Source organism: Saccopteryx leptura, chromosome 2 (assembly GCF_036850995.1).
Source record: "Saccopteryx leptura isolate mSacLep1 chromosome 2, mSacLep1_pri_phased_curated, whole genome shotgun sequence".
Taxonomy (NCBI): Eukaryota; Metazoa; Chordata; class Mammalia; order Chiroptera; family Emballonuridae; genus Saccopteryx; species Saccopteryx leptura.
In genome coordinates, this window is record NC_089504.1 from 84,117,491 (window position 1) to 84,189,579 (window position 72,089).

Genomic DNA, 72,089 nt, shown 5'->3' on the forward strand with positions numbered 1-72,089 from the left:
TCACTCTGCCTCTCTTTTTCTTGTAACTGTTCTTTTGTGTGTATGTTTTTTGCTATGATAATGCTGAAATTCTATATCAGGCTTATCTCTCTGAATATTCTGCTTGACATACATTGTTTTTCCTACCTACACAGTTAGTTATAATTAAAAATCGTGCCCCACTTGACTCTCCAGTTTTACATGTACTATAGAAACACCAGGAGAGTGCAGCTGCCCACAGAAATGTAGTGGGTTGGGGAATACTTTATCCCCAGTAACAGTGTCAGAGATATCATCCTCTTACAATGAGCATGTTGATACTAATGATGCTTGTAGTAACAATAAAATGTAGAAGATTACAAAGCCCACATTACCCCAAAATGACATTAGCTTGAGACCACCAGGCTTACAATAACAGCAAAAAATGCTCTGACTCAATGCCTTTTATCAACATCATTGGAACTTCAGACTAAGCTTCTTCATGATGGTCATCCAGGTATCACTGGATAGTCTCATTTGCTCTTGATTGTCCTTGACAGTAACCTGCTTCAACTCATAATGATGGTCATATTTTCCCCTGCCAATTCAAACAGTTCTACCTGTCATTAACTCTCTTGACATCACCTATCCTGTATTTAACAACATCAGTTATTTCTTCTCCAGAGTCCTCTGTGCCTATGCTATCATGGAGAATGCCCCAACATCTTTAATATGTGACATAATGTAGCCCTAAATTGTGATCTCACTTTCTCAAAATAACTCTAGTATTTCAGTCCTCTAATTTCATCCCTAGGACCTGGTGCAAATTTCATTAAGGGCTGGTCTAGAATAGATCTTTGTCACTCAAAATGTGGTTTGTGGACCAATAGTATAAGTATCATCTAAGAGTTCATTAGAACTGCAGATTCTTGGGCTCCGCCTGAGTCCTGCCAAGTTAGATCTGTAGTTTAGTGTGATTCTCAGGTCATGTGTAGCACAGTGAGGTCTGAGAAGCACTGAAAGATGGATAGGGAAACTTTTCTTACTTTCTTCCTGGTGATTGCCACCAAATTAGCTCTTTCATCACCAACCACTCTCTCTTTCCTTGGTGGTTATGGGATAACTGAGTCTCTTAGTTTCTTAAAGGTCTTAGTTCTCTGAACAGCCATGCGTTCCTGTGATGTCTGCCTCATAGGTGTTCCGGGTACACAAATAATTGCCTGAAGGTGCAATAGATCTTTTATGAGCACTTGCATTGGTGCTTCAGTCACATAAGTTATACTTTAAAAAAAATAGTAATACCAATAATAATAACAATAATAATAATAACAATACATGCCTTGAATTTTCATTATGCTTTTCTCTTCTCAAAGCATTTGAATTTTGGAGTAATGCCAAATTCAAGGGAAGGGGGTAAAACTGGTATTAACTATCATGCCTCTTTTGCCAGTGAAGATCTCAGACTCACGGTGATGAATCTCAGGCCCAGAGAGCATAGATGGCACATCTTTTAACTTCAGCTCTCCTTTCACTACACAAGCTAAATCAAGTTAAGAAAGAACACAGGGCAGGTGAGAATGCAATTATGACAAAATGTGGCTGCTGTTTTGAAGAAGTGTTAAGTCATCAGGAGAGATTTAATATGAGCTTTAAGTCCCCAAGGACATGTCCTCATGTCTCGAAGCATTTTTATACTAAAAACTTTCATTGAAAGGGGAAAAGAACTAACAGAAAAATATTTAAAGTAAGATAGAATACTTGAAAACAACTGAATGGCTTACTTGGGTAAAAACAGTCACTATCTACTTCTATTACCTTTGAAAATCTTAAAGAAATGCTACCTTGGTGTTTGCATCTCTTAAATATATGAACTCAATTTTAGTTTAAATGGTATTGGATTAGAAAGAAATGTTTTATGCCAGCTGTGGAATGAACCCTCAGGAATAATCATAAGACTGTTTCTCTCTACTGATGAGGCAAACTCTTAGAAAGCAAAACGTTCTTTTAAATTCCTACCTGAAATAAGCATAGATGAATTGCTTTTACTTTTAAACTTTTACTGTCCTTTGTACTTTCTCAAGGAGAGATTGATTTGGCACCTTGGAAAGGACTAAACATTCTTTCTTCAGTTTTCTTCAGAACACTTAGTTTTGCTTTTGTGTCCAACATAATAAACTTCTTCCCATCAGTGGGAGGGGGTGTCTGATTGCTCAGGGGCACCCAGAGATTTTCTTGGCTCTGAAAATATAGGACCAAAGACAAATTGGGCACTAGCTCAGCTGGGAGATATTTCTTACCGTGCTTTCTCTGCTCTGGATATCCTGATGAGACTACCTACAGTTATCCTATTCCCAGGCCAGATCTTATAGCCTGCATCACCAAAAAGCCACACTCTTGTGTTTCCAGTTGCCTTGGTCTCTATTTGGGTCCTTTCCCTCGGCACTCTGAGCAGCATCCCTATTTTGGTCCTCAGGCTTCCCAGAACTAATGAGGCTTTTTTCTTCTCTCATTTACTCTTTTAAAGCACTCTGTTCTTTTCCTTTTCTATCTCTCTTCTCTTCTTCCCCTCCTACACCTCCTCTTCTTCCTCCTACTTTTCCTATTCTGCCTTGTAACAACACTCTATTTTCCCTTTCAGTTTCTTGGTGATCAACTTCTCATTTTAGATAAGACCTCTTTTTCCTAGTGAAATCATAGAAGTCTTCAGGATATTAATGGACAATCTGAAACAATCACTGTAGGAATTTACTATTTTGATGGCATCCCAAACTTGGACATTATCCCTCTGAAGCTTGTGTCTTCAACCTGGACCAGCCCATCCCTGGAAGGCACCTAGCACTCATTAATACAGACTCCAATTCACTCAGCTCTGTTCATGACAAGAATCCTCTACCTTTTCATCTTGTTGCTACACTTGCTGGACATTTTATTTTTAGCTGCAGTTGTGTAATTACTTATGTTTTATACATTTTCCCACTGTTTTTAATTTTACCTTCACCCTGTTGGGTCTGTTAATAGGTTTTTCTTCTGTGATTTTTGGTAATTTGAGGTTTACCCTTTGGTCCTCTCTGTATATAATGTGATTATTCCTGACCCTTGTAACCCAAACCTGGGGCTGTGTGATGGCGTTGGTTTCCCCTTTATCTTATCTCAGCCTTTCAGAAGTGCTGGGTCAATAGACTCAAGCCTTAAAATTCTGTTTCATAATAAAATACAGCCAATAATCCATGTTCAATAAATCTTCAGCTGATCAACAAAGGGTAGGGTGACCCCAGTTATAATGAACCTGGTTTTGTTAAAAATTCCCCACCTCTTTCTTTTAAATATTATAATTAATTTTTAAATTTTTAAAAATTTATTTATTGAATTTTAGAGAGAAAGGAAGAGGTGAAAGAGAGATAGAACATCGTTGTTGTTCCACTTATCTGTGCATGGTTGACCCTTACATGTGCCCTAGCCAAGGATCAAACCCACAACCTTGGTTCATCAGGACAACACTCCAACCAACTGAGCCACCCTTGAAAATTTATATAGGTGAAGAAGGCAACAGGCAAGATTTGGCTTATTTTCTTCAATAGGTATATTCCTAAAAACATGTTGTATGAATAGAAGGTCTGTCATGAATTTATAGTAAATATTGTAGGAGATATTTAAAGAAACCTCAAGATAAAACTTTTGCAAAGTAAAAATAAATAAGTAAATAAAAATCCTTATATCAGTCAGGACAGGCTGGTTTATGTTGCAATAACAAGTAATTCCCTAGTCATGACAATTATATTTCTTGCCACATTTGAAGTAGGTATTAGAAAATACATGTTTCTTGAGAGTTAGACTGACTTCTTAGCCTGCATCCTGTCCAGTGATGTTGAAGTTTTGGTATTAAGTCATGAATTGTCACACTATCTTTTAGTTCAGGCAGATTATCAGTATAATTCTCTGAAAAATTTCACTGAATTTCTCTCTCTTTGATGTTAGTCAGCTTCACATACCGAAAATCTTTGAGAATTCCTTTCTAGATATAATATCCTTATTCCCTGAGTGTCTGCTTCCTCACTCCTATGCCTCTCTCTCTCTTGATTTCAATGTGGATATCATGTGCCTATCAGGGGTTCAGAACCACACATTTCCCTAAACAGTTTCATCCATTTTAAAAGATTTTCTAAGTTTTACTGTGAGGTAGGCATAATAATGGCCTCCTAAAGATGTCCACATGCTAATCCTTATATTTGTGAATATGCCACATTATGTAGTATAAAGGGGAATTGCATTAATCAGCCAGCCTCAAAGCAGGGAGAATGTCCTGAGCTATCCAGGTGGGTCCTGTGTAATCACAGGTTCTTTAAAAGCAGAATGGGAGGCTGCAGAGTCAGTGCCTGAGCCAGAGTCATACAGCATGAGGACCCTCAACCGGCACTGCCTGGCTGCAAAAATGGAAGGGAGCTGTTAGCCTTTAGAAACTGGAAAAGGTAAGAAAATGAATTATTCCTTAGAGCCTCGAGAAAGGAACACAGTCTTATTTACACCTGAATTTAGCCCAGAAAGACACATTTAACACGGTCAGAACCAGTAAATTTTCATAATTTCAGCCACCAACTTTGTAATAATTCGTTACAGAAGCAACAGGAAGCTAGTACACATTTAATTTTTCTCAGAGCTTTTAACACTGTTGCCATATCCTTAATTTAGTGTTAGTTGTGAGGCTTTTTCATCAGTCTTCTTGCTCAAAGACGATTTCTCAATTACATAGTTTACTGTTTCAGTAAAAGCGGTCATTTCTTCTAACTATAAGCCCATGAATTTGTGAACTTTCTGTTTTCGTTTTATTACATCTTATAAACCAACTAGTTCCTTTAGCTCGTCTCTACTATAACACCTTGTCACATAAAGCCAACAGCATTCAACATGCCTTACCAACCTTTTGTTTTCCAACTCACTCCCATAGCTTTCCAAGTTTATTAGGCATATAGTATGCCTTCTAAGTAATTGCATTTGAAATTTTACCAAGTGTTCAGCCACTGCGCAACATGGATCATCATTCTTTCAGCTCCATGGACAGTTTCTCACCAGTTTCTGATCAATGCTACATTTCTGTTATGGTAAGAGCCCACTTCTGTATACTAATTACTGTTAGGTAAGAGTTGTATTCAGTCTGCTCAAGATGGGAGAGATAATGCTATGGAACACATAACCCTAAAATCTTAGTGGCTTAAAGAAGAAAGATTAATTTCTCTCTCACAATGTGCCTATTCTACAGGCTCTGCTCTGCCTTGTCCTAACTCCAGAACCTAAGCTATCAGAGGAACCCTAGTCTAGAACATTGAACTAAGGCAGAGGAAAAGAGTATATAGCTAATCACATACTGGCTCTTAGGCTTTCATACAAACATTCACTTACAATTCCTTGGCTAAATCAAACACCCTGGCTATCTCAAACACCAAGGGAGCAGGGCACTGTAATCCTGTGATATGCCTGTAAAAAAGAACAGGAATATTCGGTGAACAGTAATAACAACTACCACGCCCTTACTGATTATTCTGAATTGAAGTTTATTATACTAGGGGACAAGTACATTCAGAAATGGGTGCCATACTATGAGAACAGATGACTCTGCATAAATATTTTTTGCATATTTGTACTGAAGTTGTAAATGACAGGCACATGTAGTCAGTGCTTATTCTGATTTCACATTTTAAAAGCTATTAGTTGCATGTACATTTTAGAGTGTTAGGAATTAAAAAAAAAAAAATACCCACCTCAATATCTAGGCATATATAAAGAAAGTAATCCAATATGCCAACAAATATGTAATTCAACATTACTTATAATAAAAAATTTGCAATATCCCATATACCTCTAAATAGTTTAAATTAAAATACATTTGTTTACTATAAAATTATAGGCCCTGGCCGGTTGGCTCAGTGGTAGAGTGTCGGCCTGGCATGCAAGGGGTCCCGGGTCCGATTCCCCACCAGGGCACACAGGAGAAGCACCCATCTGCTTCTCCACCCCTCCCCCTCTCCTTCCTCTCTGTCTCTCTCTTCCCCTCCCGCAGCCAAGGCTCTATTGGAGCAAAGATGGCCCGGGCGCTGGGGATGGCTCCTTGGCCTCTGCCCCAGGCACTAGAGTGGCTCTGGTCGCAATAGAGTGACGTCCTGGAGGGGCAGAGCATCGCCCCCTGGTAGGCAGAGCGTCGCCCCCTGGTGGGCGCGCCGGGTGGATCCCGGTCGGGCGCATGCGGGAGTCTGTCTGACTGTCTCTCCCCGTTTCCAGCTTTGGAAAAATACAAAAAAAAAAAAAAAATTATATACCAATTATGTAAATATTAAATGCCACAAATTACTCCCAACATTACATTAATTTAAGAAGTACACTATACTATTGTATATAGATTAAACTTCAGCTTTTAAGAATATGTGCAAAGAAAATGACTGCATGAAAATATATAAATGCCAGTAATGGCTAGAATATACAAATGATGGAATTAAGACTCATTCTAATTATTTTTACCATTTTTATTTTCCAAATTTTCTACAGTGACAACTTCTTTTTTTTATGTCCCAAAGAATAAACATAATAAGTAAGAATAAAAAAAAATTTTTTCTAAGAAGGATTTATGGTGCCTATTCTTAAGGCTTATCAATAAAACTGTTAAAATTGAAATAGAAAATTAAAACCATATTTGGTAGGCAGAATTCTAATAATGTCCTCCAAGATTCTCATCACCTCCTGTTTACTCAATTAAACACTAATATAAGTGTGCTCTGGGAGGACTTTGATGATGGAATTAAGGTTCCTGATCACCTGATCTTTGAATAGGGAGAGTATCCTGGGTTATCCAAATGGGCCCAATGTAATCACATGAGCCCTTACAAACAGGAGAGGCTGGTGGAAGTGTCAGTTAGAGAAACACAGCAGAAGGGAAGGTCAGAGATACTCATGGCAGAAGAAGGACCCAACCCGCTGTTGACAGTTTTGAAAACAAAAGAAAGGAAGCATAAGTCAAGGAATGCAGGTAGGTTCTAGAAGCTGTGAATGACCCCTGGCTCATAGTTAGAAAGGAAACTGAAACCTAAGTTCTACTATTGCATGGAACTAATTCTGTCAACAATATGAACGAGTTGGGAGGTAGATTATTTCCCAGTCTCTAGTGAGAAATATATGTGCGAAGAAAATGACTGTAGAAAAAAAACTGAAACACCTTGATTTTAGCCCAGTGAGATCTGTGTTGAACTTCTATAAACTGTGAAATAATAAATTTATGTTGTTTTAAAGTTCTAAATAGGTCATAATTTATCATAACAGCAATAGAAAAATAATATACCATGAAATGAGGGTGAACAAAAATACTAGCTGTCTCAAAGGGCTAGTACAATTACTGTTGATAAGGATTAAATATGGTTTTGAACTCCTTGACAGTCAAGGTAGGAATGAAAACAAACAGTGGAGGATAATTTTATTTTACTTTTGAGAGCTCCCAACATTTCCCTGACAACTGCTTTAATGAGGACCTGCATACGATAACCTACCGCCTCATAGACCTCTTTGCAGAATCTAATCTTTATTATACAGAATGATCTTTCAAAAGTCAATTCAGATCATGTCATTCTACTGCTTACCCTTTGGGAGCTCCCTATCACTTGCAAGATGAGTTTCAAATTCCTCAACGTAACACAAAAGTTCCTTCAAAATCCGATCTCTACTTTTCCTTCCAGATTCACTTTGTACCATTGCACAAAAGCACCTACGATCCATCTACATCCTTATAGTCTATCAAATCAACACTCCTTTTATGCTCTTACCACTTACAGACATTCTCTTCTGGGCCTAAAATGGGTTTTCCTTCTTTTCCTCCTGTGGAATAGTACCATATGCCATGAGTTGCCTCCAACATCTTCCCTTTGGTTAAGCCTTCTTCATCACTCCCTTCACCCATCACCCATCCTCAGTAGGAAAAGTAAGTCATTTATTTCTCTTTCCTCCTACAATGCTCTGTTCCTTGTTCTATTGCAGGACTTAGATATTGCAACAAAATTACTGGCTTACATGGCAGTCATTCCCACTAGATGGTAAACTCACTAAAAATTAGTACTATATTACATTCAAATTTGTATCTTCAAAATGTACCACTATAACTGGCACAATGTAGCCTCAGGAAATATTAGTAGAGCAAATGCCTGTACTAGAGCCTCAACCAGGGTAGAATAAATAGAGACACAATAATTTAATGGAAAATGCCAGATTTCAATTTGAATTATACCCCATGACATAGTGCTTTCTTACTTTGTGACTTTGGCAATTATCTGAGCTTCCCCTTTCTCATCTACAAAACAGAAGACTATAATTTATCTCATGAGGTTATTATAATAATTAATTATAATGTCTATAAAATGGATAGCATAATGGCACATTATAGATATTTGAAAGTGTACAAGAAAAAAGTATATATTCATGAATATGGTTATTATTTTTAAAAATCTGTTTTTGTTTAAGACGTTAAATGAAAATATCAAAGTAATTTTGAAATAAAAGTTAAATCCTAGAAATAATAATTTAATAACAAAAAGTTAGCTCTAAGTTCTCACATTATAATAAAAAAGATTGAGGAAAGATATGGATAGTGGTGAAGGAACTTTAAGTTTACAAAATTTCTTCTCTTACCTAGGTAGGAGTCAAAAGTAAGCATTTCAGTCGTGAATTGTATTACTATAAAGTAATATAGGTTAACGATTACTATAATCTTTAGTAGATTTAACAAATTAATTCATATATTTTGCATTCTTTTCAACTGAAGACATAAAAAGTAGACTTAGCAAGAAGGAAAAATAAATAAAAGATAATGCAATAATGCCAAATATATTTGTTATAAACAGTGGCAAAAAAAAACCTACTACAAAAGCTTTTACATGACGTTAATGATAAACCAAAGGAGGTAGCAGAGTTGACATAAGTCAAAGTAGAATTCAAGTAAAAAACACTTAATAAGAAAAAGATAATTTAATGTTGATAAAAGATACAATCAGTAGTAAAATGCATCAAAATGTACAAGGCAAAATGTGTTGAAAGAGCCAAAAGAAATAATAAATAATGCAAATATACAAAATGTTGTTAAATCTATTAGATATTTTTGGCCTTTTAATATATTAAGTAGGCAGAAAGATTGCATCTATATGGATAAAAAGAATTTGATCACTATCCTTAGATTATAATTTGTATCAAATTTAATACCTTATTAACAGATTATAATTTTTTGCATGTATCATAAAAAAGTTACAAAATATTAATTTCAAATGTGAAAATTTCCTAACCACAACATTTTGTAGAAAATAATTCCTTTGGAATTAGAAAAGGAGAACTTTTCTATATATAACTTGGATTAAAAGAAAGATTGAAATTATTGATTATTAAATATAACAATATATATATAAAACCTTGAGAGAATAGCCACATCTATATGTATAGATATATTTTAATGCTATAATACTTAAGAAAAATTTTATTTATTTATTTTTTCTTTTTTTTTTTTTTTTTTCATTTTTCTGAAGCTGGAAACAGGGAGATACAGTCAGACAGACTCCCGCATACACCCGACCAGGATCCACCCGGCACGGCCACCATGGGGCGACGCTCTGCCCATCCTGGGCGTCGCCATGTTGCGACCAGAGCCACTCTAGCGCCTGGGGCAGAGGCCACAGAGCCATCCCCAGCGCCCGGGCCATCTTTGCTCCAATGGAGCCTTGGCTGTGGGAGGGGAAGAGAGAGACAGAGAGGAAAGCGCGGCAGAGGGGTGGAGAAGCAAATGGGCGCTTCTCCTGTGTGCCCTGGCCGGGAATCAAACCCGGGTCCTCCGCACGCTAGGCCGACGCTCTACCGCTGAGCCAACCGGCCAGGGCAAGAAAAATTTTAAATGAATTAATAAGCATTAAATGAAATTAGAAAAACAAAAGAAAAACCCACATATTCAGAAATCAATAAAATCTTGGAATAATAAACAGAATTTTTGGCAATTTCAAAATCTCATGCTTTGCAAGTAAAATTCAGATATTAAGTGGCTTAACAAATGACCATAATTTTCAATAAAAACAAATGAGACAAAACAAAAATACTGTACATAAAAGCAGGACCAAGTATACACATATATCAACCACATTCAGAGAGTGGAATTATCAAAGTGCTGTTTGAAGAGGTAGATAATTTAACTTAAAATAAATAAAATAAAGAAACACAGGAAAGTTTGGCCAGTTTTATGAACAAATATCCTAACTTTTTAGGACCATATAATTTTCATGATTTTGAACTATTTTAGAAGACAAACGTTTTGCTGTTTGTTTAATCTTTGACATTAATAATTCATCTTGATAAATGTATACTCTACTCACACAAGCACACTGAACTATACGTAATTTCACTAATAAATAAGCACAAGACAAAAGACCTAATGAAAACCCAGCAAATTATTTACAGACATATACTGAAAGAATAAGACTATGACAAAATAAAATTTACTCTAAAAATATAATCATACAATGTTGTACTAATATAAAAATAATGATGCAAAATGTATGACCTCAAAACAAATCTAAAAATATAAAAGAATTTGATATTCAATAGAGGTAGTAAAATTTATCAGCAAGGCGGTTGTAAGAATTATTTAAGGAATAGTGCATGCTATTGGTTATTTGACAAAATATAAGTTTTGGCCATTATTTCACAATTTATGTCAAAAGCAGATAAAAGAGTTAAATGATTAAAAAATAGGAACTGAACAGGGGAAAGATATACATATATATCTCTGTCTATCTATATCTAGATATATACATATAGAGAGAGAGAAGGAAAGAGAAACAGATGGATAGATGAATGGATGGATAGATTAAGAAAGAGAAAAAAGTAACTGAAGGGAAGTATAGAGAAGGTGTATAAAGACATACATAACGAGAATGTAGAAATAACTAAAAATCTAGTGTGGGAAGATTATCTTTCTTAGCAATAAGAAGTGCTTTCTAAGTATAAAAGCCATGGTGAAAATCACAAAGAAAAATATCAATTGATTTAACTCTATAAATATTAACATTTTGTACATACAAACCTATCAGCATGATAATTCTATGTCAAGCAACAAACCTTTTTAAAAAGGCACCTCAATTTTTTTTTTAAAGATATCACAACTAAATATTAACTGGGTTGATAGCCTTAGTGTATAAAATGTATTCAAATAAAAAACGGACATACAAAAAAAGAAATACAATTAATATCAGTATTATGAGAATATACTATTGACAGCTTCTAATTAAACAGAAAAGCTATGGTTTTAGGCAAGGAAGTCCTGTAACTATGACCTGAATCCCCAAAGAAGAAAGAATTAGTAATCAAAAGATTTACAAAATGTTAGAAACCAAACAAAAACTTTTATTATAGAATGTTTTTTGGAATAAAATTATATTTAATGTTTATTTTTAGTGAGAGAATTCTCAGATAAAAAAATATAAAAATCTGAGCATGAGAAAGATAAATTTGGTTAACTTCATATATTTTAAACTACAAAGCATAATTTAGGTATATTTCAAAATTATTACATAATTTTCTGTCAAGTATAACTGATATAGGAAAAGTCAAATCATCCTCTATGGTAATCTCAGGTTGCTGGCTTGAGGATCAGCCTGAAACAGAGAATCCAGTAACAAGAAGGCAAGGGGATGCTGTTGAGAGCGCGGGAGCTGGCGGCCATTCATTCTCTGCTCACATGCTATAGCCAAGTTACCTGGCCTGGTGATTCAGTATCTGCAAATCTCATGTTTCATTTGAAAAGTAGGAAAATATAACTGTTGAGAGAATTAAATTATATAATCTATGTAGAATGTTCAGCTTAGTTTTGGACACTTAGAAAGTGTTCACTAAGTGTGTGTTATTCTCATCACACTGGACACAATTCATGAGAAAATGTAATCTGGTCCTACTTTCGGACTGGTTATTGAAAAGAGACAACATGAAACCAGCCAAGAGGTTTGGGGACCCAGCTTTCACTACCTAATGAAGTCTAGGCTTGGCTGAGTCGTGTTACCTTTGTCATCAATCTTTAGATTCTTTCCTCTAACATGGGGTTGTCACCTGCCGTGCCTCCCTCCTTGAGCATGTGAAAGTGCTTTGGAAATGGTAAAACTGTGTTGGTGGGATTTACCACTACTCGTCTGCCACCACTGTTACCGTTGCAAGTGTCCCTCCTTTCTCTCTTTTTTTTTTAATTATGGGCACCATTTCCCACCCTAGAAAGGAAACTCACAAAGTGATCTCAGAAAACTTTCACTCAGCATCTCTATACTGTGTGGTCTACTCTAGTTTATCAGGGTTTAAGAAGGCATATAGATTAGAAACTCTGGCTTCAAGCAGAAAGATTGATCTGCTAGCAATATCAATGACTGATTAGAAAGGCAGAGATTGGACTTGGGGAGACGAGTCTGGAGGATTCTGCAATAGCACTGGTAGGAAGTAATGAGGGCCTGCTGCAGGATGGTGCTAAAGAAAAGAAGTGGTTGAGTCCCTGTGTCTAAGCATGAGCTTTTTTTTTTTTTTTTTTTTTTTTTTTTTTGGTGAGAATTTTTCTCATATGGCTGTTCATGGCCATGATCCTTGCTACTAGAATTCAGCATATCACCATCCAGTGACTTCCCATCAACCTCAAAATCCTGGAACAGAAATGGTGGTTGATAGTAATAATGATCACAATGACACTAGTTGATATTTATGGAGTGCTTATTATGTGCCAGACACAAGTGATAGGTTACTGATGTTAGCATCTCGGAGCAATCTGAAAAACATGGATGCTGTTATTACCTCTATTTTTTTAGATAAATAAATGGAAACAGAAAAATATTAAATAATTTACCCCAAGAATAAATTCTAGTAAGTAACACTATATTTAAACCCCAGCATCCAGAGACCACACTTTTAGCCACTGTTCCATGGTGATAATAATGATGATAGTATTAAGAACAAAAATTGTGGGTTTCCTCTGCTGTACCCTGTGCTGAAGTCCACATGTGCACTCCCCACTTGATTAAACAATTAATGGCAGCTCCCTCACATGAGCTCTTTCAGCAGGGCCCCTACTCTTATATTAAAGCACTAATCCAGGTCAGTGCTGCTGACTGCAGCTACAATTCCGTTGAGTGTATGGTCCACATTCAGGGCAGGGTGCATTCAGGGGTGGAAGTGGGTCTTGCAGAAAAGCACATTCCTGTTCTCTGAAGTTCTGCCTGCTGCCAGAAGCCCTTCAGGTCTCATTCATCTCCTCCATCCAGAAGGAAGACTGCCAATGCCTTGACCCACTATTGTGACATCCTTAAATCAAGGGAAATACCTGAGTTGTCTATGCAGAGAGGTTTCCAGGCCACCAGTTTACTAACATGAGGCTCGGGAGCACAGTATGCAACTTACCATTATTAGTAGTAATATCTTTTCACATGCACTTTTTAAAATTTTTTGTGGATTTTACTTACCTCGCTTTCTTGGGCAAGTTAATTGATTTCTGTGAACCTTAATTTCCTCATGTATAAAATGAGGATAATATTTGTTGTAGGGCTTAAATGAGACAATGCATGTAATATAGTATTTACCACAGTGTTTGACCCATATAGTAAGTACCAAATTGGTGTGAGCTCTTATATCATCTTCCTCATTTTTAACAACTTCACCCATGTAGAAGATATCTATAGCACTCTGGCATAACTGAAAAAAAAAATTAGTAAGTATAAAGATTTTCCCAAGGAGCTGCCTTATATAAAACAAATATAAAAAAAGATGGAGTTCCTGTTACCATCTATTTTCATGCACTTTTAGGTTAAGAATAATTTAGGAACACAGGCTGGTAGAAAATTAACTAGCCTTCTGAAACATAACCTAAATTGCTAGAGAAAATGCACATTTTTCCAACCAAAAGGCTCAAGGGGGAGCTATAATTATTGAGATATTAAATCATTTCAATACCTTATCCCTCTCGTCAGCACTTTTGTTTTTCTTTTAGAGGAGAAAAGAGGTTGAATCTTGTGTGGTTAGGGACTTGGAGAAGGAAGGATGGAGAGAGGGTTAGGAAAACAGAATAGATCTTTAACCCTTATAATCCCTATTAGAATGCCAATGTAAAGGAAAATTCCAGGGTAAGAGAACAGAATCAGAGAAAATTTGAAATGCAGCAGCCTATGGACATCAGTGTTCAATTGACTGAAGAGAAATGTACATTAGAGTTAGGGATTAGAACCTTCCAACAGTGGTTCCAAAGTGTATAAAAGAGGTTATTTGGGGAAGCAAAATGGGAAGAGAGACAGTAAGCCACAACACCTGGTACTGCTCACCCTTTGGAACCAGTTGCTTCTGTGGAGTTCTCCTGACTCTGAGAACTAGGACCTTCAGGGAAGGGTGTTGGCTGGTCCTGCCCAGTCCCTTTACATCCTCATGTCTCCCCTGAGGACATGCAACCAGAGCCAGGTGCAAATATAGCTGTCACCTCAACTTTTTCATGACCTCTTCACTAATCTAATTCTGACCCATTTTGTACTCAGTCCCTGAACACTTTCCATTTGTCTCAGGTTTCTGCTACACTATTCTGATACGTATGACTTTCCTGTGATCCTGGACCTATAATCTTTCAGCTACAGATTGGCATCTCCTCAGTTCACACATGTCTTTTCTACCCTGGTTCTCAGGGAACCTGGTAACTTGGTATAAATAACTGGTTGATACACCTATAGGGTTTGTTCTGACTCTATAAGATGGACCAGGATACCCAAACTATTGCTCTGCCTATGCCAAAAAGTGCTTGGGGACTAGTAGGAGGGGCATCGGAATTTCATGCCATCCCACTGCCTGTCTTTACTCACCGCTCCAGATGAAGCTGGAGGCAATTGCTGCACTTCCTTTCACATAGATGTGATTTGTGATCTGCATATTTAAATTACACTGATGATTTTAAAAATTTAAATGAACAAATCTAATAAAGATTTTGTAAACTGGGCTGAGAAGTATTCTGAAATGAATATAAACGATTTTACTATATATGTTTAATGCATAATACACTCAGCCTAGAATAAATATTAGCTTTCCAGGGAGCACAAGGTTTGATTAAAGAAAAGTGTGCGCTTTTATGAATCCAAAAGAAATACAAGTTAAATTTTCTAAATGCAGACAATTCCTATGAAAGAAGAACAAAGAAAAAGAAGTCAAATGAGAAAACAGCCTCAGATATTAACATAGGAAGAAATAAAAAAAGAGGCCTCTCTGCTTCTAACTTTTCATGATAAGTTTTGGAGTTAAGAGCAAATAAAAAATCCTTAACTCATTTATGTGACTTGATTATCTTTTCAAATGTAAAACAAAGAAAACCTTGAGAGTAAAGAAATACTGGGAAATGGAACATGTTTCGTGCAACGTTTTCTACGTGAAAGAGAAAATGTGTTCGACTTAAAGAGAAGTATATAAGCATGGATCAATAGCTTTGATATTTACCTTCCCTTGTGGAAAAGATTACAGCAATCTATAGTATCCGATGTAGATAAATGGTGTCTACATTACATAGCACCTTTTATGGTTGCCAATGCTGAGTCAGTGGCATGTAACCCTGTGCAGGAGTGACTTTTTAAAGGTAAAACAAAACAAAACAAAAAAAAAAACACCTTTGTTCATTCTAGAAAAGTATCCTTTGGAAACAGGACATGAAGATTACTGCATGGTAGCAAAAATGCCCCTGGATTTCACTCAAAGATAAGAAATGTAGAAATTGAGCTAAAAAATTAGATTGCCTAATAAAATCATTGATAAATACAAACCAGTGGGGATCTGTATAAAGGAGAATGGGCTATGACAACCCTAGAAGACTGTTTAATATAATGTCAAAAGCTACCAATATAAAAAGACTCCAATTTACTCCTGTCTCCAGATGCTGGAAAAGCTTTTGACAGTTAATTGGAAGCTTTTATTTTTGACATTGAAAAGCATGGACTTGCCACAGGAATTCATTTCACAGGCAGAAACATTATCTGATCATCCAAAGGCCAAAATTATGTTAATATGTATAATTGAAGGCCATTTCTTTTTCTCTCTCTTTCTCTTTTTTACCTTTTTTAAAATAGGAAGCAGCCATAGGCCATCCACATTTACCTCTATTATTTGGTTCATCAATAGAGTCTCTGGCAGGCAAGATGAAGGAATAAAAATGGGTACTTAAGGCCTACAGTTTTATTGTGATTAGATAATGTGGCTCAATTCTGAGTTACATGTATACTTGTGAAATCCACTTCTGGGGAGTCAAGTGGGAGACTGAATCCCCTCTTCTAGTGGAGGGGCCTATTTGGTTTAGTTCAAAAGGTATTTTCCTCTGAGGAGCAAATTCTTTATTGCTAAATAAAGATGTGTGTCACAGATGGTGCCTTTTTGTCCTTGGAAACAGTAACATATCCCAATTTCAGTTTGTTTCTTCTGTTTCTGTACATTTTTCCCCAGAGTAATCTCCATGAAGCAGAAGGGCAGAGCTTCTAGTAATAGCCATGTACTATTACTTATTCTAATATTTTATTCCCTAATCAACTATATAAAAAACTAAGACTATCTAATGAGTAAAAGTAAATGAGAACTGTGAGTTCTCATATATAAACAAAAATACACATGTTCACCAAATCATAAAGTATGGGAGAATTACTTTAAAAGCTACTTGCACCCAACTATGAAAATAGTGAGAGGTATGGTGCATTGTATAGTTCTATCCTCTCTGTTTCTTTTTGAACAGCTGTAATAATAACTCATATATAATGCAACTCACTGATTTAAAATGTACACTCCAGTCCAAAGGTTTTTTATATATTCACAGATGTGTGAATCCATTGCTATAACCAATTTTGGAATATTTTATCATCTCAAAGAGAATCTTATGTCCATTACTAATCACTCTCATATCTTTTCAACTCTGTAAGCCCTAGGCAATCATTAATACACTTTCCGTTTATATAGATTTTCCTATTCTGGACATTTCATATAAATGTATTCATTCAATATGTGGCTTTTTATGTCTGGCTTCTTTTACTTAGTATAGTGTTTTCAAAATTATTTCATGTCATAATAGAAATCACAACACCATTCCTCGTATGACATTTAATTGTATGAGTGTACCACATTTGTTTATCCATTAATCAGTTAATGGACATTTGGGTTGTTTCCATATTTTGTCTATCATAAATAATGCTGCAATGAAATTCATGTAAAAATTTTTATGTGAATATGCTTCCATTTCTCTTGAATATATATTTAAGAGTCGAATTTCTGGGTTATATAGTAACTCTATATTTACCTTTCTAGGAAGTGCCAAACTGTTTCCAAAAAGACTGTACCATTTTACATTCCTATATTATCTACTCATAATAAAATTGTGGCCCTTAAGTATCCCATTTTATTCCTTTATCTTGCCCACCAGAGGGTATATGGAGATTAGAGTTTCTTTGTATTCTCACCAACACTTAGCAGTCATTTTAATAGTCATCCGAGTGAGTGTGAGGTGGTATCCCATGCTTTTGACTTCTGTTAATATCAAGGCTAATGAAGTTAAACATCTTTTTAGGTGCTTACTGGTCATTTCTACGTATCTTTTTGAGGAAATGTCTATTCTAATCATTGCTTATTTTTAAATTTGATTGTCTCCTTACTAATGAGTTTTGAGAGTTCTTTATATATTCTAGATACATGTTCCTTATCATATGTATGATTTGTGAATATTTTTTCCATTCTGTGGGTTGTAGGTTATTTTTTCACTTTCTTATAATGTTCTTTGACCCACAAAAGTTTTCAGTTTTGATCAAGTCCAATTTATCTATATTTGATTGATTGTGTGCTTACTAGCATATTTAAGAAATTATTGCCTAATTCAGTTATGAAAATTAACACCTGTGCTTTGTTTAAGAGTTTTATAGTTTTAGCTCTTACATATAGATTTTTTATTCATTTTTAGTTAAGTTTTATATATGGTGTGAAGTAGGAGTTCAGCCACATTCTTTTGCCTGTGGCTATCCAGTTCTCCCATTGCCATTTGTTGCAAGACTGTTTTCCCCATTGTATGGTCTTGGTACCCTTGTCAAAATTCAATTGCTTATGGAGATATAAATTTATTTATGGATTCTCAGTTTTATTTTATTGATCTATATATCTATTCTTATGCCAAGACCACACTGTCTTGAGTACAGTGTCTTTTTATTGTAATTTGAAATCAGGAATATGAGTTTATCAGATTTTTTTTCTTCACAATTATTTCACATAAATTTTAGGATCAGCTTATTCATTTCTTCAAAGAAGTCAGCTAGAATTTTGATCATCAGAGAAGTGACCATCTGTTTCCTTTTCCTTCTTCCTCCCTCTTCTTTCTCTCTCTCTCTCTCTCTCTCTCTCTCTCTCTCTCTCCCCCTCCTGCAGCCATGGCTCAATTGATTTGAGTGCATTGGCCTTTGGTGCTGAGAATGGCTCCATAGAGTCTCCCTCAGGTGCTAAAAATAGCTCAGTTGCAACCATAGGCCCCAGATGGGCACAGCATCATCCCCAGACAGGGGTTGCCAGGTGGATCCTGTTTGGGGCACATGAAGAAGTCTGTCTCTCTATCTACCCTCCTCTCACTTAAATTTAAAAAAATAAAATAAAAATAAATGGGCAAAGAACCTGAATAGACACTTCTCCAAAGAGGACATACAAAGGGCTAATAGGAATATGAAAAAATGTTCATCACTAATTATTAGAGAAATGCAAATTAAAACCCCAATGAGATACCTCCTCACACCTGCCAGAATGACTTTTATTAACAAATCAACAAATAACAAGTGCTGGTGAGGTTGTGGAGCAATGGGAACCCTTCTGCACTGCTGGTGGGAATGCAGACTTGTGCAGCCACTGTGGAAAACAGTATGACATTTCTTCAAAAAATTAAAAATGGAACTGCCTTATGACCTAGCTATCCTACTTCTAAGAATATATCCTAAGAATCCCAAAACACTAATTCAAAAGAAGATATGCACCCACATGTTCATTGCAGCGTTGTTTGCAATAGCCAAGCTCTGGAAACAGCCCAAGGGTCCATCAGTGGACAAGTGGATAAAAAAGCTTTGGGTACATTTACATAATGGATTACTATACAGCTGTGAAAAAGAAGGAAATCTTACATTGTGCAACAGCATGGATGGACCTACAGATTATTAGGCTAAGTGAAATAAGTCAAGCAGAGGAAGACAAATACCATATGTTATCACTTATATGTGGAATCTAATGAACACAATAAACTGAGGAGCAAAATAGAAACAGAGGCTGGGTAACAGGGAACAGATGAACAGCTGTCAGAGAGAAGGGGAAAGAGGAGATGGCATAAAAAAAAGTGAAGGGATTAGCCAAAAGCATATATACATAATACATATATACTGACAAGAAGGCAGCAATAACCAGAGGAAAAGGGGGTATAAAGGTCAGGGGAGGAGCAGCAAAGGGAGGAAATAGGGATGAAAAGAGACTTTGCATGGGGCATGGGGGGTACGACACAGTGTATAGAATGTGTTATACTGAGTGGGACACACACACACACACATATATACACACACATACATACATATACACTATATATATATTCCTCTATAAAGCTTCATATTATTAGTCTATAAACCTTTTTTATTTCTGTAAGGTCAGTAGTAATGTCACTTCTTTAATTCTTGATTTTAATAACTTGAAACTTGCCTTTAGTTTTTGGTCAGTTTAACTACAAATTTGTCATTTTTGTCTTTTTTATCTTTTCTAGGTATATACTTTTAGTGTAGTTGATTTGTCTAGTTTTCTATTTTTCATTTTGTTATTTACATTCTAATTTTTTTTTCTTCTGGTTGCTTTATTGACATTGACATTTTAAATTACATAATTTTACATAATAAAAACATTCTCCTTAAAGAGAAACAGAATATAGACAAATCATCTTTTTCTTCTTCTCCCAGGTTTTTTCACGTCCATTTGCTTTTTCTAACCTCTTCCATGAAAATGTTTGCATATGTTTACATATGAATAGACTATGTGGGGTATTGTCTGTACATGTATTTGAATGTGTAATTTGTTTATATAAATATTATCATACTGTACATGTTTTTCTGAAAGTTGGTTCTGCCTCTCAACATTATGACTAGGATCCAAATTATTATATCTTATCTAATATTTTATATCTATTTGCATGTCTACTCTATGAAGTACCTAGTTTGAATTTTTTTGTCTTATAAGTCTATTGGTTTATGTGTTTCATTTTAATTTCATAGAAGTGATTTATTTATTATGATTATTTGTTCTTTTTCTGTTATACAACATGCAAATATATATTTCTCCTGGTAAATTACTCATTTTCAGTTTATTTGTGGTAACACCCTTCTTACAGAAGATTTAGTTTTGATGGTGCCAGATTTGTTAGTTTTTTCTTCAAGATTTTCTCTTTGTGTTTAAGAAAGGTTATCACATACTAAGGGATTAATATTTACTTTATATCCTTAATATCTACTTTAAATATATTATAGTTTTCTCCAAATTTATGTTGGTAATTTGAAACTAGCTTTTCTGAATTCTTTAAAGTGACATCTAAGTTTAACAACAAAAATAGTCAATTGTTTTTATAATTATATCAAATATTAATCTCTCTTCCATCTGGGGTTAAAATGTTAAATCTTATAGTATTAAAGGTTTTCAAATAAGTTTTTAATATATTTTCTCATATATACATGGGTTAAATTTTTGGCTTGTTACTTAGTTATCTTTAATTCACAACCAAAGTAATAATATTCTATTTACAGTAGTTAAATACTGTGCCAATATTTGGGAAGAAACCATCATCCTTTTGATTATCTTTTCTTTTTAAATTTCTCAACTGTTCTCACAATTTTAAAATAGACACATGAATTTTAAAATACACATATAAGACTATACCTGAAAAATCCCATTGAGATATTAATGGTAATGTACATGAATTTAAAGATTAATTTGTGGGAACTTGTCAACTGTACAGTATTGAATCTTCTTACCCAAGAATATAAAATATTACAGTATTTGAGGTTTTTAATATAATTTAATAGTTTTATTTTCTCCATGTGATTTAAACTTTTTTGTTTATTCTTAAATATTTTATATGTACAAATGGAAAGACTGAAGCTGCAAAAGGAAAATCCATAATCTGGTGTGTTTTCCTGGAGCACCTCTTACACAATATGTTAGTCTTCTCTATTGTTTGGTGGACTTCTCATGCTGGTGTTTGCAAAACAAAACAATATCCAGGCTTACATGAGCACACTTAACATCAGAAGCTCTATGGAAGAATAAGTTTTATCAATAGTTCTCTCTAGAGAGCTTTTGCTTACTTGTCTTGGAAAGCCAACCAAGTAAGCCAAAAAAATTAATCAACTCTGTTCTGCCCTCTAGAGTATTGGATTAGGTAGTATGTCTGGGAAGGATAAAGAATTAGTGTTCACAGTATTGAAGAAAGAGTGTGACCCTCAAAGAGTTTCCAGACTTGTATTAAGTATCTTCCTTTTGATCCAAGGGAATAATATGACCATTGATTCTGGTCTTTTTATCAAATGATCACACAGACACACAGCTGGATTGGTGATGAGTCCAAATTCATGCAGTTGGGACAGAAGAGATTCATTTGACTACACTTCCAGCACTTTATTTAATTGATCTAACTTCTATCCCACATAGTTGATACAAATAAGACAGTCACTGTGAAAATGGGAAAAGTGAATAGTAGGAGCTAAGCATTTTGGAATATCAAAATAATTTAATTGGATCCCAAATGAATTAAGATATGCGTGAGTCCAAATTATATCCCAGATATCAAGTCTGCATAAAGCCAACTTTAAAATAATTTAAACTAACTAAATAAAACAACATTCTTATGCTGATAAAAAGAATGCAAAAAGTTAAAATGAATATGCTGAAAAAAATTATATTCACATCAAATCATAATTATTAAACTTGTATTACAACCAGGAATCTTGTTGAAGTTGGAATCAACTTGAAGTATGAAAAAATGAGTTATCTGTACCTAATTTGAAATATACTATAGGTATTAGTGAACAGAGAGTCAATGTTAGATTTGGTTTATTTTATTTTATTTTACTTTATTTAGAAAATTAAATGTAATGGGGTGACATTGATCAACAAGACTACGTATGTTTCAGGTAGACATCTCTATAGCATTTGAATTGTTGATTGTGTTGTGTACCCATCACCCAAAATCAAATCACTTGCCATCACTGCATTTTTATCCTTCTTTATTCCCTTTCTCTGTCCCCTACAACCTCCTCCCCCTGGTAACCACTTTACTTTTATCTATGTTTAAGAGTCTCAGTTTTATATCCTACCTATATGTGAAATCATATAGTACTTAGCTTTTTCTGATTTCTTTATTTCACTCAGTATAATGTTCTCAAGGTCTATCTATGTTGTCGTAAATGGCACTATGTTATCCTTTCTTATGGCTGAGTAGTATTCCATTGTATATATGCACCACATCTTCTTAATCAAATCCTCTATTGAAGGACACTTTAGTTGTTTCCATGTCTTGGCCACTGTGAATAGTGTGGCAATGAACACAGGGATGCATGTGTCTTTATGGACCAATGTTTTTTAGTTTTTTGGGTAGGTACCCAGTAGAGGGATTGCTGGGTCATATCATCGTTTTAGTCTTAGTTTTTTGAGAAACCACCATATTTTCTTCCATAATGGCTGTACCAGTTTACATTCCCACCAGCAGTGAATGAAGATTCCTTTTTCTCTACAATCTCTCACATACTTGTTATTACCTGTCTTATTGGTAATAGTCAATCTAACAATGTGAGGTGGTATCTCACTGTAGTTTTTATTTGGTTTATTTTAACGACCAACATATTACTGAGGGTGACACTAGTTTTGTTTTGTTTTTTCAAGCAATTAGTGTATACACATAAAATGGACCCTACAGAATTCTATCTAAAAAATTGTAGGTTAGCACCTTCTGTTTGTTAAGCCTAAATGCAAAAGGAGAATGCCCAGTTTTCTTTTTGCTTTCTTTATCCCTTTCTCTGCCTCTCTCCCACCTTCTAAGGTTCTCTATGTGTACTACAGGAGCTCAGTAAGCCATTCTTTTGCTCTGACTCGATGAAGCCCCCAACTTCCACCCTTTTCTCTGTTTTGCTCCAATTGAACTTCTGTGATCCAACATGACTTTTTTATTCCTTCCATGGAAGGCATCCAGTAGTCAAGATATAAACTTGAACACATTACTATGCATCCTGCACTGCAGTTCTCCATAGTAATACCTAACTTGGGAGATTGGAGTAAATGGTTGACACATGGAGTTGTAGCCCATCTATAACTGTGATCTTTATCTGAGAGGAAAAGAGGGAGAATCAGGACAGATCAAAATGATGCTCTGGTTTCTCTCATGGTTTTGGGTTTCTTTCTGGGGCAGTCAGATGTTAGGACCTTCTTTGAGTACAAGATTTCCATGGCCTAATTGCTCTAGAATTCTCTAGTTGAGGGTAATCTACTTCTGTGTACATCAAAGCAGCCAAATATCTATCTAATTCTTGATGCTGGAATGAACTCTTCTGTTCCTTTTTGAACTATTGAATGCCAGTCAAGTACTCTGGCTTTGGGCTATAAATACAGCCAATTGGAGAAATGGATGGGGGAGAAAGACTTAAAGTAATGATCAACTTCTTCCAATTCTTTCTTTGGGCAAGTGTTAAGGTTAATGAGTGAACCAGCAAATGGACAAGAATGACATTTTTTGGCTCTTAGTTCCTGCAAGTGCAAGATATTGAATGTTCCTTCCCTAGAAATCACTTCAACTGCTGCTCCAGGAGTGAGGCAGAATGGCCTCCTTCTCTGCTCAGTTACTTTTCTCTTTTTTTCTCAGTTGGTTCTAGAATGATTTGCTTGTCTTAAATAAAAGCAACATTACTTATATCTATTTATATTAACTGTCTGACTTTTGTGTCCAATGAACTTATGACACTATAACAGTTATTCATATCATTAAGTATAAGTTAGATTAACTTCACTATAAATTATATATGATAATAGTGCTGAGTTTTATTTAAATGAAGTTAATGGTGTTTCTCATCAAATGTAGTCATTTGACTTTATGTTTTAAAATTTTTAGGAAGTTTCAGAAGTTGGTAATTAAAATTGTTGCAATGAAATGCTGGATATAATTATGACTAAATTATGAATTTATTTATTAATGCACTCAGTTAAATTTATTCAGTGCCTGATACTGTATTAGTGCATTAGGTGTATGAATGCCATGACTCTATCTTCTGGAAACTAACAGTCCAGAATGAGAGACATAAATAAGCAAACAATGAAAACAAATAGGGGCAGGTTACAAGATAAGGATGGGGGGCCCCCACACTAAAGGGCAGGAATGGGGGACAGTCAGGGAGGCTTTCTGAGGTAGAGTACACTGGGGCTGAATCCTAAGTAACCTAAGTAATCCTAAGTAGGGAAATGGGAAAAGGGGAGATTCAGGCAAGGGGATAGTGTCATCAGGGGCATAAAAGCAAAAAAGACATAGCGTGTTTGACTTTTTTTTTTTTTTTTTTCTTTATTCATTTTTAGAGAGGAGAGAGAGAGGGAGAGAGAGAGAGACAGAGAGAGAGAAGGAGGGAGGAGCTGGAAGCATCAACTCCCATATGTGCCTTGACCAGGCAAGTCCAGGGATTCGAACCGGCGACCTCAGGATTTCCAGGTCGACGCGTTATCCACTGCACCACCACAGGTCAGGCAACATAGCGTGTTTGGAGAACTCTGAATATTAGTGTAAGTATAGACTAATGTGTGGTAGGGAGACTGTTTAATGTGATTGTAGAATAGTATGTAGTGGAGAGAGTGGAGGAGATGATGTCAGAGAGATCAGCAAGAGTCAGATCAGAGAGGGCTTTGACTTTCTCTTTCTTACTAGGGGAGAACAATCCATATAATATGCATTTTATTTTCTTGACCACATGCTAGTCTGTTATGTAATGCTTTTTTATTTCAATAATTATTTATAGTATGTCCACTTATGCTTAGAATTGTACTCTGCTCTGTGATTAGTATATTTTCTATAAGGAGGACTCAAATGAAGTTATGACTTGAGCTTGCTTTTGATATATAATATAAAATTTAAAAAACTAAAACTCGTTAAGTGTAAACATGCTTTTCTTAAATACATGTTCTATATTTTTTAAGCAAAATTTATTATCAATCTACCTATCAACTGAAATATCCCTGGGGGGGATATTTCAATTATTGAAATTGATCATTGTCTTTCCAATATGAAAGTATTTAATCTTGTAGTTCTTCTTTTCGGTTAATTGACCAAAGTATGGAATCTCCAAAATACATGAGGAAAAATGGGAGGCTTTAAATCACAATGGTGGCCCTGGCCGGTTGGCTCAGTGGTAGAGCATTAGCCCAGTGTGTGGAAGTTACAGGTTTGATTCCTGGTTAGGGCACACAGGAGAAGAGCCCATCTCCTTATCCACCCCTCCCCCTCTCGCTTCTCTCTCTCTCTCTCTCTCTCTCTCTCTCTCTCTCTCTCTCTCTCTTCTCCCTTCCTACAGCCATGGCTCTATTAGAGCAAGTTGGCCCCAGGCACTGAGGATGGCTCCATGGCCTCAGCCTCTTGTGCTAAAAAATGGCTCTGGTTGCAATGGAGCAGGTGCTCCAGGTGGGCAGAGCATTGCCCCCCAGTGGGCTTGCTGAGTGAATCCCAGTTGGGGCGAATGCAGGAGTCTGTCTCTGCCTCCCCTCCTTTCACTAAAAAATAAAAAATAAATAAAAATAAAAATAAATCACAATGGTAAACATGTTATGGGGTTTCCAAAATGGACAAAGATTATCATAAATTTGGAAACAATGACCTTTTGAAGCTGCTCTGAAATGAAGAGGAGACAGTACCTCTTGATTGATAGGTTCCATGTACTTCCTCCTGCTATCACAATTCTGCTTTTATTTTGATAAGATGGTAATTATGCCACTGGACAGCAAACCTCTGGAAACTATTTTACTAGCTTAAAGGTTTAGGGAAAAGTCTTCCTAGTTGTGAACCTCTTAATATATATTCTGCAATATTTCCGAGAAATTGTTTATTGAGAACCTACTTTACAACAGATGCTTTACACATGTTATTTCTAAACTTTATAACATTAAAGAAACCCTAGTTTTAAGGTTAGGAAACCATGGCCATGAGAACCTAAGTAATAGTCCAGCTCATTGGGAAGCTAATATTAATCCTCATTACATCACAATCATTCTCACAAGGAATGCTGATCCTTTGCAGGTCAGGCTGATTTTTTCGCACTGAAGGAATATTTTCTTTTAACTACTGTTAAAATTGTGATAAAAATACATACCATAAAATTTACCCTTTTAAATTTATAGTTCCTTATTTTTTAGTACAGTGTGTCCGTAAAGTCATGGTGCACTTTTGACCGGTCACAGGAAAGCAACAAAAGACGATAGAAATGTGAAATCTGCACCAAATAAAAGGAAAACTCTCCCAGTTTCATACCTATTCAGTGTAGTTCGATGTGGGCTCATGCACAGATTTTTTAGGGCTCCTTAGGTAGCTATCTCATATAGTCTCTACAGACTCATCACTGACTGATGGCCTACCAGAACGGGGTTTCTCCACCAAACTGCCGGTTTCCTTCAACTGCTTATCCAACCAAGTAATGGTATTCCTATGTGGTGGCGCTTTGTTATAAACGCGCCGATATTCACATTGCACTTTGGTCACGGATTCGAATTTAGCAAACCACAGAACACACTGAACTTTCCTCTGTACTGTCCACATTTCGACTGGCATGGCCGTGGGCTGCTCCGCTGTATACACGGTGTTATGTCATCATCTGCACATGCGCACATGCTGCCACATCATCCTACAGAAACTGGGAGGGTTTTCCTTTTACTTGGTGCAGATTTCACATTTCTATCATCTTTTGTTGCTTTCCTGTGACCGATCAAAAGTGCACCAAGACTTTACGGACACACTGTATATTTGCAAGGTTATACAACCATTATCATTATCTAATTTGAGAACTTTTTTTTTATCATCCCTAAAATAAACTTTGTACCCATTCATCCTTTGACATTCTTCTATCCTCCAGCCCGTGGCAGCCACTAATTTGCTTTCTGTGCCTGTGGATTTGCCTATTACTGCCTTTTATATGATTTGGACAATACAATATGTGGCTTTTTGTGTCTAACTTCTTTTATTCAGCACAGTGTTTTCAGCATTCATCCACGTTACAGCATGCAGCAGTACTCCATTCCTCCCTTGCATGACTGAATCGTATTCCTTTCCATGAATGGACTACATTTTTGTTTATTAATTCATTAGTTGATGGATGTTTGCATTGTTTTCCCTTTTTGTCAGTTTTGAATAATGCTGCTCTGGTTTGGTTTTTAGGCTTCACTAGGAACCTACTATCACAAGACATATTACATTGTATTATTATTATTTTATAATTATAATGTACTGTAAGTATTGTGTTGTGTCTTTCTCCTGACATTCTGTAAACTCTGTAAGTGCACAGATCATGGTTCTTATTATCCATTATATCAAGCATAATACAACCATGTGTAAGAAACATGTGAATGAATAAATTAAAGGAGGCAGTTCTCTAGCTGGATGTAGGAACTTCAAACTGCTCATCTAGCTTGCCTGCTGTCACTTAACCAAGGGGCTGTACTCTTTGCTCAGTTTAGAGTGTGTGTTTGAGGTTGAGGATTCTGCTCTAGATATTTTCTGACATTTTTTATTATTGGGAGAGTGGAAGTTGCACTGATATAGCAGCTTCACAATTTGTTTGGTTGAGTTGAGAGTTACCACCTATCAACAAAAGTCCCAGGAAAGCTAGATTTGTTTTGACAGCTTGTGCTGGAAGCATTTGGGACATTTATTAGTAAGGGAAGTAGACCATGATCCTAAGTTTGTCTCTTGTCTTGCCAATTAAAACTGCCTGCCAGGGCATGTGTCACTGCCCCACAATGGGATTCTTCCCATTGGGGACACTGATAAAGTCCAACAGTGTTAAATTTATTTTCTCCTTTGCTTCCCTCGGTCCCTCGTTGCCTAACTCTTCCTTGATCATCTCTGAACTTGTTCAGAAAGATTTTTCTGTGCTTAGTGCAAAATGTTGACTAACTCTTAATTCTCTCTTTCAAAGATAAGAGGATTTAGTCAAGGCAAGATCATGTCATTTATTTGTTGCTTCAAATGAAGTCCTGGTTGTTGGGGTCTGCCTTTCTTTTGGGACACCTTGCTCAGGTGCTTAGCCTTGTTTCCCAGTCTTGAGCCCTGCAAGAACGCCCAGGGAATGCACGGCACTAAGGGTGGGGGCTACGGGGGCAAGTCCGACTGTGGCGAGCTCCCTGGCAGCCTTGCTCTCCCCCACTCCTGCATCTGCCTACTCCTTGCCTTGTGAGAATGACAGGAAGGGAGAAGGAGGCTGCCAGGTTTCCTGTGTGCATGTCTGTGGGAGGCAGACGCAGAGGGCTGGCAGCCATGAACTAAGTGGGCTCTATTCCATCTATCCTTTCTGATGAAAGTGAAGCAGATTCAGACTGCTGCCTGTGAGCTGTGATGGGAGCCATAGCTCAGAGACAATTCCTGGAATGACTGTTCTAGATTTTGCACCTATTTCTATCCCAAAGCAGTGTGCAGGCTGAAGGGGTCAAGTCTAGAACTATCTTTAATATATTCTTGGTATTTGGATAATAGTCTCCATGTACTAGTATATAAACTTCAAAGAAAATGCTGTGAAAATATAAATAAAAATTTCCTTAAAAGTATAACATGATTTTGGTATGGTATCTCATGGCTTTACTTTTTATGCTATTTTCCTGCTGTTCGGCTCTCCCATTTGGAGGAACTGGGTTTGGCTTCCAAGTAGTTACCATTAAAGGCTATGGTTTAAAGACCCAATGCATCCATTGTTTCATTAAGAGCCAATGAATGCATTATTTTATCTAAACTTTTGTGCCTGATAATTTCAATAAATTCAAGATCCTCTGGATTATTCTAAAAATATGTATTTTTACATGATTTCTTAACTTTCTAGTCAAGTCTAAGGGAAAGACTGTCAAGAATCCAGGTAGCAATCATTATGGCAATAAAATCCTATTTTTGGTCTGAGCCTCCATGGTGGAATTTTTGGGACACAAGACCCTCCCACCTCCCCCCAAGCAGTACCAAGGCATAGCTCATCAGGCTCTTCTTAAAGCAAATAAATTCTGCTGTGGGCTCTGAGGTTACTTTCTGCTCAGCCATAGAAGGTGTTAACAGCTGACCCCCTTCCTGCAGCTCATTTTCTAAGGATCTCACTGGCACACATGTGAGCACCATTGTCCTTAATATTCTTGTGAGTCAGTTATGGCCATTGCTTCCATGGTCACTTTAAGACCTACTGAAGTGACAAAGGGCTTACCAGTAAATTTTTTCTGTGTTCCTTGTCTTCTCTATTATTCAGAGGGTTTCTATTGTTACACCTATTTTTTGAATTAAACGTTTAGGTTAGCCTCCCACTTTCTTGAGAAACATGAAATAAGTTCTCTTGGGATGTATCAGAGGATATTTCAGCAGCCTTCTATATCGCCTCTCAAAATAACTTCTCTAGTAATCAGGGTCCCAGGATAGAGATCAAACACTTCAACTCTTTCATATATCAGTGTAAATTCCCTTATCTTTTAAAAGTCTTACTCTATCATCTTTAGACACACCAAATTCCTTAGACTTTTTCTTCCTAAGGAGGGAGGAAGGACTACCAGGTGCTCATAAATAGGATTTGTTGTGGCTTTTCTCAGGATAAACTATGTCATGTTATTATAAAAAAACAACCCTAAAATCTCAGTGGCTTAGAACAAAAAAAAGGTTTTTTTTTTTCCTTTTACTACATGTCCAAAGATAATTGCATCATAGTTATTTAAAGGCTCAGACTGACAGATTTGCCACCTTATGGTCCTTTCATCTCATCCTGATGTTCAGGGTCTGCTTCAGTAGGAGAAGGCACTGGTTAAACATGCTTCCACTGGGAAGTGGCATATTTTATTTCTGTTCACTTCCACTAGCCGAAGAAAGCCTTGAGTACGAATTTTGGTGAATTCTGGGAAGTGAGGGGATAGGGACTTAGACACCAAGTAGCTTGGAAAGAAGTTTGAGTGGGTTAGATGATAGACATGACAAGCCCAGAATGACCACAATTGATTTTCTGCTTGGAGCATTTATCATTTCTTTCAAGGGAACCAAAATATGCTGAAATCAGGAGGCACGAGCTCTGTAACCAAATGATGCTCTTGCAGGGGTAAGGCTATTTGGAGCTTCACTCCTTCCTAAGAGCGTGAAATGTCACAGGAATGGTAGAAGTCACAGGAATGGTAGAGCCACTCCGGGTGCCTCTCATAGTCTGCCACCATCAAGTGACAACAGGAGAGTGTGGGAATCACTGAATGCACGCAAGGTCCTGCTTGCTGCACCTGCGGGGTGAGCATGCACCATCTGTCCATAGGAATGACAGCATGCTCTGTGGGTTTAAAGGGAGTCTGTAGTGAGCACGAAGCCATTCCACAGCCTTGAGACAGCAGGTTCGTGAGAGGCATATGACACATCTAAAACGTGCTTGGAGTAAAACCAAAATGGGAAAAATGCAATTCTTTAAATGATATAGAATTTCTAACCATTGCCTTAGATTTGTATAAGCACTTTTGTTATTATATACTATCTCATTTTGTTCTTAAAAAGTATAATAATCAGTTTTAGCCTCCTGGGCTATTCATCTATCTCAGCACTTATCTTAATCTAGCAATCTGAATTATTTATCTATTTATTTTAATTCTCTATCTTACACACTAGAATCAACTTCCTTGAGGCAGTATGCCCCCAACTGTTATTTCCTCAGAACTAAGCACAGTACCTGGCATAGAATAGGCTCTCATCAAATATTTACTAGATACTTGAAAGAATCATACTAATCCTAACTGAAGCTAGTTTCGTAACACAACGATGCACAGTGAGTCCTTAAAACCTGGCTTTATTACATTCTTTTATGTTAAAAATTTATTAATTCTGATTTACTTTCATTTACTATTCAATAGTCAATATTTTGTGAGCATGCACTAAATGCCAGGCATTATATACATCACTGAGTAAAACAAGGATCCCTGACCACAGGAGGTGCATCTTCTCAGGGGGGAGTGGAGAGAAACGGTCAATAAACACAATAGGCCCTGGCCGGTTGGCTCAGTGGTAGAGCATCGGCCTGGCGTGAAGAAGTCCCAGGTTCGATTCCCGGCCAGGGCACACAGAAGAAGCGCCCATCTGCTTCTCCACCGCTCCCCCTCTTCCTTCCTCTCTGTCTCTCTCTTCCCCTCCCACAGCTGAGGTTCCATTGGAGCAAAAGAGGGCCCGGGCGCTGGGGATGGCTCCTTGGCCTCTGCCCCAGGCGCTAGAGTGGCTCTGGTCGCGGCAGAGCCATGCCCCGGAGGGGCAGAGCATCGCCCTCTGGTGGGCAGAGCGTAGCCCCTGGTGGGAGTGCCGGGTGGATCCCGGTCGGGCGCATGTGGGAGTCTGTCTGACTGTCTCTCCCTGTTTCCAGCTTCGGAAAAAATACAAAAAAGAAAACAAAACACAATAGGTAAATAATCGAATGTTTTTGGAAGTGACACATGCTATGAAATTTTAAAAAAAAAGAGTAGGTGGAGAGGATTAGACGTTCCAAGGATGGGTAGGGCTGAAGGAGAAGCAGAAGCATTACTTTGGGTGGTCAGGGAACATCTCATTGACTAGGTGAGGCTTGCACAGATAAATTAAAGAAGGTAAGCATGGGGGTGCAAATCTTCTTTTGAATCAGTGATTTGGTATTCTTAGGATATATTCCTAAAAGTGGGATGGCTGATTCAAAAGGCAGTCCCATTTTTAATTTTTTGAGGAAACCCCATACAGTTCTCCACAGTGGCTGCACCAGTCTGCATTTCCACCAGCAGTGTAGGAGGGTTCCCTTTTCTCCACAGTCAGCCCTTATTGTGTGTTCTTTTGTTAATGAGTGCCGTGCTGACAGGTGTGAGGTGATATCTCATTGTGGTTTTAATTTGCATTTCTCTGATGATTAGTGACCTTGAACATTTTTTCATATGCCTATTGGCCATCTGTATGTCCTCTTTGGAGAATTGTCTATTCAGTTCTTTTGCCCATTTTTTCATTGGATTGTTTGTCTTCCTGGTGTTGAGTTTTACAAGTTCTTTATAAATTTTGGTTATTAATCCTTTATCAGACGTATTGGCAAATATGTTCTCCCATTTTGTGGGTTGTCTCTTTATTTTGTTTATGGTGTCTTTTGCTGTGCAAAAAGCTTTGCAGCACTGTTTACAATAGCCAAGATCTGGAAACGGCCCAAATGTCCATCAGTGGACAAGTGGATTAAAAAGCTGTGGTACATATACACAATGGAATACTATGCATATGTGAAAAAGAAGGAAATCTTACCCTGTGTGACAGCATGGATGGATCTGAAGATTATTATGCTAAGTGAAATAAGTCAGACAGAGAAAGAAAAATATCATATGATCTCACATATATGTGGAATCTAATAAACAAAGTGAACTGAGGAACAGAATAGAGGCAGAGACAGGGTCACAGGGACCAGAGGGACAGCAGTCAGAGGGGAGGGGGATGAGGGAATGGGATCAGAGAAGGTAAAGGGATTAGTGAAACTATATACATATATATATATTTATATATATATATATATATATATATATATATATATATATATATATATAACACAGAGATATAGATAACAGGACAGCAAATCCTAGAGGGAAGGAGGGCGGGAATTAGGTGGAGGGGGCAAAAGCGGTATAAAAAGGGACACAGGGGTGGGAGGTGAGAGAAGTATATTCAGAGGTACTCTTGAGTCTATGTAAACACAATAAATTAAAAATTAATTTTAAAAAATCCAAAAAATTTTAATTAATTAAAAGAGGTAAGAAAGAAAGCCCAGTGGATATAAAAGAGTGAAGTTGAGGGAAAGAGTGTTCAGGGAAAGGTGATAGATAGCCGGGTCTAGCTAAGGTGAGAGGTTTGAAAGACAGTGAGGAGGCCAGTGTCGCTGATGCTGAGAGAATGAAGGGAAGGGCAGTAAGAGACAGGGTCAGGGTGGGTACTGGCCAGGAAAGGCCTCAAAAACCATCTAAAGACTTGAGCTTTTCCTCTGAGTGAAACGGGACACCTTTGCAGGACTCTGAATAGAGGAATACATCAGTTGCCAGAGATAAATATTTCTCTGGCAGTCGTGCTGAGAGCAGACCCTGTGGTGGAAAGGCTAGAGGTCATCAGGCCTATGGAGACCATAGCCGGGTCCAGTGGGGAGAGAGGATGGTGGCTTAGACTAGGACAGTGTGGTGGACGTAGTAAGAAGTGGTCAGATTCATAAGTATTTTTCAAATTCATGTCTGGTGGCTGCTTTCTGCCCTGCCTTGTGGTAGGTAGGGGAGGATGTGGACACATTGTGAAGACCCTGGAGCCTGCCTTCCACGCCCAGATTCCTCTCGTGATACTCTGAACTTTTGTCTGAGGACCCTTCCTGGGCTTCTGAGGCTGTGATGTCCTTGGCACCTCCTTCTTTTATCAAACAGCTGCCCTTTCTTACAGAAGAAATAGGGTTTGAAATTTATCTGCATTTTCAGCCTTTTCTACTTAATTGTTTAATATGAAACATGTGATCTTTCCTTTTTAAGAAATTGCAGGCACCACTAGTCTGGAAGAGGGTGTCTGGCTTTAGCGCCCAGCGGCCCTGGTTTTTCAATTATGATTCTAATCTTTTAAATTTGGCCCAGTGGTCAGATTCAAATAATTTAACAACTGTTTCTCTGCCCTAATGACTGTTTTAAGTGTGTAAAGCCAGGAGCCACAGCCAGGGCCACTATCACAGCTGCCGCCCGACCCATGCAGGTTCGCATTGGATTCGGACAGTCGGTAAAGAAACAATGGAGCCAAAAACTGATGGGCCATAGTCTTTAATTCTAGCTTGCACCCGGCAGGCAAGTAAAAACACACACTGGGCTCCAAAACCCACTCACATTCAGTGCTCACAAAGCCACTGACTTATCCGAGTTTCCTAGAATCAAAGATTTCTAGCTCACCAGCCTTATTCTCCTCAGTTCCCCATCTCCTTCCTTATCCCAGATACAAACTCTGCACAAACTGGCATCTCACTCAGCACTCCGCCATCTTGGCTGCTTCTCCTGGCCACATTGTCTCTTTCTGCTCTCTGCTCTGCTCCCTCTGCTCTCTCATGCTAATCATCCCAGGAACCAAGAGAGCAAGCTCTCGTTCTGCCCCCATTTTATATTGTAGCTTCACAACCTCTAATCCAATATACAAAATAGGGAAGTCTCTAATACAAAGTCACTTCTCTGAGGCATGATTGGATTGTACCAACCCACATCAAAAAGGGTGGGAAAGGCTTAATCCCAAAACCAAGCCCCAGGCTATAAGGATCCTCAACACACATTAATATCACCTGGGCGACGGCCTCACATGGGCAGCACCATTTTTAACAAAGTGAGCATAATACATTTTATCTGCCCAACAAAGTGTGAAAAAACAATATCCCAAAAAGTAGTTTATTATTTCATCCATTTAATACTTAAATAAGAACAATACAATAGGTACACAAAACTAGATTGTTATAAGAAAGAGTTTTAAAATATTAAATAATACCTGACAAAAATTCAATAAAACTGTCATTTAAGATATTTCCATATTGCTTCTTGATCGGCGTACTCACTTGCAAGTTTTTTCACCTACGGACGTTATGAACATTACTACAGGAGCTTAGAATACGCCATTGCACAGATGAACATTAAAAAAGAGTAAGGCGGTAGAGCGTCCGCCTAGCGTGCGGAGGACCCGGGTTCGATTCCTGGCCAGGGCACACAGGAGAGGCGCCCATTTGCTTCTCCACCCCTCCGCCGCACTTTCCTCTCTGTCTCTCTCTTCCCCTCCCGCAGCCAAGGCTCCATTGGAGCAAAGATGGCCCGGGCGCTGGGGATGGCTCTGTGGCCTCTGCCCCAGGCGCTAGAGTGGCTCTGGTCGCAATATGGCGACGCCCAGGATGGGCAGAGCATTGCCCCCTGATGGGCAGAGCATCGCCCCTGGTGGGCGTGCCGGGTGGATCCCGGTCGGGCGCATGCGGGAGTCTGTCTGACTGTCTCTCCCCGTTTCCAGCTTCAGAAAAGTGAAAAAAAAAAAAAAAAAAGAGTAAGGTATGTACATTTGTGATTTCCACAAATTACAAAAGGCACCCACCTTAAAGAGAACCCGGATTACAAGTGCCATTTAACAACTGGTTCGCTAAACTCAACAAAAAATGAAGTATCAGTTCTGCAGAACCAGTAGCAAAAAGCTAAATCCCACCACTAGTTTGGCCCCTCAAATCTCAACAGCTGCTCAGTAGGTGAACCAAGAAACAACCCTTTTTTATCTTTGTAATGTGTGGGAAAAGAGTCAGAAAATAAGCCCAGGGTGCCCTGTTTTTGTGGGCAGGATATCTGCTGCTCTTAGAGAAGGGACTAATGTCGTTGGCGGGCAGGTCTTTTCCCTTCGGCCTGCTTGCCCTTCACGCCCCTTCACATCTCTTCTCTCCTTTCTCTGCCTACTTTCTCACTCACCAGATGAAAAAATAAAACCCAAAACTTTTCTAATTGTCTTAGGTAGAATAGTTTATCTCTGATACCTTCAGTCTCATTTCCTTTCACAGTGAGGTATTTTTCTTAAGCAAAGTTTATTTCCTTACTAAAGAAGAATTCTGATGCCAGCGATTAGCATAAATAATTGTTTTTATAATCGCTTTACATGTGTAAATGAAATCATCTCTTATTTTCTTTCTTTCTTTTTGGTTAGGCGATGACCCAGTTGAGGTAACACAAGGTCTCCTTTCTGCATCCATGTGCCTTCTTTTATTTAGACTAGGTGCTCTGCGAAGCCTATGATTTGCAAATCATGTTTTTGCAGCATGGTCAGGTTACTATAAAATTAAGATAGGAAAGCGACAACGATCTGGAGATGTGTTGCTGAGATTTGAAGAGGCCTGGTAGCCCTACGAAATGAACTCATTCTAAAATGCTTTTTGTTGTTGTTGTTATTGTTGTTAATGCAGTGGTTTCTTATTTATTTGGCAAAACTGAATAGGAGCAAACACAAACGTTGTTTTTTTTTTTGTTTTTTTTTTATTTTTTTTTTTCTGAAGCTGGAAACGGGGATAGACAGTCAGACAGACTCCCGCATGCACCTGACCGGGACCCACCTGGCATGCCCACCAGGGGGCGACGCTCTGCCCACCAGGGAGCGATGCTCTGCCCCTCTGGGGCGTCGCTCTGTCCCGACCAGAGCCACTCCAGCGCCTGGGTCAGAGGCCAAGGAGCCATCCCCAGCGCCCGGGCCATCTTTGCTCCAATGGAGCCTCGCTGCGGGAGGGGAAGAGAGAGACAGAGAGGAAGGAGAGGGGGAGGGGTGGAGAAGCAGATGGGCGCTTCTTCTGTGTGCCCTGGCCGGGAATCGAACCCGGGACTTCTGCACGCCAGGCCGACGCTCTACCACTGAGCCAACCAGCCAGGGCGCAAACACAAACTTTTAGGTGCTTATATACTATAATGAAATTATATCTCACCCCCAACTTCTTAGACTGTGCACAGATGGACCCAGTATTTTTCTTCAGAACTCTGTTCATTTCCGGTGGTTTCTGTAAGATGTTACCACAAATTGGTGGTATAAAATAATAATAATAAAAATTCCCCTCAAAATTTGGAGGTCAGAATTCTAAAATCAAGGTGCCATCATGGACAAGCTCACTCTGGGGCTGTGGGGACAATCTGTAACTTGCCTTTGCCAGTCTCTGGGGGCTGCCAGCAGTCTTTGGTGTTCTTTGGTTTGTGACTGCATCATTCCAGCCCTGTCCTATCAACACATGACATTACCGTGTGTGCACGTGTGTGTGAGTGTTTGTGTGTATGTGTGAGTGTAATCTCCTCCCAGATCATCTCTCCTCATTCTAAAACCCCTCACTAAATCCCATTTTCAAAGACCCTTTTCCTAAATAAGGTTGCAATTAGAGAGTGCAGGGATTCAAAACTGATCATCCTTGGGGTTGCCTTCCAGCTCACTACAAGCCTTAACCTAAATGCTTTTCTTTGTCTCCCTTTCCTTCTGATCTCCTTTTCACAAGTTTTAAGAACACAGTACTATATTACATATATATTTACATAAACATATACCTGCCAAAAAATTCCATAGGCCTAGGCCTTTTTTTTCTGATTTCCTAAAGCAGGAGTTGGTAAGCTTTTTCTGGAAAGGGCCAGATGTAAATGCTTTAGGTCTGTGTGCCCCCAGTCCCTATGACAACCACTATCCTGGCCTTGCAGCAGGAAGCAGCAGAGCCCGCAGTGAACCAGTAGAGCCCGCAGTGAACCAGTGGGAGTGCTGTGTTCCAGCGGAGCCGAGACCAGATCGACAGGTTGGCCTGTTCACTGGCCCCTGATCTAAAGACTTCCCTATGCCTCTTATTAGTTCTACTTAGGAGTGTGAAGTTTTGATGTTATATTGCAGTCTTCTTTGCTATTAGATATTACATTTACTTTGTAAGTGTTTTGCTACCATCAAACAAAAAAATTGACATAGAAATTCAGTGAATGCAGTTTGGTAATTCCTAAGTAAAGAAAGTCAAAGAGGTTCTTTTCTTTTTTCTTTTTTCTTTTTTTTTTTTTTTTTTTTTTTTTTTTGGCTATGCCTTCTTGCACATCTTATTTAATTATGCATTCATTAGTTCAACAAGTGTTCTCTATAAGTGTACTGTATACCAAACATCGTGTCCAGTGCTGAGACCCATGTGGCCAGATGTACATTATGAAGAGAGGACTTAGGAGGAGGTGGTTGTTTCTGAGATACGTAGGCGAACAAGTCATCAAGACAGTGGTGGGTGTAATATGGGTGGGAGAGAAAGGAGATCTCAAGGATAACTGTGTTCCTGACTTGACTGTGGCTAGCAAGTGTTGTCACTCACTGGGATGAAGACTGCTGGCAGAGGAATTTCTGGTGAAGCTTATGAGATGATATTGGATGGGCTAATTTTGAGGTTGCTTATCTCGGGGGCTTTTGCTCACTACTTACCTCAACATTTCTTCCTCTTCTTAATTTACTTTTAAAAATCTCCATGGATATTTAAATGTTATATGTGTATATGTATGTATGTATATGTATATATAAATATGAATACATACATATATTATAAGATATTATACCTTCAGGGACTATTACAGTAATCTACCATACTTTTGACAACTTGCTTCACATAGAAATTCTGGTAAGAGAAAACTAAGGATAGTTATTCTTATACCAATTTATGCAAAAGGAAAGAACTAAAACAGCAAGTATTTGTTAAGCACCAGCTAGAGCTCCACTCTTATTTTGTTCTTACAACTAATTTATGATGTACAAATTAAGGTTTTGTGTATTGTGCTGGAATATAAAGGGAGGCATGAAAAGGTTAATTAATTTGCTCAACCTTCACGCTACGATTTGAACACAGCCAGCTTGTTCTTATTCCTGAGTGAACTGGTAGACTTGTAAACAATTTGCTTATAATTTCTCTCATTAAATGACACTTTACCTTGGAGGGCTTTCCGGAACACTCCCAAATTCTAGGAATATAGTCTAGATGCCCTTCCTATGACCTCTCCAATTTCCACGTATTTCCTTTTTTTATAGCACTTATTCATTCTCTTTTTGCAGATTGTAAGTGTTTTGAGGGCCAAGACTGTTTTATTTTTTATTTTATATCCATGTCTTATAAAACTAAGCAGAAAATCAGTACTCAGTACATGTTTTGTGAATTAAGAATTAATCTCCTCTACTTAAGAGCTATTAAACTGATACCATATTTTACCTTTTACAGAGTCTGTACATATCGTCACAGATGGTTTATTAGTTTGGGAAATCCCTGTTCCAATGCTACAGTAATTTTATTCTTGAGAATTCTTAACTGCAAATAAGTGAAAGCAAGCAAAGCATAACAAAACAAACAATGCAATAAAATACCAAAACACTTAATGAATCTCAAATCAATAGACATCCAAGAGAACTGTTTGGGGTTATTTGGTCATTTATCTAAAGGAAAGTGAGTTCTTGTGGAAAATAATGCAAATGAGACAAAATTGCATTCATCACCTTCTAGTATTGACTGAATCTAAACTGACTGGCATTTGACCAAAAATAATTTTTTTAAGTAGCTTTCAAGCTCTCTTCTTGTACTTTGAGTTGATGACTTCAAATATCCAACTACAGTGGCCCAGTCTTAGGTTATATATTTTAGATATGTTGTTTCATTTAATCCTTACAACTTTGAGGTGTAAGTTTTGTGATTATTAGTTAGCATATGAAGAAACTGAGAAACGGAGATATTGAGTAATTTGCCTCGTGACACACAGCTGCTAAGTGGTGAGCACAGGAGACATTCATAGGGCTACTGCAAAGCCCATGTTTTCTCCATTATACCCTCAAAGTAATGAGACTCATAGGTAATTTGCTCTGAGTGAAACCCTCCAAGTTTCACTAAAGCACTTCTCAAATTTTAATTTGCATCAGAATCACTTGGGGTTCTTGTTAATATGTAGATTCTCATTCAGTGTGAGGCCTGACTTTCCACATTTCTAACTAGTTCCCAGGTGATGGCCATGCTGCTGGTCCATGGACCACACTTTACTCAAAGCTATGAGAGACTGCTGAAGTTAACCTCCACTGTGATTGGTAAAGTAAGGTACAAACTGTTCCCAAACAGCAACCAATGCCAAACCTTAGGTTGCGTAAAAGTAATAAACGCTGTGGGAGTGGGTCTCAGCAGTCTGTAGTGCTTGGTGCTACTCTTTGAGACACAGTAGTTCACAGGAGAGGGAGAGACTGATGACAGTACTGTATGGACAAAAGACAGATTAGAAATAAAGTGAATATTTGTCTGTCATGTCCTTCATCAACAGTAACTGCCTTCAGCACACTCAGTTACTATTCATTTCTTAATAAAGTTTCACTGGTTGTTATATTAGAAGGACCCCAATAAAATAGCTCCTTTCACTTTGGCCCTTTCTGGAGGTTAATCTTTTGTTGAAGTTTTTTCTCAACACAACATTCTGATGAGTGAGAGATGGTTGAGATGATGGCCTCTCTTCTCCCAGCTGTTCCTTCCCAGCTCAGAATGTTGGAGAGCCCAGGGAGTGGAAGCCCGATCAAATGGCACAGAGGGCTGCAACATCTTCTCACTCTCCCTAATACTTTCTGATGTGTCCTACGTCTTTGCTTACAGCTCAGGAAGTAGTGGTATGTCTAAAATTCCATCTCTTTCTAACTGATAATGGGTTTGGAGCTTGGGAAGCTCAGCATCTTCCATGTAGCAGTGAATAATTATTGAAACAAAGACAAGAAGAAAGTGAAAAAGAGAGAAAAAAAAGAAGGAAGAAAAAAAAATGATATAAACGGCTAATTTTTCATGTGCTTTTACTATTTTAGTTTCTATAGAATAGTACGTAATGTAGTAGGTGTTGAAGGGATCTTTCAGTACCTAAAAAGTATGTTTCATTTAAGAGGCATTTTCCCATTATTTCAAATATTATCTATCCATTTCATTTGTTCTATGACAGGTATGTTTTCTATAGCCTTTTAGAATCTATATAAAAGGAAATGAAATCGTGAGGCAGCATGAAATTGTGGCACAGAAACTGACCTAGGGTCTACAGGCCTGGATTCTAAGTTTTTTCTCATCTACTGTGGAAGTCCGCTGGAAATCTATGAATTTTAGGATTAACTGAAACCTTGTTGAAAAGGTTGCGGAAGTCTGAAGCCCTTCCCAAGATTTTTCCAGGTTCTCTAGGAGCTTATACTTTGATGGTCACAGTAGCCTCAATTTTCTGCCACTACTGAATTGTGTATCCACCCTCCAAATCCTTTATATCCAGCTAAATGTGGGCCACTCATATCAGACATAATCATAAGGTTGCTGCAGGAAGTACAACTTCAGATTTTACGTTGGTGACAGGGAGTGGTCATGGTCCCGAGATACGCACTAACCACCTACAGCTATGGCTTCTTGTCACATCACGCAGGGGCTTATCCTGGGCATGACGAGTCCCTACGTTAATATGTGAGCTTTCTGTCATCTTGCTGTTTCCCTTTCTTTCTTCTATTCTTTCCCTTTGTTTTCTTTCCTTGTAACTCAAACGTCTGAAAATAAAAATGAAAACTTTTTTCTATTTTTCTGGTAGAGAACACTTTATCTCAAATACGGGTCTCACTGTCTATCACAGTTTGGTATTATTTATAAAACAAGGAAGAATTCTAATGCTATTACTATAGTGAAGTTTTATCTCATTACATCTGTCACTTAACATAAAATAATCTTTTATATTGCTTTAGGTGATGGACCAGAACTTATGACAATCAAGGTTATAGAATTGCAGAGTTGAGACAACACAGAAAAACACTGTCTTTTTAAGTTAAGAATAGGTGTCCTCCAAAGCCTAAGATTTGCAAGTGTTATTTGTGGAGCAGAGTCAGGTTAATATAACAAGAAGGGAAGTGTCTGGGATTTGAAGGTGTGTTGCTAAGAGTGGCATAGGCATGGTAAGTTAGCACTGGGAGGCAGGATTCATTCTCCAGTGCTATTTCTTATGCAATAGCTGCTTCTTTATTTGGCAAAACTGAATGAAGCCAAATACAAACTTTTGGGTACTTTAAATATTGTGATAAAAATAATGTTATTGAAATTAAGTGGCAGTTCGAAATTCATGAATGAATAAGAGAGTTTAAAAATATATAGGTTTTAAAAACTTTAGAGCAACATATCAGTACTAGAGAAAATGTAGGAAAAAAAGAGAAAAGAAAAAGCAATTTGTAATTCCAATATCCAAATAAAACAGGCACTGATATTTTATATTTTCTTTTAGATATCATCATTATGCATGCTATATAGTCTGAGATCGTAATATATAAATACATCTAATTTTATATCCAGATTTATTTCATAAGCAAATTTTCTATGTTCTACATAATTTTTATGTCACTGTTTTAAATAGTTATAAAAAAGACACTTGATTCTTCTCCTTGGTTTATGTTAAAGTTGTCTATAGTTTTACATTATTACAAATCATTATTATGTGACTATGACCTATAAATAGAATATATTTTCTTAGAATGAATTCCCAAAGATTAAATTAATGAGTCAAAGCCTCATGCCAATACTTATGAAAAAGATCTTTAGAATACCTTTATCAAACAGAGTATTTTCATTTTAAATTGCTAATTTAATAAATAAAAATGTTACTCAGTGTTTCTAAGTTGCTCCTTATTATTAGTAAGTACAACTTTTTGTTAGTCTATGATTTGTACTTTTTATGAGTTCAGAATTTATATCCTTAGCACATGTAAACTGTTATTATTTTATTGTCTTCTAACCTATTTGTAGGTATCAAGAGGCTTTTTAGAAGAGTGACTAAGGTAAGAAGTGCTTTGTTTAATGCACTAGGCAATTGCTGATGAGAGGTCTTTGCTACTAAAAGCAAAGGGGTGTGGAATTCCATTCCATCCTGGCATATGCTGACTTCTTCAGCAGATTTCAAAGCTGTCTCTGGGCTTCATGTCACTGTGACCTAGAAAGGAATGAAAGCACAGCCAGCCCAGGTTGCTGTCAGAGCTGTAACCTTCACTCTGATTTCCTGTTTCCCTAAGGTTGGCCTCAATATAGATTCCACATTCTCAAGCAAAGTACATTACTGTTTTTATATACTTTTTGCTTTGTCAAAGCAGATTAATGTATATTACGGTTACAGATTGTCCAAGAATAAATCGTGAAGATGGCAAAACTCATTTTGGGATCTCCAGCTCATTGACCAGTGATTTCACATCACTCAGAGAAGAATCCTTCTAATGTACCACATATTCTGGTTTCTCTTGTCCATCAGAACCTCCTTGTCAATAATCTTATTTCCTCTGAAGTCTGTTGTGTGCCAGCTGTTCACTGCAGTGTCCTTGGGTTAATGTTTTACCCATTTTGGAATGCTCATTTTGAAAGAAACATATATGCAAACAAAGAAGGCTCTGCAGCCTGACCAGGCAGTGGCGCAGAGGATAGAGCATCGGATTGGGATGCCGAGGACCCAGGTTCGAGACCGGGAGGTCACCAGCTTGAGCGCGGGCTCATCTGGTTTGAGCAAAGCTCACCAGCTTAGACCCAAGATCGCTGAATTAAGCAAGGGGTCACTTGGTCTGCTGAAGGCCCACGGTCAAGGCACATATGAGAAAGCAATCAATGAACAACTAAGGTGTTGCAATGTGCAATGAGAAACTAATGATTGATGCTTCTCATCCCTCCGTTCCTGTCTGTCTGTCCCTGTCTATCCCTCTCTCTGACTCTCTCTCTGTCTCTGTAAAAAAAAATAAATAAATAAAAGAAGGCTCTGCTTTTGCTCCTGTCTCTGTTTCTTTTCTTTTCTTTTTTATTGATTTATTTTAGAAAGAGAGAGGAAGAAAGAGGAAGAGAAAGAAACAAAGGAAGGGAAGGGAAGGGAAGAAGAAAGGAACGAAGAAACAAACAGCAATTTGCTGTCCCACTTATTTACGCATCCATTGGTTGATTCTTGTATGTGCCCTGAGGGGGATCAAACTTGCAACCTTGGTGTATAGAGACGGCACTCTAATCCTTTCCTTCAGTGGGTTATATACTCTATAAAATAGAGATTGCAACTAATTCATTTATTTTCCTTTCTCACAATTAATCAGTGTACTTCCCTCAGATAGTACTGAATGGTTGTTTAATTGAGTAATTTGACAATAATAGTTAGAATTTTAGGCACTAAGGAAGCTAAAGCAAAAGGAAACTTTTTTTTTTTTTTTTTTGGCCTCACGTGTTATTTAATCAAGATGGCCATCAACCATGGCTTTCAGGAAGGGCAAACATTATTTAAGTAAGGCAGTTCCTCAATGAAAGTAAAAATTTAGCCAGTTGGGTGATGTTCAGTCATAGTACTATTCTTAAAATTCAATTTTATACCTGGGTTTTCTGGAGATAAGCTGCTTGTAAAATTAAGTAGGAAAGGATGAATACCTTTCCCAATCAGTAGTATGTAATTGTTCAGAAACCTCTTGAGTAAAATGCTGTGTTCTGGCCACAGATTATTCTTTACCTCACTTGGTGTTACCTGAACAAGCAGAAGAAAGCACAGGAGTTTAGGGTTGCCCTTGTGGTTCTTGGCTGTTTGAAGAGCTGTCAAGCCAAAGCTCCAGAGTTGGCTCTTGGAGAAAATTCCACTCAGCAAATGCTAGTGTACTGAGATATATCTGTTCAAGAAACTTGATTTCTGGGAGTGAAGCTTTCATCCAGAATTTTATTTTTTTTTATTTTTTTTTTATTTTATTTTTCTGAAGCTGGAAACAGAGAGGCAGTCAGACAGACTCCCACATGCGCCCGACCGGGATCCACCTGGCACGCCCACCAGGGGGCGATGCTCTGCCTATCCGGGGCGTCGCTCTGTTGCGACCACAGCCACTCTAGCGCCTGAGGCAGAGGCCATGGAGCCATCCCCAGTGCCTGGACCATCTTTGCTCCAATGGAGCCTCGGCTGCGGGAGGGGAAGGGAGAGACAGAGAGGAAGGAGAGGAGGAGGGGTGGAGAAGCAGATGGGCGCTTCTCCTGTGTGCCCTGGCTGGGAATCGAACCTGGGACTTCCGCATGCTAGGCCGACACTCTACCACTGAGCCAACCGGCCAGGGCCCAGAATTTCTAATATGCTAATGTGTCTCGACTCTTCACTACAATGAATACTTGACTATTTCACAACCTTTAGTCAGGCAACCTTGGTTTTTTAGTTAGTAAAGCATTAAGCATTTAGGACTTAAACTTTCTGTTTTAACCTATTTCAAAGAAACTTTTTAGACACATCCCTTTCCTATTTTGTTAAATAGAGCATACTATCAACAATTCAATGACTTTCTACATAATTTTTCAAACAGCAGTTTTTTTTAATAAATTTAGATTAATAAATGTTAAGTAGCATTATTTCAAGCACTAGGGAGTGCTGTAAAGATGAAGAAGGTTTTGTCCCTATTTAAGATAAGCTTCGGGAATATTTTTCGTAGTATCAGTATATAAGCCAGTCTGTGAAAAGCCATGTAGTAAAGGTCACAGTGCTGTGAGGTTCATTACCAGGTGAAGACTTGCAGAGATCCCACCTCCCGTCAGTGTGCCAGTGGAACTTGCTTTTCAAGAAAAGCTTCAGATTTCAGTTCACTTTCTAATCATTGGAACCTACTTAAAGTTGTATTTGACATTTTGAACAGTAGACATGGCTAATTTTCTTCACTCTGTATCAATGAACCAAAGGCTTAAGGTATATTTTTCTGATTTTCTCAACTTCCAGAAAAGTATCATCTTGACTGTGATTGGTGTTTTTGATTTTTTGGCACTATAAAGCATCGTTTCCAGTTTCCACATTACCAACACAGGACCAATGGCAAACTCTTGTAAGTTTGTACTCACCTGCTCCGATTTTGATGTTGTGGTCAAAGACACCCAACTGCTTCTGAGTTTGAATAATTGTGAAAGGTCAGTGACTATGGAAAATGGGTAATCATGTAATAAAATCTTTTAGACTATACTCTTTGCTTTACCTTCTAATTAACTTGTCTTTCCCTCTCTTCCTTTCTTTATACTGAAATTTTGAAAGCTCAAAATGTGACAAAGTCTTTTGTGGAACAGAGGATATGATTACTGAATTTAGACCAAAGTACATTAAAGTACAAGACACAATTGACATTTAAGTTCTTTTGTGTTCAATATGTAAACATTCTCAATTGTGTTTTAAAGTACTACCCTCTCCTAAATGACTCAAAGGTCATGTGAGCAGTCTAAGCCAGGCATAATTTACAACATTGTCCTTGACAATTACTGGGTTAGAAAGAAGCACATGAACTTATTCTGGCCAATAATACGTCAGAAGATAGCTGGTGAACAATTATAAAATATTTTCTCTCTGATAAAGATATATAGGACAAAATACTTGCTTTTCTTCTGGATGTTACTGTGTCTTCGTGGGATGCCTGGAATTAGAGTAGGCATCTTGCCAGCATAAAGATTAGCTGGGACAAGCTGAGGGACATGACATGCTGACTTGGGAAGATCAACGACCTGGACAGCTTCACATCTATTTAGTGCTTGGAGCATCTCATGTACAATAATAAATTGCCTTATGATTTTGGCCATTCAAGTCTGAGATTTCATTGCAGCCCAAACCATCCTAACTAATAGAGTGTGATTGCTGGAGTAGGCTCAAAAATAAGTACTTTTTTTTTTTTTCATTTTTCTGAAGTGAGAAGCAGGGAGACAGAAACAGACTCCTGCATGCGCTCAACCTGTAAACACCCGGCATGCCCACTAGGGGGCAACGCTCTGCTCAACTGGGGCATTGCTCTGTTGCAACCAGAGCCATTCTAGGGCTTGAGGTAGAGGCCTTGGAGCCATCCTCAGTGCCCAACTTTACTCCAATGGAGCCTTGGCTGCAGAAGGGGAAGAGAGAGACAGAGAGAAAGGAAAGGGAGAAGGGTGGAGAAACAGATGGGTACTTCTCCTGTGTGCTCTGGCTGAGAATCAAACCCAGGACTTCAACACACCAGGCCGAAGCTCTACTGCTGAGCCAACCAGCCAGGATTCAAAAGCACTACTTTAAAGAGTTTTTCTTCCATGCTATCCTACCAATTCTACCAATAGGCTCTTCCATGAGTTAAAAAAAATCAAGGCCTCTACAAACTATATACATTGGCTCTCTAGAGAGTGTTACCCATTAACATTTTAATGCATTATTTCATAAAACACTCACTTGTCATCAAATCCTGAGGAAGTAGCAAATGAAACAGCAACGTTTGATGGTGAGAAAGAAGCCAGGAAAAACTAGAGGAGAGGATAATGCCAGGTAGAGTAGTTTGAGAGGATGGACTTCAAAGTAGACACACTGGGAGCTGCTGTGGGACAGCAGAGTGGAGGCAGTGAGGACACGCTGAGCACAGACAAGAACCAGGAGCACGTACAGCTGATCCCAAATGTACAATAAGTTTTAGAATCCAGGGCTGCCTTCGCTGGCAGTGTCCTGAGCAGGAACACTGAAAAATACAGGGCTTCTCATTTAAACTTGCAGATTCTGTGGTGCTGGCGTCTTCCACTCCATAGATGCTATCAGGTTTTACCTGTCAAGGTTTTTCAGGTTGGCTGAAGAAACTCAGCCCCTGCAACATAATGGGATTTAATCTTAGGGCAAAATATGTATTCTTAACAAGTAGACTCTGGGTAATGACTAGGGCGTATACAATTTGATTTGGGTTTGATAAGGTATATTGATTTTGAGTCTAGAAAAGAACATTTTCTTCTCTCCTTTTTTCCTCCCTCCCACTATATGCCATCCTCTTAAAAAGACAGATTCTTTTCTCCTGTGTGTTTCAGAGTAACAGAAAGGTGTATTTTTTTTTTCCTCGTGGACATAGAATGGAAAAAACCCAAATTGAATGGACTCTGAGTGAAGAAATATGTTACCCAGAGGCCAGGGACAGGTGCAGATTCTGCAGTCTCACTAGGTCTCATTTTCTAAACAGAAACTTCCAAACTCTCCACTGGAGTCTGAAGCTCGTGTACGCCCCCCCAGGTGCTGCCCACACGAGCAGAGCATATGGTTCTGCTAATGTGGAATAAAACTTGAGAGAAACCAGTGAAGCCTTCTCTCTTCTGGGAACAGAGAATCTTTCCAATCAATTCTCCAATGATCCACCCATGTCCTCTCAGCACCTCCTTTCTAGGTCCTGCCAAGCATAAGCTCCTAGCTGCCTTTCCTCTCTGCCTCTGTGCTCCTATGAGGCTAATCCCATGAATTCTATTTGCTACTTTTAGAAAAGGGAGGAGGAGGTAAATCAAGAGATGAAGTTGTTTTGGAGATTACCTTAAGGCAATTTCAATAATAGATGACTACAGCGCTGAGTTTCACATCCTAATTATAAACGACTACTTGAGTAGATGGGCTCCTCTAAAGTGCTTCAAATTACAGTTTGCTCTAAGCTTGGTACTATTTCAGAAATACTCCTTAGCTTTATTATGCAGCCCACAGAGTGACCAGTATAATTAGGTTGCCAAAGCTTTCCCTCTTTCTTTATCAACCTCTCTTCAATTACTACAAAGTTTCTGAAAAATTCAGCTTAGTGCTTTTAATTTCCTACTTGATGCAGGCAAAGGAGACCAGAGTAGACAGATGGTGCCACGCTGCACTCCTACAGGCAAACCACCTCGGAAGCTGTTGGACTAAGAGAGAGAAGTGAATGGATTGTAGTGCTTTGGGGTCGACGTTGTAGATTTCCTGACACCACCATTCAGAATCGCATGTCAATCAGTCTGAGCAATGGGATCATCTGAGCTCTGTGAGATAGTGCCCAAGGAAACATCTAATTCATTAGGGCTTCAGCAGCAGGATTCGACATTTTAATAAATAATTACACATTTATTAAGGTGAAAATTAGTTGCTCTGGCACTCTATCAGCTTGAACTCTCAATTAAAGTAGCAATTTTGTCCATTTTTAGTAAAATATAATTAGTGCTTCTGATGAGGACCCTGAATCCCTGCAATTATTGGAATGCCTTTTGAATTGTCCAAGAGAGCAACTACTGTGATCAGCACAATTAATGTTACATTTACTGTGAATTCCATTTTAAAAAGTATGGGGTTCTTTCCTTGACTTAAGTAGTAAATCACAATATTATGAAATTTACTACATATTTTCTGTTGGGATGTTGTTGAAGATATTGTGTGCACAAGACATACTGTGTGTGAGGATTACAGGAGAAATTATTTTAGGTCTGAAAATCAGAAAGATCTGCCTTGCTGATTATTTAAACTGGTTGACTTATTTAACCTGTGGTGTTTCCCGCTTTGCTTTGGCCTCTAGGGAGCTTAGTGTCCTTAGGCTAGATTAATGCATGGGATGAGATGCTAATCTTAATCTTTGATTTATTCTCTTGCCTATCTTTCCTTTTTTTATTGTCTTGTTCTCTCAATCATCTATTGTGTCCTATCTTGTATGTGTTTTGGTACATTTTCTCACTTGTGGATGCTAGAGGAGGTCACTGAGAGAACATGACTGCCAACTGACCTAAGAGCTAGCCTAGACCCAGGCAATCGGAGGTTTCTCACCCTTCCCCTGTCCTTGGAATGTATGTTCCGCCCACCATTCCCACACTAGGAGTCATTTCAAGGGTGCAACTTTAAGAGTGTTGCTGACACCATCAGGACTGTGCATGTGATCAATCCCCATTAATACTTCTAAATACATCTTTAAGATTCTGGTAGGGTGGTATGGAGGTCTGCTCATTTTGTGGCTGCCCAAGACTATTCTTGAAATTTCCCTTGCTTATTAAAACTGTCCCCTACCCATCTGTAATAGCCTACCCCTCTTTCAATCTCTTCCTGTCCCCCTTGTATGGGAACCAGCCAGGAAGCTTCCAAGCTTCTAAACCAACAGTAGAAAGACTGGAAATGTAAATGCTTTGTTTCCTTGCCTGAGCCATGTTTACTTATTTTGTAAATGAAGCTCACCTAATTTTAAATGATGAATGTTAGTTGAGAGTCAGATTTTAAGGGGAAACTATGAAATGAAATGTTTAGACTCTACATGCAATTTTATGAGTAGATATGCATCCAATTGCTCTCTATTTTTATCTCTAAAACTTAAAGCTCATGAACGAACATATACAATATATATCACCACAAAGCTGGCAGACTCAAACTCAGGTTTTCTGTGACTTCTCTGTTGCCTGATAGAGTAATCCTCCCAGTGGATGCCTAAAACCATGGATAGTCTATACATACTGTTTTATATTTCTATACATATATACCTATGGTAAACTTTATTTTCTAAATTAGACAGTAAAAGATTAACAATAAATATAATAAAAATAGAACAATTTTAATAATATACTGCAATCAAGTTATATGAATGGCTTTGGGGGCCACTACCCAGTAAAGATTACATGAACACAAGCACTATAATGCAGAGACAGTCGATAACCAAGGTGGAATGGAGCAGGGTGGCACGAGATTCCATCATACTACTCAGAACAGTACACCATTTAAACTGACGAATTGTTTATTTCTGGTATTTTCCACTTAATATTTTTGGACCGTAGTTGGCCATGAATGGCCATAGATAACTGAAGCCACAGAAAGTAAAAACTTGGATAAGGGGGAACTACTGTACAGACCATTATGTGGCTTTAAGTCACAGCAATCTGACTTCAATATATAGAGTCTGATTTTTTTGTAATGCATTGGAAGATACTACATGAGGAAAAGAATGAATTATGTAGCTGCTTAAACCTTGAATGTCCCATCTTGGTCACAGTCTCATTATCCACTTTTAATGGAGCATTATACAGTATTAATACTCATTTTTCAAGTCTGTAGCCTTTCTGCTAAATGTGTTCACACAAAAGGCTGAGGAAGAATTTTTCCTATTTAAATTGATGATGAATAAGTGGGTCATATGCTTTCAGTGGTGTGTTTTAGGGGAAGAGAGAGTGAGGACAGTGTGAGAATAACAGGGGTGTTAGGGTGGAAGCCGGAGCCATCACACTTCCTCACGTCTCCAAGGAACAGTAATCCCAACTCCATTAGTGCAGAATGAGAGGCCATTTGGGTAAATATAGTCACATAAATATATCATTAGGCAGTTTTGTAAAATTCACATTATTTACTCAAGCAAATATGTAATTAGAACATTTTTTAAAACACAGATTATCTACCAAAGAGACTCAAACTGTTCCTTTGGAGCATGTAAGCCTATTGGGTAAAACTGTAATTAGGCCATTAATTAAACCCTAATCATATTATTTATTAAAAGGTGCTTTGCTGATCTGATAAGCATTTTCTTTGCTCTTTTAAGGCATTTTAATAATAGATTATTGTAAACCCCTTGGCTATCACTTGCCCGTCATTCTTTCCTTTCTGATTTGCTTCTTGTTTCATTTTATGGTGATGGTTATAGATTTAGATTTCCCTGTGGATATTATGTGCAAAAATGCCTGATCCAGCATTGCCACCCTCTTTCCCAGCTCAGTCCTTCAAAGCTGTGAGGATGAAAAAGCAGCTCGCTGTATTTTTAAAGTATATCCTCTTTGAATTTATTTTCCAGAGGAAGTAATTAGTAGTAATTGTACCTTTATTGTTTGTTTATTGTTACATATGGACTTGATAAAAGTCCTTTTCAAATTCTAAAACACTGAGGTTGTGTGAACTTTCTGAAAATGGATTTATTCTGAACCAAGTCAGAGTCCCTTTTAGGGTCATTTTTGTACCCAAAGCATGTATATTTTAAAATGTTTAATTCAGTGCAGTCTTCTATTTGTGATCTTGAGGAGTGATGACCCATATAGGAATCAAACCTTAAACCACAGTCTGGTTTATAGAGAGCTTGACTCACTTAATGGTCTTCCAAGGAGTACACGTCCCAAAGGATTTTAGTAGATATTTGAAAAGAGTAACCTATTTTTGGCTTGCCTTGCTCCAGTCCAATATCTTCATTATAGCTAATGTCCTTTTTTTTTTTTTTTTTTTTTGCTTTCTTTCTTTCTAAAAATGCAAACTGATCAATCAGTTTCTCAAAAGATTAGAATCCTTTTTTGTCTCAGAGTCTTTGCTTTTGCTCTACCCTTTGTTTGGAACCCTGCCTGTCTCTTGACTCTCGTTTGCCTAGGCAACTCAAACACTCAATGCAGTGTGGCGTTAAGAACACAGAAGTGGGAGCCAGACTGTCTAGGTTTGAATCCAGCTCCTCTTCTAATTAGCTGAGCAAACTTGGCAAGTCACATACCTTCCTCACTCTTTAGTTTCCGTATTTACCTCCCTCTCAGATGAAGGTCATTGTGAATTACTTTGCATAAAGTGCTTACATAACAATTGTTATTATTTAGATCTTTTGTTTCTGGGAAGCCTTTCTTTGCCCTCCACATCTTGGGTTTTTTTCTGGAACCTCTTCTGTTTTAATCCCCACTACACACTGCATTGCACTTGCTTATTGATTACCTTTCTCTTTAATACTAGACTAAAAACTCCATGAGCAAAAGATGGAGTCTATTTTCTTTAATGTTCTACATGTAGCACCTAGCACAATGCTGATAAAATAGTGCCTGGCTCCAAGAACACCTACATTGTTTGAGGGGTAGTGTGTAATGTGCTAAAGATACAGTAGTGAACAAAGACTATTACCTGTTCTCATGTAGTTTACAGTCTAGATAGGGATGATAGATGTGAAGCTACTAATTACATAGAAATGATAAAATTGCAAGTAAGACAAACACTATAAAGGATAGGTATTTAGTTTTCTGACTCTAAAATAGGAGAATTTGGTCTCATCTGGGAGTTAAAGTAGACATCTGCAAAGTAGTAATGCTTTCATAAAATCTGAAGGATGAGCAGTTAATAAATAATAGAGGAAGAGAGAAATTCACAGTCCAGGTGGAAGCAATAGTTTGTGTAATGTCTTAAGTATGAGCCCAAGAGGTGTATTAAATTACAAAAGGTCCATGTCTTTCTTCCAGTTGGAGACATCGAGGAAAAGAGAAACACTAGATGAAGTTAGAGAAATAGACAAGGGCCATCAATGGAAGGTGTTGAAGGCCATCTTGAAAAGGTTTTATCTATCATAAGTTAAATGAGAAGCCACTGATATAGTTTAAGTAGAAATGAGACATGATTATTATGGCACTTTTAAAATATTACTCATTTGGATATAATGTGAAGAATAGATTGGATGAGTATGGTTGATGCAGAGTAGATGTACATACCGCCAGATTATATCTTGTAAAATGTCTAAAAAATGGACTATGTTTAAATGAACTAAGCTTGTGGTTGTTAAAATAGAAAAAATAGATGGTTATGAGAAAAATTTAGCTACAAAGTAAGTAGGATTTGATGATTATATCTGGATGGTATGGGAGATAGAGTCACAAAATGAGGCTCTGGTCTTGGTAAGCAAATGAATGATTATTTTCATCACTTCCTGAGAGTAGACTGTGGAAGAAGACAGTGTTTGTGAGGAAAATAACAAGGTTTATATTTGACAAATTGAACTTGAGAAACTATTAGGATATCATGAACATGATTTTAAATAGGAAGTTGGAAATGATTCTGGAACTTAGAGATGAAGTCTGAGATGTATATCTCTATGTAATCAATTATCTAATCTATTGATATAAATCTGAGCATCATATGCAAAGAGGTAGATAATATAATTATGGATGTAGATGAAATAACCTAGAAAGAGACCCTCAGGTGAGTAAAGGAAAGAGCCTAGGACTGAGTCCTGATGACTTCAAATATTGTTGGCTGGCAAGTGCTTGGTAACTGATAAAGAACTAACCAGAAACATATTGAAGGAAGAAAACCAAGAGAATGATATTGCAGAAGCCATATGAAGAGCATGTTTCAAAAGACGTGCAAGGCCCATTGTATCTAGAGATGCTAAGAAGTCCTTTAGATTTAGTGGCACAGAAGTCATTACTGAGTTTTGCAAGAATGATGCAATGAATGACTTTACTGATGGAAAAAGTAGAATCTATATAATCAAAGAAAGAAAGAGTTCTTTAATGACTACCTTCTCAGGGCCTTTAAGAAGATGTATATCATAGCTCTCAGTGTTTTCCAACTTTATGGTCCTTGGAATCATTTTCCTGCTGCGTTTTACAGAACAAGTCCTGTGTAATTCCAGTTTGGGAAATGTTGAGCCAGAAGTATTCCTTGGGCAAAAAATCTCGGTCCTGTCAAGTTTCTCACTTTATACAATGGTTTTGCATCTACTTTCCTTGTCTAATGTGTTGCAATTTTTTTTTTTTTTTTTTTTTTTTTTTTTTTTTTTTTTTTTTTTTTTTTTGCATTTTTCTGAAGCTGGAAACAGGGAGAGACAGTCAGACAGATTCCCGCATACGCCCGACCGGGATCCACCCGGCACGCCCACCATGGGGCGACGCTCTGCCCACCAGGGGGCGATGCTCTGCTCATCCTGGGCGTCGCCATGTTGCAACCAGAGCCACTCTAGCGCCTGAGGCAGAGGCCACAGAGCCATCCCCAGCGCCCGGGCCATCTTTGCTCCAATGGAGCCTTGGCTGCGGGAGGGGAAGAGAGAGACAGAGAGGAAAGCGCAGCGGAGGGGTGGAGAAGCAAATGGGCGCTTCTCCTGTGTGCCCTGGCCGGGAATCGAACCCGGGTCCTCCGCACGCTAGGCCGACGCTCTACCGCTGAGCCAACCGGCCAGGGCTATGTTGCAATTTTATATTGGGTAAAAGGGAGGTCTCTAAACCAGATTTCTAAGGTTTAAATCGTCTTGCATATTGGATGACCTAGAATGTTATGGTTAACTTCATATTAATTTGAGTGGGCTAGGGTACGCTTTGATAGCAGGTGAAACATTGTATTTAAATGTTTCCAGTAGAGATTAATATTTGAATCAGGAGACTGAGTAAAGAAGTCATGTCCTCACCAATGTGATCAGATATTATTCAATCTGTTGAGAGTCCAAATAGAAGGAAAAAAAATCAGAGAAAGGACGAATTTTGTCTCTCTCCTTGAGCTGGGACCTCCATCTTCTGCCTTTGGACATTGGAGCTTCTCCAGCTTGAAGATGGCAGATGATAGGACTTCTTGTCTCCATGACAAAGTAAGCCAATTCTTATATCCATGTCCTCTTGTATATCTCTCTATATATCTTACAGTTTTTTTTCCTCTGGAGAACCTTGACTAATACAAGAGATTTACTTAAAGTCTCTGTCCTCAGTTTCCTCACCTGTAAAATACAGATGGTAATAATTATGTAATACTTAAATGAGTTAATGCATGTAAAGTACTCAGTAAGCTGTCTAGTATTTAATAAGCAATTTAAAACTGTTAGTGACGGTGATGATAAAAACATCAGAAGGTGCATTAGCTCTTTTTACAGTAATAAGGAGTGAAATAAGTAGTTTACATACAAAGGAAAAAAATGTTTTCTTTTGGAGGAGTGTACTTGGTTTTAAAGATGGAGAAAGCAGCCCTTGCCAGTTGGCTCAGCGGTAGAGCATTGGCCTGGCGTGTGGAAGTCCTGAGTTCAATTCTCAGTCAGGGCACACAGGAGATGTGCCCATCTGCTTCTTTACCCTTCCCTCTCTCCTTCCTCTCTATCTCCTTCTTTCCCTCCCGCAGCCAAGGCTCCATTGGAGCAAAGTTGGCCTGGCACTGAGGATGGTGCCATGGCCTCTGCCTTAGGTGCTAGAATGGGAGCAACGCCCCAGATAGGCAGAGCATTGCCCCCTGGTCTCCATGCCAGGTGGATCCCAATTGGGCACATGTGGGAGTCTGTCTGACTCCCTCCCCACTTCTAACTTCAGAAAAATACAAAAAAATAAAAATTAAATTAAAAAATAAAGATGGAGAAACACAAACTGGAAGATACCCTATTCTCTGCATGTTGAACCTTTCAGAGAATCTAGAACTATCCTGATATTGTGAGTGTGTGTGTGTGTGTGTGTGTGCGTGTGTGTGTGTGTTGTGTGTTGGGCATCTATCTATTTGGATGCATATCGGGTTAGGTATTTTCAATTTCACCGAAGAAACTGGCCCTGTGTTCCATTTATTTGATTAATGAAGCCTGCAGTTTTATCATTCATATGCAATCCTTGTTTTTGCCAGAGAATATTAATTGTCTGTTGCTCGACTTTTATCAAAATCTTTGTTAAAAAGAAAATGACTGATATTCTTGGAAAATAGCATAAATGATAATTAGACATTTCTTCTAAGTCCTCTAAAATTTACTCCTAGGTCATCAGACTATGAGACTGGTAGGTTTATAAACTGTTATTGTGACCTCGAAGAATTACTTCTCAACTGCTCTGTATACTGGGCTCTCGTTTGCCTAAGGCATGCTATAAAAAAGAACTCGATGAAAATCTCTCATAGGAATCGCCATGGGAGGTTTTTACCTCAGCCTCTGTGCCTTTTTACAAACTACTGATATGCTATTGATGATAAATTCTCTGATTTTTGAACCAGTTATGTTTCTCATTGTGTTCAGGCTGGTTGCAAATCTGTCTATAACTGAATTTGCAAGCTTATACTATGTGTTGATGTCTTCTCTTTACCCTTCATTTCTGCACACTGCTCTGTGCTCTGGGACCTGACACATATGGGCTATATCAAGAGGATACAGCCCTCTAGTCTCCATTAAGATTTGGTCCATGAGAGGTATGAGAAAGAGATCTAAAGGCAAAAAGGGAATAAGACTAAGTACTTATTCCCTGAGCTCTCTGCAGGTTAACTACTGCCCTTCCTAAGTCCACAGCTTCTACCACGTGGTCCTCTCCATATAGTTCTTTCTCTGGGTGCTACTGACTACTCACCTTGCCCTTCAGGTCTAAAACTTCTGAAGGGTTCTTTTCTGTTTCTTCCCCAGAGGCACTCCACTACCCACTTTCTTTCTTTTTTATTATTTTTTTGTATTTTGTTGTTGTTGTTTTAAGTATTTCCAGCACCTCTGCAAATAGTCCCTTTATTACACTCTCCTTAATGGACTCCATTTGAGAGTGCCGTCAGATTCCTGCTGAGACCCTAACTGATATATTCTAGCAACTATACTGGGTATCAACTAATCACCTCTTATTTTGGCTCTGCCCTATTTTTTTTTTTTTATGGATTTACCTTTTAGTCCTTTGAATTATAAATACCTCTGTTCAATAAAGAACCTCAAAATAGTCTTTGTAAAAAGACAAGATGTAAATGAACAAATGTATATGCAAATAAATATGCCAGGTACTCTGTAATATGCAAAAGTGAAAAGAAAATTAAGTCTTAGTCTCAGTCCTGGGGGATAACACAGTCTGTGCAGAAGATATTCAAGGAAGCAAATAATCACAAAGCATTGTGGTGAGTTATAACAAAGATATAGACAAAGTCCTAGGGGAATGTGAGGGATGAAGTTCCTTATGCAGCAGAAAGGTGGGAGGACGAATGGTCAGAGGGACCAGAGTGGACAAGGGGGGAGGGAGAACAGAACTGAATTGGTCACAAAAGGCAGAGCTATTGAAGTCAGGTGAACAGGATGGTACCAGGCACTTCATGTTAGAGGGCTAGTCATTTATTTCCCTGAAGCAGCCACACTCTTGCTTGGTGTATTTGAAGTTCCCGTTCATCTCCTGCAAGACTAATTGATTTATTATTTAAAAAGTCTTTTAATTTTCAAGTCTTGATTTAGAAAAAACTTGGAAAATGAAAAATACTTTGTTATTCTCCAAAGATTTAAGTTTAATTCAAATGTGACTAATGAGCCTTGCAATATATGCCTAATTCCTTTCCTCTTTCCTGTACATAGTACAAGGCTTATATAAATCACATACTTACTTCATCAAAAATGCTTTTAAAAGCAAGATACATTATTACTGGGAATATGAACAGCAGGTAAGTGATGTCCAAGTAGTAGAATACATACACATTGGTTTCAATAATACATAGGTAAAAATTATAACATTGCTTTAAAAGGAAATTGAGATTTGCTATCTGATTTTAGAATAAGTCTAAGAATAGTCCATCAAGAGCCTACAAGAAAATCCAATGTGTCTTGTTATGTGTACTAGGTATGGCTATTTATCATTTGTCACATATGTTTTTAAAAAAGGACTAAGTGAGGCTCTGGCTGGTTGGCTCAGTGGTAGAGTGTCGGCCGGGTGTGCAGGAGTCCTGGGTTTGATTCCCGGCCAGGGTACACAGGAGAAGCGCCCATCTGCTTCTCCACCCCTCCCCCTCTTCTTCCTCTCTGTCTCTCTCTTACCCTCCTGTAGCCAAGGCTCCATTGGAGCAGGGTTAGCCCTGGCGCTGAGGATGGCTCTGTGGCCTCAGGCACTAGAATGGCTCTGATTGCGGCAGAGTAACGCCCCAAGATGGGCAGAACATCGCCCCCTGGTGGGCATGCTGGGTGGATCCTGGTCGGGCGCATGCGGGAGTCTGTCTGACTGCCTCCCCGTTTCCAACTTCGGAAAAATACAAAAAAAAAAAAAAAAAAAAAAAAAAGAAAGAAAAAAGAAAAGATTAAAAAAAAGACTAAGTGATAAAACTCCCTGAATTGTTTAGTTTTGGATTAATCGAAAAATGAAATAAGGGCTCTGTCTTTTATCAGCCTTCAGAATGAGTCCTGACCTAGTCTGCTAACTTAAAAATAAAACCAATGCAGTTTCCCTGCTGTGTGAAAGATTTGGCTAGCAGGTCTCCTAGTCTTTTTTGTCTGTTGGGTTTTTAATGAGGACCAAAGTCTAGGTTCTGGAACACTGTGAATTTTGATTACAGTGGGGTTCCATCCTGGTTGGATTGGGGGAAATGTCAGAAACCTCGTGAGATCACCAGCCAGCTTCTAGATTAAAGGCTTTAAAGAAGCTTCTCAAATGCTGCTCAACTCTTGTTTTTTATCCAAACCCAAACTCTGTACCCACAGAGATTCAGTAAGCACAAAATCCCAGACAATCATTGACTTAGTAAAATGCCAACTTCTCTTTTAGCAAACAATTATAAGGAGAAAAATCAATCAACCTTCATAGATTTGTAATTGCCCATTTTATTTTGCTTCTTTATAAGTATCAAAAAGATGACATTGGAGTTAGTACAATACTGTGTTTCTGTTGAAATCCTGACATTTTCAAAGAAGGAGGAGCCTCGATGGTCTCCCATGATCTAAGTGCCTTTTAACAGCTGTCCCGAGGGACAGCAGGCTTCACTAAAATCCATACTTTATTTGTTTCCTTATTTTTACCTAATACTCTTTTTCTGTTCCAGTATCTTCCCTAGGATACCATAATAATTTAGTTGTCATGTGTCCTTAGACTTATCTCTATTGTGATAGTGTTTCTGACTTTCCTTGTTTCTGATAACTGGCAGGTTTGAGGAGTACTAGTTAGGTTTTTTGTAGACTTCCCCAGTTTGGAATTCGTGTGATATATTTTTTTTCATGATTAGACTGAGTACGAAGACCACACAAGGAAAGCATTATTTTCATCACATCATGTCGAGGGTACATATGACCAATCTGACTTACCACTGCTGATGTGAGGCTCAGTCACAAGGTGAAGGTCATGGTCGTCAGGCTCATCCACTATAAAGTTATTTTTTCCTCCATTTCTATATTGTACCTTTTAAAAGAAAGGCACTGTTAAGTTACTTAGAACTCTCCTGTATTGGAGACTTGTTACTGCCTCTATTTGTTCAATCATTTTTATATCAAAAGGGACTCATGGCTATTTATTTAGTACTTTGAGTAGTAATCCCAAGCTACATTGTTTACACTCTTGCCCCAATTGTTCTAGCTTTGATCACTGAGAACTCTTTCAGTTAATGTCCATGTCCCATTGGAATATTCCAGACCCATTTTGTACACCCGTGCCCAATATTAGAACCAGCCATTTTTCCACAGAGTACTGATTCCTTTTTTTAAAGAATAATATTAAAAACCAAGGTCTGGAACTAGACATATTTGTTGTTAATGAGATGTCATTTCTTCTACATCTTCTTAGAACATAAAAATAGTTTAATGTATTTTAACTGATATGTGTGTATGTATGTATATAAATATATATATCTGTATTTCTATCTATATTTTTATTTATAAATATGTTGAATTTGTCAACTGAAGGTTGTTGGCACCAATTCAATGCCAACAGAAATTCCCAATTTGGAATGCAATGAAGACAGAAACTGTATTTGGTGGGAACAGCGCAAGAGTGAGCCAGCACGGCTGTGAGGACAGCACTGCTGTGGAACAGCTCAGTAGAGCTGCAGCATGGCTGTAGACAGTGCAGTCATGATGCAGCAGGGCTGTGCAGCTGCCTGGGGCCAGGCCACTCCCCAGCTAGGCAGCTCCACAGTAGGCTCTACAATGGACTTCTCCACTCTGCTCCTGCAAGACAGCTTTGGTGTTTCAGCTCTAGCTGGGAAAACACAGTCTTCAGTCCTCAGTGCAAAGAGAAAATGTGTGCTTAATGGGTGGTTTCTATGTGTTGATAAACATCAAGACAAAAGGATCATTCCAGGCAGTGATCACTGAGCCACTCAGTTATAAAATATCTGTAATTAAGTTTAACCTTTACCTCAATAAATAATCTTTTTTTTTATTTTATTTATTCATTTTTAGAGAGGAGAGAGAGAGAAAGAGAGAGAAACAGAGAGAGAGAAGGAGGGAGGAAGTAGCTGGAAGCATCAACTCCCATATGTGCCTTGACCAGGCAAGCCCAGGGTTTCGAACCGGCAACCTCAGCATTTCCAGGTCGATGCTTTATCCACTGCGCCACCACAGGTCAGGCAATAAATAATCTTGGTCAAAATAAAATATGAGATATTATTGTTGCATTCATGCTACTGTGATAAGGTAATGGATTTCAAACTATTCAATTTTCTACTCTATGTGGTGAAACAGAGGTTCTATAGGCCACCAGCTGTTTGGTTCTCTCTGCTCTGATGAGAAGATGGGGTATGTTAGAGAAGAGAGAGAGAGTGTAGGGGAGGCAGAAAGTAGGCATTCTTTATTAGAAGTTGAATAATATGGCATTAGATGGAATAATCTGAGTTGATAGTTAGTTTTTGTTAAATATAGCAAACATTTATTATTTTTTCATTCTTTGTTTATTTATTGAACCCTGAAGCCCTGTGCCACAATTCTGAAATAAATGTTAGTTCTTGTCCTCATATAAACATCCTGATAGGTAAGCACAAAGTGATGGGGAGCTCACACAAGGAGCATCTAACTAAAATCAGAGAAATGGAAGTTTCCCTTGAGGAGGTGATACTTAAGCCAAATCTTGAGGGACAAGTGAAGCGTCAAAACAGAGAAAAAAGTGTCATCTAGATAAAGAGAGCAACATTACAAATGGCAGAGACAAGAGAGAACATGACATATTTGGGGAGCAAATATTCTAAAGCAGACACTGTCAATGTCAACATTTCACACTGCATCTGCGGACAAATATAGTGTATAAATTCAGTAGATAAACCTCACTGTTGGAGTAGCATTAGGTGATCTGTATGCCCAAATACATTTCAAGTAGAAGAGAGAAATCACTATCTTCTTCTAGTAATAACACCCCCTACTTTTGTTTGAAAAATTATCCTTCCTCTACTCTCATCAGAGTAGTTGAGATAGCTTTGATTCATTTCTGTAAGTCTGACCCACAAGAACCTGGTATCCCCCGGCCAACTATAGTTGTAGTTCAGAGTGACCGTAACATAGAGGATTAGGGTGGATGACTGGGAAGGAATGAGGCTGAAGTAGTAAACTGAGGCCAGACCATGAATGATCTTGTCAGCTGTGGTGACAAGTTTTGACTATACCTGAAGTCAGGAGGTAACTGTTGGATTTTAAATACATGAGTGATATACTTCAACTGACCTCTTAGATCAGGGGTCCCCAAACTACAGCCCGCGGGCCACATGTGGCCCCCTGAGGCCATTTATCCGGCCCCCGCTGCACTTCTGGAAGGGGCACCTCTTTCATTGGTGGTCAGTGAGAGGAGCATAGTTCCCATTGAAATACTGGTCAGTTGTTGATTTAAATTTACTTGTTCTTTATTTTAAATATTGTATTTGTTCCCGTTTTGTTTTTTTTACTTTAAAATAAGATATGTACAGTGTGCGTAGGGATTTGTTCATAGTTTTTTTTATAGTCCGGCCCTCCAATGGTCTGAGGGACAGTGAACTGGCCCCCTGTGTAAAAAGTTTGGGGACCCCTGTCTTAGATAAAACTTTAGAGGTGATAGGAGCTCATTGAAATGTAGCAAGTAGTTCTTCCATTAAAACAGGTAAAACTGTAAAAGGCCTGAACTAAAACAGTGGTAATGGAAAAAAATAGAAGTCAAAAAAAGAGGGGGAGAAGATCTGGGAGATATTAAAGTGGTGGAAACTACAAAACTAATTACCGAATTATTGAGTTTGTAAAGTATGTTAAATATCTAAGAGAAGCTATCTAGTCAATCTTTGTATATAAATATATAGAATTAAGCTAAGAGAAATGAGCTTAAGGTATCAATTGCAAAGTTGCCAGTAATAAAGTTAATGTAACCGATGAAAAGTGTTCAGGGTAGAGAATGATTTTTGTAATAGTTGGCATCTTATGAGGTCACTGTCGTGCTAACAGAAGGACCACAGCAGTAGTGTTTCAGCGATTTGGTTAAATCAGGTGCCACAGTGGTGCCATAAGAAGAGCCCTTGGCTAAAGTTCTAGTTTTAAAATTTAGTTACAATTATAAAAATAAAACTAATCTATTTTATTATTATTTATTTTCACTTTTGCAAAGCTATTTACCTTCTGATATTTGATTTCCTCAACTCAGAAATAAATAAATTGGTAAGCATACTACCTGCATGAATTTTATATTTTTTATTATTGCAATAAATCAAATCCCTGCCAATATAGAAATTTCTTAAAGAATGCACATGGCTAAATATTTCCAGTAGAAACGGGGTGTAAGGAAAAAAGAGCTGAGCACACTTTCCTTAAATCCCCTTTGACTTCCATTTTGCCTCTTCATCCCAACCTCCTCAAATATCCCTAAATCTTGGTGGTCACAAACGGGTCTGAGGGTAAATTTGCCTTACTTTCATGTTTTATTTAGCCTGTAGAGTGTTTTTTAATTGAAATGGTTGCATCACTGAAAAATCATATTTTACATAAAATTCTAGTTTCTTAGTCTATTGAAAAGTTAGAAGATCTATAACACTGGGTTTGTATCTTTTCTACAGTAATAATAATTTGGAACGGATACGGCTTTGCCCCCTTTACAAGGAACATCTGCTTTTTGGTCCTCCACATTCCTACCATTCCCTTTTTTCTTGCATATGGCTGGATACTCATTTTTCTGGTATAGCCGGGCAGGTTTGGTTATGATCCTGGGTTACCTAACTTCTCAAATAATGACTGAAGAAAAAAAAAGTAAAACATAGATTCAAAAGTCAGAAGAAAATATAGAGTGAACTGTATTTCCATAGTTCATTGTACCCTGCTTTTTTCAAAGCATTGATTTTTTTTTTTACTTGCATTAAGATGTATTTTGAATAGGGATAAAGGTGCTTTTTGTAAAGAGTGGCACAGTTCAGCTGGATTTGCAACCAAATTTGCAATTATTTTGCAGTTACATCATTGCAAGTGATTGTGAAGAGGCACCAGTCTACTTCTAATACTACATATTTTCTAACTGAAGTGCTCAGGTAGCCACAGTTGCATCTTAATTCATACATGGTATTTCCCACCACTCCTTTTAATTGATGACTGTTTATTTTTCAGTTTTGAGAACTGCTGCAAGACATTGAGTTGGTCTAATGACATTTGTTTAAAAAACTACACTACTGAGTGCTGTGAAGATTGACCAATAGGACACATTTAAAGTCATAAGCTCATAAGACATGCATATCCTCTATTTTCCTAAAATGAAGAGTGGAGATATTAACATAGGTATTGAGCACTGAATATGTGTCAAGCTTTATAAAAGAACGTTGTGCCTTACCTTGCTTCATCCACAAATTTTATGAGGTGGCTACTAACCATACTTTGATGAACAGGAGTTAAAATTCAGGGAATTGAAGTGTCTTGCCCCAAATCACACTGTCAGGTTAAAATCTTAAAGAACTATATGTTGAAAGGTTACCAAAACTTAAGTTTTTATGCTTCTGAGAAAGCTGAAACATTACAAAGCTCAGCTTCATTTGAGTAAATTTGATCTATTATCCAGACATCTTAAAATTCTGCAGTTTAGATAATTAACTTTTTGCCATTAGAAGATTTCTATTTTTCTTTAGATAGCACTTCTGTGATTGTTAATACCTTTTTCAAACTATAAGTTAATTTAATTTGGCTTGGGACTAAGTAGGAGAATAACTCTTGCTTAAGAAAACTCTAAATGTGAATGTAAAAGGCAATACATATCCTCATTAATTATTATAGTAAAATTATTTTAAAATCTATAGCTTTATCAATTAATTGCAAAGCTCAGCATTTTAGACAGTGACTTTGAACATGAGCAGCCCTCTAGTAGAGGAATCAAAAATTTTATTAGTAGTTTGTGGATGTGCATATCCCTTTATTTATTTTAGCACATCTAGAAGACTTACTGGTTTTATTTATTTGAGAGCTTGTTTTGAATTTGGTCATGTAACAACTCTACCCTTAGGTATGAGCTTTACCAGTTGGGGATTTTTCTAAGCAGAAGATTCCCAATAGAGAAGAGCAGGATAGTGTACCCATCTTGAGTTTGGAATTCTGGGAAACATACCTACTGCTAGAAGAGTAAAAGCGAACACTCAGCTGCTGAGGGAGGGGAAGGAGGAAGCCTAAATGCTAAAGAAGATAGGATGTGACTATAAAATTAAGAAAGAGAATCAAAAGCTGTCCATAATCTATCTGAGTCTTATTTGCTAAACTCACTGTTTATATGTATAATTGCTCGCTCACCCTCAACCACAAAAGCAAATGGAGCAGGCATTTTCCCTCACATTGGACATATTATGCTTTGCTCTGTTTTTACACATTTTTTAAAATCTACTACCCCGGGAATATGTCTGAATCAGTAATTCTACATTTTCACACAATAGTTCTGAAGTGAGAGAGAATAATGAAATAAGGAAAGATAAAATAAAAGACCACATGTGTCTGCTCATGTAAAGCGGGCAGCAACATGAAAGCTAGGCGAAAATTACAGTTGTGTGGCACTTATAATTAATAGTATCATGGGGACAGAAAGGAGATAAGATTGATTGAACATCTTCTGGGTGTCAGATAATATATTGAGAAGTGTGGACATAATACAAAACAGACTTGGACTCTGTCTTCATGCAAGTATATTAGGAAAGAGAAACAATGACCATGTAATTAAAAGCGTTTTGAGAATTTCCAAAGGAAAGTACCAGGTGCTAAGGAAATATATGCAGAGTGGATTGAACCTGTCTAAGCAGTCTGGGTAGTGTCACTAAGAAAGGACGTTACTAATTAGACAAAGCAATGGAGTTGTCAGGAAAGAACTTCCAGGCAGATATATCCTCCACCTCCATGAAGGAGAAAGGTAACAAGAAACATAAATACAGAAAGACAAACTGAAACAAGCTATAAAAAAAACCAACAGATACCGTGACAGGAAGACATCATTTATAAAGTGGTCTGAAAAGACCTCTTTGAGGAAGTGATAGTTAATGAATGAGACGGACCTATCTATGAAAGAACAAGGAGTTAAGGTGGTTCAGGTAAAAAGGACAGGACCTGAGGAGGCCTTGAGAAGGCACACTCCCTGGTATATTTAAGGAACTGAAAGTAGGTCAGAGTCCCTAAACACGGTGTGTCAGCAGGAGAGTAGCATGAGATAGAATTGAAGAGGAAGGCAGGGGCCAGATTTAGCAGGCCTGGTGGACTCGATGCAATTTATGGAGAGCCATTGGGATGTTGTTGATACACGGCTCCACAGCATGCATAGAGACCTCACAAGGACTCTAGAGGTGAGGAAATTGGGGCCATGAAAAATTAAATAGGTGTCTAAATGTTTGGCACACTGTGAATGACAGAGCCAGCTTTTGAACCTAGGCTTATTTAACCCCAAAGCTCATGTTCATTGGAAAGGTGTATGTAAGTGAATCCTGTAGACTAATGATTGACAAGGAGGAGCCCTGAGAGAAACATATTCAGAAAGAACTTTTGGATTTTTCAAGATCCCCACTCCATAGAGAAAAGCCCTATGGAGTGTCAATGGACACTCTTAGTGTTTTGGGATTCACTGTACCCAGATCAAATGCTAAAGAGAGAACAAACTCTAAAAATAATCAAAACAAACACCAGCACCTACCAAAATAGCTCCCACACAGTTGATCTTTTTAAGTTCTCTTTATTTACTTAAATGTGTGAAGGCAAAAAAAAGATATTCTTTTAGACTGAGCAATGTTCTCCTATTTTATAAATGCAAATGAAATTGATTCTTCTCTCCTTTCTTCTTTGTAGTCCATTTGTGACTTCTTTCCTGTTCTATTTAAATGTTAAATATATATTAAAAAAAAAAAACAAACTTGGCTTTTGGAGTCCTAAAATTATCTTGTGTCTTTTATTGATGGTGACAGTCAATAACCTAGTGAGCAGGCATCTGCTTCCCGATTCCCTATCTTTTTTGGCACAAAAGGGTGTCCTCCACTGAGCACCTTGGAAGAATGACCAGTCATGGGATGGGGTCATGGGCAATGAACAGCTCATAGAGGCACACTTTTTATCTCTTTTTTTAGTTGCCTCCTTGAAGAAGCCTTCTAGTTAAGAAATTTCCAACGACCAGTTTTCATAGTCTTTGAAGAAAAAAGAATGGATTAAATCATTAGATTGGAGAGAGTGGTTTGAACTGAAAACAAGGCCTAATCATTGTGGTGAACACCGTCTGTTCACTGGTGATCTGGGCAAGTCAGGGAGTCCTGGAGACCTGACAGCTGGCTAGCAGATTTCTGAATGAGTGAGGAAATTTTCCAGTTCATCGGTGGGGAATTTAGTCCAACATTACAGCATTAGGCTACCCATCTGTAGCCTGCAATTGGTACAGACAAGAGAAACACTATTACTTTGTGGAGACAAGCCACAAATCTGGAATGAAGCAGACTGGCATGTCTATTTGGGATTGGCAGGGCTGAGGTTTAGTCTATTGTTGCAAGACTGCATTACCAAAGGAGAGTGAGCGACCAATTGCATTAGGCATTCATCACACAGTGTCTTAGAATGGACAGAATGTGTGGAATGAACCAAAAAACCCTGACTTTGCAAAGGCCGTTTTTCATGCTCTCTTGCTTGCTGTTTGTGCTCTTTCTAATGGGTTAGTGTCTTTTTCCTTCAAAGGCCATTTATTACTCCAATTGGATGGCTCTGTTTGATGCTGATATCAATTTATGGGTTGTTATATCCATTAGCAAATGATGACTCAAATGAGAAAGCTCTGGAATGCAAATCACTCCATATGCCCATAAATCACAAACTGATTAGAAGTTGGCAACATGAAAGTGATTGTGTTGGAAGTTTGAAAGCCTTAGTCAGTCAACCTTTATTGAACCTCTGATATTGGATGCTACATTACTTGGGGGACTGCAAAGGGAATAAAGAATATGGAAGAGTATATGCAGAAAGTAACTTACAGATCATGCAGTCCAAATGGCCATCACAAACAGATGACTGATTCCTTGCCATTGGAATTGTATGTTAAAGGGGAGTAGAACTTAAAAAGAAAAAAAAAGTCTATGTTGGCCCAAAAAGAGCAAATTGTATGTGGCCCTTTTTTGCATTTGCATGAAGTTGTTTGATTGATTCTAAAATAGTTATACAACTAGTAATATTAATTTTAAAAAGAAAAGTGATTGTAATTTATTGAGCTGTTACCAAGTGTAGTTACTTTATAAGCACTCTATTATTAATTTTTATTATAAGACTCTATAAAGTAAATACAATCCGTAAACTGTCAATAAAATATAAGAGTTTTGAAGTACACCTAGATTTTGTGATTTGAGAAAACCAAGATCAGGGAAAGAGCAGTGGACAGAGACAGAATTTAAACCCATTGGTAAAGAACCAAAGGTTATATCTATATGGTAGGGAAATATATATCTCCATCATAAGAATTGAGATAAATGCCTTTTCCAGCACTTATATGTCTTCTCCACTCTGAATCTCAATTTACTCAGTTTAAAAGCAAAAATAGTAGACTGTCAACACAAAGATGATTGGGATGCTCATACAAAATAATGTAATGTGATTTGCTTTAAAAATTCAAAAAGATTACTATTATGATATTTCATTTAGGCAACCAACATTAGTTGGGCACATCCATTACATTCAACACCTTGCTAGCATAGTGTTAAAATAATAAGACATGGTGGAGGCCACAGTGAGCTCAATATACATATACTGGAAAGAGGCAAGGACATGATTACATTGTAATGACATAACTGTCATGGCATCAAGAGAAAAAAACTAAGAACACTGTCCAGAGAGGTTGAAGATGATTTTATAGAAGAAGCGTTGTCTTAGATTTTTGTCTAATAAAGAAGTAGGTTCACATCTGGACAAGAAAACATAATATTTATAATGTTGAGGACAGATGAGAAGAATATGATAAGATAAAGGTGACAGTTTAAAATATTTTTTTTTTACAATTTATTTTTTACATTTTTTTTAATATTTTATTTATTGATTTTTAGAGAGAGGGGAGAGAGAGAGAGAGAGATTGAAAGGGGAGGAGCAGGAAGCATCAACTCCCATATGTGCCTTGACCAGGCAAGCCCAGGGTTTCGAACCGGCAACCTCAGTGTTCCAGGTTGACGCTTTATCCCACTGCGCCACAACAGGTCAGGCATTTTTTACATTTTTTTTATTTATTCATTTTTTTAGAGAGACACAGAGAGAGAAAGAGACAGAGAGAGGAAAGAGATAGAAAGAACAGAGGGAGGAGCAGGAAGCATCAACTCCTATATGTGCCTTGACCAGGCAAGCCCGGGGTTTCGAACCGGCGACCTCAGCATTCCAGGTTGACGCTTTTATCCACTGCGCCACCACAGGTCAGGCACTAAAAATATTTTAAAATAAGCTTTTTATTTTAGATTTACAGAAAAATTGTAAAAATAGTGCAGTTTCTATAGGTATACCACACCCAGATTCCTTTATTAATGTCTTACATTAGTATGATAAAATTGCCACAATTGATGAAACAGTATTAACATATCATTTAGTAAAATCAATACTTTATTCCAATTTCCATAATTTTTACCTTATGTCTTTATTCTGTTCTGGGATCCAACCCAGAATACTACATTGCACTTACACATAAAGTTTCCTTAGGCTTTTTTTTGGCTGTGATAGCATGTTTCCTTGTTTTTGATTACCTTAAAAGTTTTGTGGAGTACTAGTCAGGCAATTTGTTGAATATTCCTCATTTGGGATTTGTCTGATGTTTCTTTTGACAGACATAATATCAATATGTCTGTCACTCTTGAGCTTAACCTGATCACCTGGTTTAGGCAGTGTCAGGTGTCTCCTCTATAGTTACTCTCTTTTCCTTCTATTGATATTGTATTCTTTGAAGAGTTACTGTGCACAGCACTACTCAAAGAGTGGGAAGTTATATTCTACTTCCTTGAGGGTAAAGTAGTGATTTTTCTATTACCCCATTTATTTACTCAATTATTGTACACACACGCACACATGAATACATGGATATTAATTTTATACGTTGGACTATAATCCAATATGTTTTCATTCTGTTCATTAAATTAATTCATCTCTGGCCACTGGAAGCTCCTTCAGATATCTTGTCCCTTTGATTTAGTCATTATGTTTTGGGGGTTTTTCCTCCTACTTCCTGGCACTACTAAATGCTCCAGACTCATCTTGTATACTTTGTGTATTTTCTATTTGTGTCCTAAATACAGCCTAGTTCCTAAAAACCCCTGGTCCCTTTTATTGGAAAATGTTATTAGAAATCAAGATCTGGCTGCTAGATGTGCTTGTTGCTACTGGGATGACATTGCTTCAAGGCTTTCTAAGGTGACAGAAAGAAAATATATATGTATATAAAAACCAGTGTAGATACACATATTTATAAGTACTTTTATTTTTTAATATTTAAAATCATTTTTATTTTTCAAATACAATTGACATAAAATATTAGCTTCTTGTGTGCACCCCAGTGAAATTACATAACTTACTAAGTGGTCATTCTAATAAATCTCACACCCAACTAACATCATACATGGTTATTCAACATTTATTGACTATATTCCCTAGGCTGTGCCTTACATCCCTGTGGCTATTCTGTAACTACTAATTTTTACTTCGTAATTTCTTCACCTCTTTCACCCACCCCTCAACTCCCCTTCCATTTGGCAACCATTAAATATTCTCTGTATCTATAACTCTGGTTTCAGTCTGCTTGTTCATTTATTTTGTTTTTTAGAGTCAATTATTGGTAGATATGTATTCATTGTCATTTACTGTTCACATTTTTATCTTCTTCCTCCTCATCATCTACTTCTTAAAGAAGACCCTTTAACATTTCTTGTAATACTGATTTGGTGGTGTTGAACCCCTTTAGCTTTTTCTTTTTCCTTTTTTTATTTTTTTATTTTTCTGAAGTGAGAAGTGGGGAGTCAGAGAGACTGACTCCCATATGCGACTGACAAGGATCCACCTGGCATGCCTACTAGGGGGCAATGCTTTGCCCATCTAGGTCAGTGCTCCGTTGCAACCGGAGCCATTCTAGCACCTGAGGTGGAGGCATGGGGTCATCCTCAGCACCTGGGCCAACTTTGCTCCAACAGAGCCTTGGCTGCAGGAGAGGAAGAGAGAGATTGAGAGAAAGGAGAAGGGAGAGGGAGGAAAGCAGATGGGTGCTTCTCCTGTGTGCCCTGACTAGGAATCAAACCCAGAACATCCACACGCTAGGCCAACACTCTCTAACACTGAGCCAACCAGGCAAGACCTAGCTTTTTCTTATCTGGAAGAATCCTTATATGTCCTTTGATTCTAAATGATAGCTTTGCTGGGTAAAGTAATATTGATTGTAGGTTCTTGCTTTTTATCACTTTGTATATTTCTTGCCAATCCTTTCTGGCCTGCAAAGTTTCTGTTAAGAAATCAGCTGACAACCTTACGGGAGCTTTCTTGTAGGTAACCAACTGCTTTTCTCTTGCTGCTTTTAAGGTTCCCTCTTTGTCTTTAGACTTTGCATTTAAATATGATGAATATTGGCCCTGCCCAGTGACTCAGTGGCTAGAGTGTCAACCTGATGTATGGATGTCCCAGGTTTAATTCCACATCAGGGCACACAGGAGAAATGACAAACTGCTTCTCTCTCCTCCCTCTCCCCTTCTCTGCCTTTTCCCCTCCTCCAGACAGTGGCTCAATTGGTTCATGCATGTCCCTGGGTGCTGAGGATAGCTCCATTGGAGTACATCAGCCTCAGGCATTAAAAATAACTTGGTACTTAGCATTGGCCCCAGATGCGGTGGTTGGAGAGCATGCAGGAGTCTTCCTTACTATCTTCCCTCCTCTCACCTAAAAAAAAAAAGTGTCTTTGTGTGGTCTTCTTTGGGCTCATTATGTGTGAAACTCTGTACTTTCTGGGCTTCTATATCTATTTCCTTCATCAGATCAGGGAAATTTTCTGTCATTTTTTTTTTCAAATAGGTTTTCAAATTCTTGCTCTCTCTCTTCTCCTTCCAGCACCACTAACACAAATGTTGGTACACTTGAAGATATCTCAGAGGCTCCTTACACTATCTTCATTTTCTTTATTCTTTTTTCTTCTCACTGTTCTGATTGGGTGTTTTTTGCTTCCTTATATTTCAAATCACTGATTTGATTCTTGGTGTCATCAACTCTACTGTTGATTCCCTCTAAATCAGTGGCCCCCAATCCCCGGGCCGCGGACTGTTATCGGTCTGTGGGCCATTTGGTACTGGTACGCAAAGAATAAATAACTTACATTATTTCCATTTTACTTATATTTAAGTCTGAACGATGTTTTATTTTTTAAAAATGACCAGATTCCCTCTGTTACATCCATCTAAGACTCACTCGTGACGCTTGTCTTGGTCACATGATACATTTATTCGGCCCACCTTAAAGGCCGGTCCATGAAAATATTTTCTGACATTAAACTGGTCCATGGCCCAAAAAAAATTGGGACCACTGCTCTAAATTATTCTTTATTTCAGTTAGTGTAAACTTCATTTCTGATTGGTCCTTTTTTATGCTGTTGAGGTTCTTAGTAAATTCATTGAGCATCCTTATAACCAGTGTTTTAAACTCTGCACCTAATAGTTGCTTGTCTCCATTCTGTTTAGCTCTTTTTCTGGAGTTGTGTCCTGTTCTTTCATTTAGGACATGTTTCTTTGTTTCCTCATTTTGGCAGCCTCCCTGTGTTTGATTCTATATATTAGATAGAGCTGCTATGTCT